General features: G+C 35.8%; 1 protein-coding gene across 1 annotated transcript; it reads left to right on the top strand.

The window, feature by feature from the left end:
• Nucleotides 1-29,681: 29,681 nt before the first annotated feature.
• Nucleotides 29,682-58,548, top strand: LOC110919878 (probable leucine-rich repeat receptor-like serine/threonine-protein kinase At3g14840). The gene is made up of 15 exons (XM_035985318.1): nucleotides 29,682-29,812; nucleotides 29,892-30,066; nucleotides 55,179-55,250; nucleotides 55,355-55,423; nucleotides 55,899-55,970; nucleotides 56,062-56,133; nucleotides 56,251-56,322; nucleotides 56,490-56,558; nucleotides 57,293-57,364; nucleotides 57,451-57,522; nucleotides 57,606-57,867; nucleotides 57,980-58,045; nucleotides 58,152-58,217; nucleotides 58,318-58,353; nucleotides 58,440-58,548. The coding sequence occupies exons 1-11, from the start codon at nucleotides 29,704-29,706 to the stop codon at nucleotides 57,679-57,681; spliced, it is 930 nt and encodes a 309-aa protein (XP_035841211.1). The 5' UTR covers nucleotides 29,682-29,703; the 3' UTR covers nucleotides 57,682-57,867; nucleotides 57,980-58,045; nucleotides 58,152-58,217; nucleotides 58,318-58,353; nucleotides 58,440-58,548.
• The last annotated feature ends 13,541 nt before the right edge of the window (nucleotides 58,549-72,089 follow it).

The raw sequence follows: 72,089 nt of genomic DNA, 5'->3' as shown, positions 1-72,089 counted from the left end.
ATGATTATCATGGTCTCACGAGTGTCATATACTTCTTGCGCACTGGCCAGGCGCGCAATCCACATACTAGCCTCGTGCCTTCATGTAATCTTCACCTTATGTCCAGAGAAGTGGGTTTCAGTTAGTACATCATCAATAAGATCTTGCTGAGGCAATATTAACATCATTCGTTCATCATTAGTCTTATCTCGGGAGATTCTCCCAATATCGATACCCATACTTATTAAGATTGTGTACCTTGGTTCCATTTGTTTGATTGCATGCTTTGGTATTCATCCTAGACCGCATCCTCGGATTATCCTCCTCATCATTTAAGCTTACTTTGCATATACAATAGAGTTAGCTTCTTTATATATAAATACGTATATACATGCTTACATTCAATTCTTCCTTTGGATCTGGATCGAGTCATGGATTGTACGGGGTCCTTGTCACAAGAGCACACGGGTTTGAGTTCAAGTATTTACCTTCTTGTACTTGATTTCACTCAAACCAGGGCTCTGATACCAACTTGAAACACCCTTATCACGTTTTAATCATAAATGCACAGCGGAAAAACGTGTCCTAAAATTTTTCTTTTTAACTGTTCTAATATACTTGAATATTGTTTAAGTCGACTCTTTTTAACATAAATACATCATTCAACACTTATGAAATGTAACTATGTTAACAAGTAATTACAAACAACGTAACCGCTTTCCCGTACAATCCACGATCTTCAACTCGACCCTCGTTCACTTGTCCATCATGAATATTTTGACTAACCTGTGGTCACCACATATATAATCAACCCGTTAATATTTGGTGACATCATATGCATTAGAACAAGGACATAAAAATATAACCACACAGCGATCTATTATTTTATACAACTCCATCATGACATTCCTTTGAGTTCATTCTTTACACCGAGCATCCAAACTTTGAAAGCCCAATACTTTAATACTTGCATTCCTGTTTCATTCTCAATACACTCTCTTAGTAACGTGAATATTCAAACATACTAAAGCCCTTATATACAAGCTCCTTTCTTTCATGTACATAAATCCTACTTCTTGTATACGTAGCTACATACGTATTTCATACACATATCATACCTACATACATACATACTTACATACACACATACATACATACTTATACACATACATACTTACATACATACATACATCCTTACACACATACATACTTACATACATACATACTTACATACATACATACATACTTACACACATACATTACATACATACATATCCAAGCTCTTATGTGCCTCTTTCATTCCCATATAATATACTACAAATCCTAACCACAAACATCCATAAATAAATATATATTGTTATCATACATACAAACCTACGATCATACTTATAACGTTCATGCTTACCTACGGATTCCATATACCCTCTTAGTCCGAAAAATCATTAACTGTATTTGAACAACATAATTAAAGTTTTTACGATCTTCTTGTAGGTTTTACCAATTCTTGTAAGTTTATCGGGGCCTCAACAATAATCTTAGGAAGATACGGAAATTTGAAACGTAATAAAATACCAAAAGCATACACATGTATCTGACCCCCACCGTAAGCTACAGTGGCTACCGTAGCTTACGGTGGCCTTTAAAGTGGCTATGGTGAGAAGGGTCTGCCTTACGGTAGAACTCAATTCAGCAAACCTTTATTCTCATTATATGTTCATATCCGACCGTTAGACACCCGAACCTCTTTCTTCTCCGTTTTTTTTTTTTTTGGTTTCCAATATGTAAAATAATCATATACAAACTCCCGAATCCTTCTAATGCTTAACCCCATAATCAAACTGACTATCACATCACGCCATGTCACTTACTTTTCTTTTGACCCGTTCACTCATTTATGTAATTTCTTACATATATAACTTCCTACGACTTACCTCATCAATACTCATTTTATTTCTTACCCTTTCTCATAATTTCACACATGATTTCCAATGTTCAACACATCGAACTTTATTTATAAGATAAGTTGTGATTCCGGAAATTACTTACCTTAGCGTCCGTTTTTGTATATGTTACCTTGCCTCCTTTAGACCCGTTAGCCTTCCATGCTTCCATCCACCTTGACATGATCCCTATACTTTCATGTCATCGCAATCTCACTAATGTTAGCATACATGATTGTACATATAAACGATCATATTAAACGCATATCTCACATTTGACTTTCTATAACATTACAATTGTGACAAAATCCTAGCCTTGCTACTTATGCATAGTTGACTCTCAGGAAGTCAGCGATTTATCATATGAGCTTTCAACTTAATCTCATACATCCGTATCATCATAATAGACCATACAATTGTCACTATATGCATTTCATGCTCATGGTACAATATGTATTCAACCACAATATCACCTAGTTATATGCATACACAAAACATATTCAATTTCCTCCATACTAGTGATTCTTATAATTCTACAACTAGCACCTTCTCATGAAATTCTTCTACATTGCATCTTTTAAGTTTACTTATCATAAATCATATCGTAACCACATTCTACTAATATTCATTCATTGTTTAGCATATAATTTCACATTCTAACCTCTATTAGGCATTTCATCAAACACTTGGTGTGCGTACACCATTTAACGCACAATGCACAATTAACTTATGCATAATCTTCCAAATTTTTACTTTCACTCATCAACTCACAATTTTTTTTTAAATTGGGCGTTTATGTTATGTTATCTACCCTCTAACACCTTAGTTAAGTTAGATAATCAATAAATTTCAATTCTTAACTAGCAATTATCCTTCAAATTGGTTTCTATCAAAAACCCATCAAAAGTTCATCAAAGATAAACATTCAAAGGCAAAACAAAGGAGATGGTCATTTTCCTAAAATTATGATGTAACACCCCGAAATTTATAAAATTTAAAAATCAGGATACTAAACTATTAAATAAGCAAAATCAGCTAATTAGGAAATTAAAAGCCCCATTAATTACAAGTCTAGAAGTGAATTGTAATAAGGTTAAAACACTTACATTTCAAGTTAGAATAAAGTTGAGGGACTAAACTGGTAAAAATTGAAACTTGAATACTTAAAATAACAATTAACATTCTAACACACACAAGTGTCTGTGTTTAGATCGATCAGAAGATAGGGGCAACCAGGAGCTTCCCCCAAACCCTAGTTTCACACAAAATTCACGAATTGAAGCCCTTAATCCGCTCTAAATCAAGTTTCAAACACGAATTAGTGATCATCTCGTTGCAGGGATCAAAAGGTATGCAAAATTTTGGCATTTTGATTCAAGTTCAGTTTTATGTTAAATGAGAAATCAAGAATTGAGCCTGAATATATGTTGTATAGTTGAAATAAGAAGTAGTGTGATGCCTAGGGATAAACCCTAGATGAATCCTTGTTAAAAACCTTGCATGATATTTGTGAAATTGGAATCACCATTGTAGGTGATTGATGAAATTGTAGAAACTTGGTAGACACTAGGATTGTGATTACTATTCTACTGAAAAACTGAATTTATTTATTAAATTCAATTTTATTGATGTCAAAAATTGTGAAATTTGCCTAATTGAAGTGAAAATGGATGTAAATAACATGTCAAGAACTTAATAAAGATTATGTGAGAATCTGACCCACTAGGTGTTTGTTAAAACGCCTAAGTGAGGGATAAAATGATAAAGAACGGACAAAAACGCAGACTTGAGTATCATAATGATTGTCTGTTATTGAATATAAAAGAGTTCTAAACTTGGTTGTGAATGGAACTCTTTAGGTAAAGAATCCGGATCGTCAAGTGGACAAGCCGGAGGTGATACGCGCTTGAAGGGTGCGCTTTAAAGGTACGCAACCTATGGTTTCGTTATGTTCTGTTATTTACTTATTTTAGTCTGTTGTGTTGGAAACTAGCTAAATAGGAAAACCCGTTAAGTCACGGAGGTGACGATATGCTTTAGATGATTAAAACGGGTCAAAACATGCGTTAGAAATAGGTTTTGGAATGTCTTGAATGGTAGTTTCCATTCGGCATCCAAACGGGTCAAAACAAGTTGTGTTGTGAACATTGAAGTTAATGATCATCACTTCATGAATGGTTAAAAACAAAGCATAGGCCGTGTAGAGGACACGCTAAACTCGTTGTGAAATTGAGCCCTTAATATGGGAATTTAAGCATGTCAAATAGTGTATTAAATCAAGTTAGGAACTTTGAAAACAAGCATGAAGGTTATTGCTTAAGCAATCCCTCGAGAGGGAAGCGAAACGCCATAGTTGGTAAAATCTAGATATGTGAAAAAGGCCCTAAACATGCGATGACCAAAACACAAGTTGTGGAACTTGTAAACAAGTGGGTCAAATAAACAAGGAACCGAATTGTATACCAATTATCCTTGAATTGATATTTTATGTAAATGGCATAGATAACTGGGTTCGTAATTTAATTTCGGACGCGTAGGAAAAAGAATCGGCTAAATCGGACCTACGGATCCAAAGTTATGACCATTTGAAGCTGAAAATGGTAAAAATCCGGAGCTGGCAGGAAATGCAGGTCAATAACCTGCATCTGCTGGAAAACCGTTCCCCCCGCGCCACGCGACAGGATCGCATGGATCCGGCGCGACACGCGAGAGATGTCGCGCCACGCGACAGGGTAAAATTTTATTTTTATTTTATTTTTGCATGATTCAATGGTCGGGACTTGTTTATACACTTCATATAAATTTCTAAACTTATATCTGAAGTGGTTTTAACCTTAGGTGACAAGGGGACTTTCCGGATGGCGATCAAGCAACAATTGTAAAGAACCGAACGCGCTAAACGAAGCTTCCGCACTTGATCTATTTTGTCTTAGTAATATGTAAAAACTTGAAGTTATGTCTTGAAAGTTATTTAGGAGGTTGTTAACTTGAATATTATGAACATGTATGGTCTTAAACCATGAAACTTTTTGTAAACTCGAATTTTTGTAAGAATTGTGTATGATAATGTATTAAATTCAGTCTTTTTAAGAAGGGTCTTACAAGTTGGTAATCAGAGAACCAGGTTATCAATAAGTGTGTTCGGTTCAAGCTTGATCAAGCATCCAGTAAGAGTTAATTGTTTTAAGTAGATTGAGTGAATATAGGAATGAAAAATGAACTGATATGCACGAAAAGAGTGTGTAAACTCACTCAAACATGAGAAGTGCATTAACCAAGAACAGTTGAAGCAAGTCATGAACTTGATTAAACCAAAACAAGTAAATCATATGTTACAAATGAAATGTTTAACGGTTAATGTAAACATTTCAGTATTAAAAATGGCGGATGGAGGTAACGATGATGCGGTGCCAAGAGTCACCGAACAAATGAGAGAAGTGATTGCCGAGGAGGTTGGAAAGGCAATCGAAAATAGTTTGTCTGGTTTTATCGATAAGATTCAAAACACGGTTCTGTCGATAGTAGACGAGAGAATCAAGAAATTGGAAGATAACGCTAATCTAGCAAAGGAAAAGTCCGGAGGACGAAAGCCTTGTTCATACAAGGAATTCATGGCGTGCAAACCGCCAGTATATAATGGGGAGGTTGACTCAATAGTATGCTAGCGATGGCTAAGCGATATCGAGGGGGTATCGAGAGGACCCATTGTGATGAAGATGACTACGTAGCCTATGGTACGGGTCAATTAAGGGGTCAAGCGAAAGACTGGTGGGATAACAAAAAGAAAGAAATTTGGAAGCGAAGCGGCTAAGGCCATGACATTGGAGGAATTTAAGACGCCGTTTCTTAAACATCATAGTCCCAAGGCGGTCATTAATCGAATCAAGGAAGAATTCATGCAACTTAGGCACAAGGGTATGTCCATAGACAAGATCACAGGAATGTTTATGGATAAGATGAAGTTTTGCGATGAATTGGTGACGAATGAAGAACAGAAGATATATTATTACTATAACATGTTGAGCGCCGAGTATAGGGAGTTTATGACTCCTTCAAAATACGAGACCCTTACCGAGATCATAAACGTTGCTCGGGAACGGGAGATTGAATTGAAAAAGCAGGTTGAACGGGGCGAAAGAAGGGCACATGTTGTTAATCCAAGAACTACCAAGAAGGCAAGAACGAATGAAACTGGGAAGAAATCTAATGTAAAAGGCGGGTCGCCTAGTTGCAAGATTTGTGGAAAAGATCATAAGGGCGAGTGTCGCTTCAAGGATAAACCTTGTCCCATATGTCGGAAAATAGGACATATGGCTACATCATGCCCGGAAAAAGTGACGATTTGCTACAATTGCTATCGACCGGGTCACAAAAAGTCAGAATGCCCGGAGCTAGTAGGAAAGAAAGACGGGCAAGACACGAAGGGTGAAGCCCCAAAGGCAAAGGCTAGATCTTTCCACTTGACTGCCGCAGAAGCAAAAGTGGAACCCAAAGTGGTCTCAGGTATATTTGCTGTAAACTCGATTCCTGCACGTGTATTATTTGATACGGATGCGAATAAATCCTTTATTTCATATGGGTTTATTCGACATCCTTCATTTGTTCTAACAAAATTACCTATGCCTTTAGAAGTAGAGATAGGTAATAACAAGAGTTTTATCGTTTGTGATGTATGTGAAAATTGCAAATTGAGCATTGACGACAAAGAATACACAATAGATTTGATCCCGATGTCGATGGGAGAATTTCAAGTGATCGTGGGTATGGACTAGTTGTCCCGATACCACACAAAGGTGGCATGTTTCCGAAAGGAAATAAAACTGACGTCTCCTAGCGGAAAGCACGTTGCGATATATGGTGAAAAAGGCGGTAGCCTGGTGGTATGCACAATGCTAGAAGCTCACATACTTATGAAACATGGATGCAAGGCATATATGGTGTACGCAAGTGAGTCGGAGAATGAATCCCTAAAAATTGGAGATGTGCCGGTGGTACGTGATTATGAGGATGTGTTCCCGGAAGATTTACCGGGGATACCACCAGAACGAGAGGTAGAGTTCGGAATCGAATTGATTCCGGGCGTGAAGGGGTAAGGTCCCAAAAACCTCATAAAAAGGATTTGAGACCATACCACAAACTGGCTTTTCAACCTTTTGACCTTGCGCGGCCGCGCATTGGTCTTACAAAAGGGAAAAAGTAATCAACAAATTATAGTCGCGCGCTCAAAGGAAAGCATAAAATCTTTGCGCCTTCTTCCATTAAAACCCTGAGATCAATACTTCCGCCCAAATATCCAACCTTGGATACTATTTTACCCAGACTTGGGATTTATTCAGCTGTGTACACACAGTAAAGTGTCACACTAGATTACAGCAGTAATCTTCTAGAAAGAATATGATCGTGCACCACCCAGACGGTTGTAACCGTCTGGACACGTGTCATTACCACAAGCATCCCTGAATCACAACAAAAGAATGCAATTGGAGAATGATCTCCACTAAAATCACTTTCCACGTGGCAATCCCCCAGCCATAGATCAAACCACAATCCGTGTGCATTCACATCGGATCGAGGCAACTTAACGTGGGATTAAAGAATTTAACGGAAGGAAATATAACCGTTACGGCGTTAGCATCTTCCGTCATCTTTTCAATAACAGGTTTTCCCTCCCAAACTCCCAGTTATAAATACGAGAACTGTTCAGGTATAAACTCAGATCACATTCACCTCTCAAATACTTTATCTTCTCCATTACCAATACTTATTCTCACACTGGAGTCGGGTCAAGGAGAGAACCCTCTTCTCCCCTTGGCGAGGCTAACGGTGCTCTGTTTTGCAGAATCACCGGAGAAGAAGTTCGGCAGCAACTGAATCAACCGAGAGAGAGCTAACCCTTTTATGCGGAATCAAACCCCCTAGATATCTCGGTTCCGACCATTTATCTAGTGTTTCTTCATTGGCGCCCACCGTTTTCTCAGTTTTTCTAGTTTCTGCCTCGTTTCGATTCAGTTCATTCCATTTTTCTGTTTTTGCACATGGCAGAAAATTCATCTTCTCACCGACCACCTGGTCCTCGACCAAACGTCGGAAACAATTTACTAGTAGACGGGATTATAGAAGAGGCCTCAGACGATAATGAGGTTCAATCCAATCGAGCAAATGACCCTGTTACTCCAGGAATGTTACCAACAAATCCCGCTCAATCAATTTTACCACCGGGAGAAACTCCGATATCATGGTATGTCCGGTCCCAAGGGGCATTAAATGCAGTGTACACACAGTTGTGTGCTCAAACTGCTCCCGTGACCCAATCACGAAGGCCGGGATCTAGAGCTCATGCTTCCCAGCGAGAAGAATCAACTTATGATGATACAAGCAGCTACCAAAGACAACACCATGAACCACACCCTCGTCGAAGGCAATCGGTTCATGATAGGTTGGGTTCCCAATGGGACACTCACACTGATGAATCCGATCAAGCATATCGTTTGAGTGCGAACACTAGCGTATTCAACAGACTTCAGCCAAACTATAACAAATCCAGGCCTCGAGCGGTTTATAACCCTGAGGCAGAGCATAATTATGACTTAGTTTACCGCCCTGCAGAAGCAGCGGAAAACTCGAAGTTCATACTGGAGATAGCTCTGGCTCCATTGGAGAGGGCAAAATTACCATCTAACATCGGGAAATTCAATGGGTTAACTGACCCCGATGATCATTTGAGAGTATTCACCAGCGCAGGGTTGGTTGGCGGTTGGACTCTTCCGCTATGGTGTCATTTGTTTGTACAAACATTAACTGGCCCAGCGCGAATCTGGTTTGATAACCTACCAACGGGGCAAATCGAGTCGTGGAAAGATCTGCGTCAAAAATTTTTAACACACTTCAGCCAACAAAGGCGTTCCATGCGTGATACATCCGACGTCATGAACATCTGGCGCCGCGATCACGAGAATCTGGAGGATTTTATCACCAGGTACAATAAAGAAGTGTTGGAGATTGGTGGTGTTCACGAACAACTAATCCGTGCTCAATCTAAGTACGCGGTTAGATGTGACGACATGGTCAAAGTATTATCTGGAACAGAGGGCCTTCCCAAGAGTTGGGAAAAGATAATGGCGACGGCCAAGGTTTATGCGCAGACTGAGAAAAACCTTACTACAAACAGGCCACCACCACCACACAACAGGCCCACAGACTTAAGCGCAACCGGTGAGAGAAGGTTCAAAAAATCATGGCGCGAGTCATCAGGAAGTCGTTCCTCTGAAGACGCCCGCACAACAATCAACAAGCTCTCTGCACAAAGAGAAAACAAGCACGAAAATAGGGAGAGGCAGTGGACTCCCCTAACAAAGACCCCCGCGGAGGTTCTGAGTACTGAAGACTACCAGTTCAAACCTCCGATTCCGATGAAGAGTAAACGTGGTCAAGACCCGGCGCAATACTGCGAATATCATAAAGACAACGGACACACCACGAATAACTGCATATCTCTGTGCACGGAAATAGAGAAGGCCCTCAAAAATGGAGAACTTACGCATTTACTCCAGAATATGCGCAAGGAGATTAAGCAGATTACCCGGGGAGAAGAAACCTCAAGCAAACGGGCCAAAACTTAAAGGACTCTATAGCTTTTCCGCAGAAAAGACATGACTTATCAAATGCGGAGGAACTATCAGGGAGTAAGTTAAGTTCCATTTAATTATAAAAAAAAAAACTTTGCAACGCCTCTGAGCTTTATCCATGAATAAGATTACAAAGTTTCTATTATTTCTGTGTTTACAAAGTGCATGCAATTTCTTTTTAGTAAGCGCAAAAACATTATGGTAGTATAAAATAAGCTCCATGCGCGGTCACTGATCACGTCACAAACGACCATAAACTCACACATGAGCTTCATACCAACTTCATTCGCCTTACTCAAGTAAAAGCAATTGTACTCATGCAAAATATTGTAAAGTCATTTAACAAAACAAATAGAAACATACTATCTTCAGCGTACAAATACGCCCTAAAGAGATTCAAACACAGCAGTGTTTCGAATTCTTGCACAGCAGCGCACTGACAAAACAAGGATATACATCCCACAAAAAAAAAAACAAATTGTTCAAAACAATTTCATCCTACTCTAAATCTTCACCCTCATCCGGAAAGATTTCTTTAAGTTGCGCCACGTGATCATCCGATTGCAGCGCCACATTTATCAACTCCATAACTGGAAGTTGCAAATTGTTAAACTCTGTCTTCAGGGAAGCAAACGCAGCGGCAGTATCTACGCCAAAGGTAGCAGACTTGCTATCATCCCAGGTAACCTTCAACGCGCTATTCACATGTTGGGAGCATTCCGCATAACCTTGCGCGTACCCATCCCGCCGTGCAGCAACCACCAAATTAGCAACAGTTTTATCCAGTTCTTCAGAATTTAACACAGATTCAGCAACCTATGAAATCAAGCGAAAATAAGCATCAAATAAAAAGCGCATATAGGGCTTCGCAACAAAAAAGGGAAAAGGGACTTACACAAGCAATCCCGCGATCCTCAACCAGGCCATATCATTCTTTAAAGGGTCAAGCTCGCTTTTCGCTGTAACCCGCGCCGTTTCTGAATTTTCCAGTTTCTCTTCAACCTCAGTCAAACGGCGGGAGGTTTCAGTATTTTCGGAACGCGCGAGTTCCAGATCCTTCTTCAGTTGTTCCTGGTCAGAAACCAAAGCAGTAAGTTCCTCTAATTCTTTATCTCTAACAGCAAGAGTGGTTAAAGCTTGTACCTCCCGTTGCTCACTTCGTTCCCTATGAGAACGTGCTTCCGCCAGCGCAGCTTCCATATCCACTTTTTCTTTCTTCAATTTTCCTACCTCCGCGTCCTGATTCTTCAGTTTTTCAACCTCAGCCTTGAGGTTATTAATAATGGTTCGAAGGTTTGCTTTCTCAGCATTATATTTTTCGCAAATCTTCCTCCAATTTTTACGTTCCTCGGAGAGGAGAGCAGCTTCAGCTTCCGCCTTTCTTTTCCAACCAGCAACAGACCATTCCTCAGTCTTGCGCTCAGTTTCAAACTTGGCTTGGTTAGCTTCTAATTTAGCCATTAACTGAGCCAGACGTCTCTCATCTTTGGCGAATTTCTTCTGAGCCACCATAAAGGATTTCTGCTCCTTATGCATATTGTACCACTCACGAACAATACGGTGGGTGGTAGAGACATGAGAAGCAGTTACAGCAAAATAAGACAAATAAGACTGGTAGGTCTGCTCATAAGACCGATCTTCCTGCAACTTGACCTCCCCAGGTGGAAGTATCCCCTGCAACCAATCTTGGCACACATGCCAATCCGCAAAAGTATCACCTTTCTTCAAATTCCAAACAGGGGCGTGAGGGTCAGCAGCATCCTTCTCCGTATAGGCCCGATAGTAATAATCTCCCAAAGTTTCCTCTGGGTGGATGGGAGATTGTTTACTAAAACCAACAGACGAATCTTGCTCCTCAACTGTCACCTTCTCAACATGCTCCGGCATAGTGTCCGAAGGTTTAGGGGAAGGAGTAGAAGTTTTCTCAGTTACTCCTTCCCCCAGGTCTTGAACAACCGCCTCAGGAGTTGAGGGAATATCAGCATCATTCACCACACCTGGGTCAACATCAGCAGGTTTCTCAGCCTCAACAGTCTTCTCCACACCATCGTCTGCAACCTCTATAGGTTTCAACTGATCAGCTACAGAAGCATGTGGAGGGGTAGAAGGAAGTTCTTCATTCACCACAGATTGCAAGTTCGTGGGAATTGAAGTAACAGGAACTTCTGTAAAAATAAAAATCCATAAGGATCTACTCCGCATAAAGAAAACAAGGGAAGATGCTACTTACCAGGAACAGATTCCATAACAAAGGCATCAAGATTCCCTCTTCGGGTAATTTTCTTCCTCTGAACTTTTTTAGGAGGTTGACCCTCCGCGTCAGTATCAGTTTGTTTCCTTTTGCTTGCTCCCCTTTGCACCAAATGCTCAGGGCTGGATTCCAAATCAATTGGATCCTCTGGGTTAGATGGAGGAATGTCAGCAGAGTCTTTCGGTTCTGGTTTCGGTCGCCTAATAGTAACTGCAGGCGCAAGACCCTCCAAAGTATCAGAAACCACCACATAATCACACTTGTCAGAAGAATGGCGCATACCTTTCTTCTCCCCAACATTTTTAGCTTTAGAAGATTGAGTCTTCTCAGCATCACTCTTTTTCGGCGCAACATTACTAGTCGTTGCGCGTCTTTTCTTCTCAGGGCCTATGCCCAAATTTGACAACTCACCTGCAAAGGCACAGAATAAAGAATTTATTCACAACGCGCAAGAACAGGTAACGGAAACAAATGCAACTTACCTGCACCAGCAGCAGGGTGAACAGATAAATCCGCATCCCGCGGAAGAACAAAATTTCCCACAATGCGGTGGTACCAAAGCTCTTCTTTGGGTTTTTTCTTGATTGTACCCATTCGACCACCTTCCCTCTTGAAGGCAACAACATACAGAGAAACAACTACATTCGAAGAAAGCAGCTGGTTAAAAAAAAAAAAGAAAAGAAAAGAGGGGGGGGGGGAAGAATCCCAAACTTACTATGACCATTCTCTGTATACACAGGTTTGTCGTCACGCTCCATCTTCCAGTTTAAACTCATGCCGGCTCCAACAAGAGCTTTCTCCAGCAACACAATATTAGGCACATCTTTCAAATCTTGATACCAGTTCTCACTAACGGGGGTCTGAAGGGTTTCAATCGGAACATCATCCTTCCCCCTTAGAACCATCTTCATCGGAATCACTCCGGCCTTGATAAAAAAGAACTTTTGCTTCCAATCATGAAAAGATTTCGGGGGATGCAGTAAAATCTTCTTAGCAGAAACCCTCTGAACGAACGAATAGAACCCTTGGGTACAATGCATTTGATGAAAAACCCTAAATCGGGGGACGGTTGGTTCAACATACATCGTCCGACACACGAATTCAAAATGTCGAACCCTAACCATACCAATAGGATGAAGTTGGGAGATATGCAGGTTGTAAAACTCAAGGATTTCAAGAAAAAATCTGGTAACAGGCAAGCGAAAGTTACCGTCACAGAAAAAATCCCAAAAGAGGGTAATATACCCAGCCGGAGCATCTGCCGCCGTCTGCCCCTCTTCAGAATACAGAGAACCCCAGCTTTCTGGAAACTTGAAATTTTGAACTAAACCATCAAAAGACGCTCTGGACCACTTCAACGGTGGAAGTTCAGTCGACATATCTTCAGCAAGACCTTCTTGATGTTCTCCGGTTGACATAAGAAGGGGAACAGTGGATTTTCAATTAAAGAAGAAAGGAAGGGGAAAAGTTTTCAACAAAAAAATGATGGCACAAAGAGGTTACCCAACCGTTATATACTTAACACAATAAATAGCATCGGTAACCGTCACAGCGATTTTTCCGGATATCACAGTTCTCCAAACAGCAGAAAAAATACACACGCGTTTGCACGCGCGCGTGAAAAACACGGATAATAACATATACCTGACAGTGACAGCCTGTCACATAGTCCTGACTGTACCATCCACTAAAGTCAAAGATTTCCAAAACCTTCAAAACAAAATTAAATCTTCTCATAAAAGATTTCTTATTTTTTCGCGCCCAAAAACATTTACCTCTCATAAGTCCAGTGCTCCACTTATTTGCATAAGTACAACACTAGACTGGGGGGACTTAAAGGGGTAAGGTCCCAAAAACCTCATAAAAAGGATTTGAGACCATACCACAAACTAGCTTTTCAACCTTTTAACCTTGCGCGGTCGCGCATTGGTCTTACAAAAGGGAAAAAGTAATCAACAAATTATAGTCGCGCTCAAAGGAAAGCATAAAATCTTTGTGCCTTCTTCCATTAAAACCCTGAGATCAATACTTCCGCCCAAATATCCAACCTTGGATATTATTTTACCCAGACTTGGGATTTATTCAGCTGTGTACACACAGTAAAGTGTCACACTAGATTACAGCAGTAATCTTCTAGAAAGAATATGATCGTGCACCACCCAGACGGTTGTAACCGTCTGGAGACGTGTCATTACCACAAGCATCCCTGAAATCACAACAAAAGCATGCAATTGGAGAACGATCTCCACTAAAATCACTTTCCCCGTGGCAATCCCCCAGCCATAGATCAAACCACGATCCGTGTGCATTCACATCGGATCGAGGCAACTTAACGTGGGATTAAAGAATTTAACGGAAGGAAATATAACCGTTACGGCGTTAGCATCTTCCGTCATCTTTTCAATAACAGGTTTTCCCTCCCAAACTCCCGGTTATAAATATGAGAACTGTTCAGGTATAAACTCAGATCACATTCTCCTCTCAAATACTTTATCTTCTCCATTACCAATACTTATTCTCACACCGGAGTCGGGTCAATGAGAGAACCCTCTTCTCCCCTTGGCGAGGCTAACGGTGCTCTATTTTGCAGAATCACCGGAGAAGAAGTTCGGCAGCAACTGAATCAACCGAGAGAGAGCTAACCCTTTTATGCGGAATCAAACCCCCTAGATATCTCGGTTCCGACCATTTATCTAGTGTTTCTTCAGGGCGCAAAACCTGTGGCCAAGGCGCCGTATCAGCTCGCGCCGTCGGTGCTGCAAGAATTGATGTCTCAGATCTAAGAACTACTCGACAAGGGGTTTATCCGACCGAGTGTATCACCGTGGGGTGCACCGGTACTCTTCGTGAAAAAGAAAGATGGCAGTATGCGCATGTGTATCGACTACCGAGAGTTAAACAAACTCATGGTGAAAAATCGATACCCACTTCCAAGAATTGATGACTTGTTTGACCAGCTGCAAGGAGCGAGTTGGTTCTCAAAGATTGATCTCAGATCGGGTTATCACCAGTTGAAAGTCAAGGAGGAGGACGTGCCGAAGACGGCCTTTCGTACACGGTACGGGCATTATGAGTTCCTCATAATGCCCTTTGGGTTGACTAATGCACCCGCGGCTTTCATAGACCTCCTGAACCGGGTTTGCAAACCTATGCTGGATAAGTCGGTAATCGTATTTATCGATGACATTTTAGTGTATTCGAAGAATGAAGCTGAGCATGTTTACCATTTGCAAGAAGTGTTAGAGACGCTCAGACGAGAAAAGTTGTATGCAAAATTCTCAAAGTGCACCTTCTGGTTACGAGAAGTGCAGTTTCTCGGGCATATCATTAGTGCTGACGGGGTACTAGTGGATCCATCAAAACTAGAAGCTACGTCAAAATGGAACACTCCAAATAATCCCTCAGAAATCCAAAGCTTTCTAGGGCTCGCGGGATATTATCGGAGATTCATACAAGACTTCTCCAAAATTGCCTTATCGTTGACCAAATTGGCTCGCAAGGAAGAAAAATTTGTGTGGGGCGTTGAACAAGAGGAAGCCTTCCAAACACTTAAAGAAAAGTTAACTCACACTCCGGTGTTAACATTACTAGAAGGGGTTGACGACATGGTGGTTTATTCGGATGCGTCGCATTTGGGACTCGGATGTGTTTTAATGCAACGAGGCAAGGTCATAGCCTATGCCTCGAGGCAACTGAAGATTAATGAGAAGAAATACCCGACTCATGACTTGGAGTTGGCACCAGTGGTATTTGCCTTAAAAATATGGAGACATTACTTGTATGGGGTAAAATATACCATCTTTACCGACCATAAAAGTTTGAAATATTTCTTCAATCAGAAGGAATTAAACATGAGGCAAAGGAGATGGTTGGAAACGGTCAAGGACTACGATTGTGAAATACACTATCACCCCGGGAAAGCCAATGTGGTGGCAGATGCGTTGAGCCGAAAGGCAGATTACGCCCCGATACGAGTACAATCAATGCAGCTTATTGTGACCTCGGGTTTACTAGAACGAATCTGAGAAGCACAAGTTGAAGCAGTGAAGGTGGAAAACTGGAAAAAGGAAAGAATTGTTGGCCAAATTAAGGATCTCGAAGAAGGCAACCACGGTTAGAATTCGGGTTCCTAACACGTGTGGAGTTAAAAAGCTTCTACTCGATGAGGCTCACAAATCCCGTTATTCCATTCATCCAGGAGCGACCAAGATGTATAACGACTTGAAACAAAACTATTGGTGGCCCGGAATGAAAAGAGATGTAGTAAAATATGTGGAGAAATGCCTGACATGTCTGCAAGTCAAGGCGGAACACCAAAAACCATACGGTAAGCTCCAACCGTTGGAAATTCCGGTTTGGAAATGGGAACAAAATTGTTCATTAGCACTGCATACCATCCTCAGATGGATGGACAGAGCGAAAGAACAATACAAACATTGGAAGACATGCTACGGGCATGTATAATCGACTTCGGAGGTAGTTGGGATGTCTATCTACCATTGGTCGAGTTTTCGTATAATAACAGCTACTATGCTAGTATCGGGATGGCACCGTATGAAATGCTTTATGGTAGGAAGTGCCGGACCCCGTTGTGTTGGGGTGAGGTGGGTCCACGCGAACTCGCCCACCAAGATATAGTTCGAGCTACTAATGAAAAGATTGATGTTCGGGCACACTTGAAAGCGGTTCAAGATAGACAAAAGTCGTATGCGGACAAAAGGAGGAGAGCGATCGAGTTTCAGGTAGGCGACAAGGTCATGCTTAAGGTATCCCCATGGAAGGGGGTTATCCGGTTTAGAAAGAGAGGAAAATTAAGCCCGAGATTTATTGGGTCGTTTACTATTGTTGAACGAGTAGGAAAGGTAGCATACCGCCTTGAACTACCGGAGGAATTAAGCGGAATTCATAGCACATTCCATGTGTCACATCTTCGGAAATGTCTAGCGGACGAAACAGCTTATATCCACTACGATGACATCGAGGTGGATGATAGCCTTAATTATGTGGTGAAGCCAATGGCGATTTTTGACCGTAAGGTGAAAATCCTAAGGAACAAAGAGATCAAGCAAGTAAAAGTCAAATGGGAACACGGGAAGGGTTCAGATACCACGTGGGAATCCGAAGAGGAGATGCAACGACTCTACTCTACATTATTTGGTACGTAATTCAGTTTCGGGGACGAAACCCTTTTTAAGGGGGTGGACGTGTAACACCCCGAAATTTATAAAATTTAAAAATCAGGATACTAAATTATTAAATAAGCAAGAATCAACTAATTAGGAAATTAAAACCCCCGTTAATTACAAGTCTAGAAGTGAATTGTAATAAGGTTAAAACACTTACATTTCAAGTTAGAATAAAGTTGAGGGACTAAACTGGTAAAAATTGAAACTTGAATACTTAAAATAACAATTAACATTCTTAACACACACAAGTGTTTGTGTATAGATCGATCAGAAGATAGGGGCGACCAGGAGCTTCCCCCAAACCCTAGTTTCACACAAAATTCACGAATTGAAGCCCTTAATCCGCTCTAAATCAAGTTTCAAACACGAATTAGTGATCACCTCGTTGCAGGGATCAAAAGGTATGCAAAATTTTGGAATTTTGATTCAAGTTCAGTTTTAGGTTATATGCGAAATCAAGAATTGAGCCCGAATATATGTTATATAGTTGAAATAAGAAGTAGTGTGATGTCTAGGGATAAACCCTAGATGAATCCTTGTTAAAAACCTTGCATGATATTTGTGAAATTGGAATCACCATTGTAGGTGATTGATGCAATTACAGAAACTAGGTAGACACTAGGATTGTGATTACTATTCTAGTGAAAAACTGAATTTATGTATTAAATTCGATTTTATTGATGTCAAAAATTGTGAAAATTTGCCTAATTGAAGTGAAAATGGTTGTAAATAACATGTCAAGAACTTAATAAAGATTATGTGAGAATCTGACTCACTAGGTGTTTGTTAAAACGCCTAAGTGAGGGATAAAATGATAAAGAACGGACAAAAACGCAGACTTGAGTATCATAATGATTGTCAGTTATTGATTATAAAAGAGTTATAAACTTGGTTGTGAATGGAACTCTTTAGGTAAAGAATCCGGATCGTCAAGTGGACAAGTCGGAGGTGATACGCGCTTGAAGGGTGCGCTTTAAAGGTACGCAACCTATGGTTTCGTTATGTTATGTTATTTACTTATTTTAGTCCGTTGTGTTGGAAACTAGCTAAACAGGAAAACCCGTTAAGTCACGGAAGTGATGATATGCTTTAGATGATTAAAACGGTTCAAAACATGCGTTAGAAATAGGTTTTGGAATGTCTTGAATGGTAGTTTCCATTCGGCATCCAAACGAGTCAAAACAAGTTGTGTTGTGAACATTGAAGTTAATGACCATCACTTGATGAATGGTTAAAAACAAAGCGTAAGCCGTGTAGCGGACACGCTAAACTAGTTGTGAAATTGAGCCCTTAATATGGGAATTCAAGTTCGGAAATTTAAGCGTGTCAAATAGTGTATTAAAGCAAGTTAGAAACTTTGAAAACAAGCATGAAGGTTATTGCGTAAGCAATTCCTCGAGAGGGAAGCGAAACGCCATAGTTGGTAAAATCTAGATATGTGAAAAAGGCCCTAAACATGCGATGACTAAAACACAAGTTGTGGAACTTGTAAACAAGTGGATCAAATAAACAAGGAACCGAATTGTATACCAATTATCCTTGAATTGATATTTTATGTAAATGGCATTGATAACCGGGTCCGTAATTTAATTATGGACGCGTAGGAAAAAGAATCGGCTAAATCGGACCTACGAATCCAAAGTTATGACCATTTGAAGCTGAAAATGGTAAAAATCCGGAGCTGGCAGGAAATGTAGGTCAATAACCTGCATCTGCAGGAAAACTGTTCCCCCCGCGCCACGCGACAGGATCGCGTGGATCCGGCGCGACACGCGAGAGCTGTCGCGCCACGCGACAGGGCAAAATTTTATTTTTATTTTATTTTTTCATGATTCAATGGTCGGGACTTGTTTATACACTTCATATAAAATGTCCAAACTAATATCTGAAGTGGTTTTGACCTTAGGTGACAAGGGGACTTTCCGGATGGCGATCAAGCAACAATTGTCAAGAACTGAACGCAATAAACGAAGCTTCCGCACTTGATCTATTTTGTCTTAGTAATATGTAAACACTTGAAGTTATGTCTTGAAAGTTATTTAGGAGGTTGTTAACTTGAATATTATGAATATGTATGGTCTTAAGCCCTGAAACTTTTTGTAAACTCGAATTTTTGTAAGAATTGTGTATGATAATGTATTAAATTCAGTCTCTTTAAGAAGGGTCTTACATATGAAGATGATGTGCAAATCAGTACTTCCTTAATCAAACATACACAAGCTAAATTTTGTGATCAAGACCAAATCCTTCTTCTTTCTTCTCTTTCTTGGTTGAATCCTGACACAAATACGAGTAGCTCCAATCCCCATCTAACGAGTCCCGATTGAGGTGATTCAAGCGGCCACCAAACTATCTCAACCTCTCCACCTCTTTCCGCCACCGTTCACCGAAGTCTACGCTGCCGGAGAATCGAAACTGTCGCCGGAAAAGTCCCAGCGACCTGCTCTGTTCAGACGCATAAAAATCTGCCTTCCCAGCATTTAAATCGAGAACCCACCGTTGGATCTGATCTAACATGTGTTGTAAAGCTTCCGTCAAAATTTGAGGACAATCCAACGGTTAAATCTTCGGGAAATCATACTTTTTTGCAGCTGGTTTAAATAAAAACGGGATTTCTACTCCCAATACTCTTTCTCAACCACTTGCATATGCTACTTCAGCCTTTTTTTTAAAGTCTCATGTTATAACCAAGCCCCTATAGTCTTTAGTTGAACATAATCAGCCTCAAAACATAAGTTTTGGTTATAAACCAAACTAACCGTCAACTCTAATAAACAATATTTCAGCATATTATTTATTTCATACTATAAAAGATGGACACATACTAGCGAATTTAACGATTCGAGTTTTGGGGCGTTACACGAAAAATATGGTTTTTACAATTATTACAAGAATATATCATATTTTGACAAGGGAAAAATATATTACCTTTGGCAAGAATAAATATATATTTTTCTTGAATTTTTTAGAAGATATATTATTTTTGGAAGAAATATATATTTTCTTAAACACACATGAAGTATAATATTTTTGGGGTGAAAGATATATTTTCTCAAATAAATATGAAATATATAATTTTTGGGGAAAAATAAGTTTATATATATATTTTCTAAGTTAGACTTGAAAATATATTATTTTTGGAACTTATGAGAAAATACAAATATTTTTGCCAAAGAAAAATTATAAATAATTTTCTAAGTAATATTTATTGAAATATATATCGGTGAACATTTATTAAGGATAATATTCCGGAAAAATTAATACGAAATTAAGTATAAGAATACTTAATGAATACAATAAAAATATGTATTCTCATACGTATGAATACACACCGGAATACGACCCCAATGCATGGCAAAAATATACAAATACAAGAATACGAATACACCCATCCTTGGGAAGGATATACATGTATAAACACTTGAAAAGTATTAAGTTAATATATATATATATATATATATATATATATTACTTTAACAATTATTCCAAAATTTAGTAAATATAATTTAAGTTAAAATATTTATTATTTTAACAAATAATTATATAACATAGAATAATATCGAAGATACAAAGAACGAAACTCAAAGACACTAACTAATACTAAATCAAGGCACGGCCCGTTCGTCTAATAGACATTAGTACATTGTAGGTAGTCGTATACGCCAGGCGGAGCTTTGAGTTATGGTGTTACGAAGAACGCAAGACTGTGAGTTCATGACCCCCTTTTTCTTTAAACTGTTTTGTTTTATAACTTCGGGGGTGAAGTACATGTTACAAAATGTTTAAAAACAATTATAGTTGGTATGTTTAACTAAGGATTGCATAGTAGATCATGTGAATGGGTAGGCGCACTCCTAAGAACATTAATCCTCGTGTTAGGACCGAGGGGCATGAATAATAGATCTATTTGGGTGTAGGGAGCCCACACCCATGTGGACCGGAGTTTGGCCCATGAGGTGAGTATGTCTTACAGCTGGAGGCGCGGTACAAAATCTGCTAGGTTTGAGCCTTCCTACGCCGTTGCACGTGATTTACAAACCATTAATTGATCTGTTTCCTTGTTTTGCTTTCATACCAGGATTTACAAAACGTACATACATACAATGATTAAAAGGTTTTATTCATACACACAAACAAACACATGAACTCGCTCAACTTTTGTTGATGTTTTCAAAATACATGTATTTCAGGGAATTAAAAGTGGATCTGGCGGGCGTTGGATGTTTCAAGTTGCATTAAGAATAAGGGATGTCATCCGTTGTCCTAGGGTTTGGTTAGTGTGTCTTATCCTAGACGAGATACATCTACCAAAGCCTGATTTTATTTAGAGTCTTTTGATGAGTCCTTGGGGAACTCTAAAATTTGTATGGTTTATAAAATTTGAATTTGAAGTCAATGTTTTTTAAAACAATGATGTTTGTGATGTTTTTAAACTTAATTTAATGGATGACCATCTATGGTTTTATCATATAGTTGATGTTATGATTGAATGCAATGATATTAAGCAAGTCACACATATTCACGCTTCCGCAAAAGTCAGGGTGTGACAACATACAAGATGATTACAACCATTGATCATATTATTCAATGGTGGAGATGAGGTTTTCCTAGGTTTTCTCAACTGGAGTGAGTTTTCGATTTATCCTTGTCCTATATATATATATATATATATATGTATAGGGGAGCGCTAAAATGAAAACTACATCCAATTGTAAGAACCGAGAGAACCACTTTTCAACCACTAGATCTTCAAGATCAATGGATGAGATTAGAAGTAATTAAAAAGTATTATTAAATATTTTTTGTCTTATTATGTCTTTAATCTTTTAATCCAAAAGGTTAGTTTAGTAAATTTACTCAATTTTGTCTTTTCGTTTTTATTGTTTTTTATTAGTATTTTTGTATTATTATATTAATTGTTATTTTTTAAACATAATTTTTTATTAAAAAACAATTTTAAATTCAGATTTTTTAACAAAACAATTTTTTTTTTGCGCGCCGTTTTTCGCCCGGCTTTTTCACGCGTCGTTTTTTAACGCGCCGTTTTTACGCCCGGCTTTTTCAAGCGTCGTTTTTTTAACGCGCCGTTTTTTACGTTTTACAATTTACATAAAATAGTTTTACGTTTTACGTTAAAAAAAATTTACGTTAAACGTTAAAAAGTTTACGTTTTACATTTTACGCTAAAACGTTTACGTTTTACATTAAAAAAATTTATGTTTTACGTTTTACGTTAAAAAGTTTATGTTTTACGTTAAAAAATTTACGTTTTACGTTAAAATCTTTACGTTTTTTATATTAAAAAGTTTACGTTTTACGTTAAAAAGTTTACGTTCTACGTTAAAAATTTATGTTTTACGTTAAAAAGTTTACGTTTTTAACATATTTTTTATGTAAAAGTTTTTTACACAAAACGAACGCACCCAGAAAATCGCAACTCGGTAGGTGTCTCAGATAGATTGCTATCATCATCAACGCCTCAAAAAAAAAAACCACATCAGACCGTTGACCAGTTGACCTGAACCAGTCAAACCTGACTTTGACCAGGTTTGACCAAACCCGAAACTTTGACTGTTGACCGGTAAAACCCGAACACTAGTCTGAACCATAACTCGAATCACCGCCAAACATGAAGTTGAACCAACTTGAATCTGACCCGAAAGATATCAAAACAAAGACAGTTGAAGATGATAACCACCACCTCCGCCGCCACTGTAGACGGAAGAACGGGGAGGTCGCCCGACCTCCACCGCCGTCGCCGTGAACATCATCAACTACACCATCATAAAAAAATTTATAAAAAAATAATAAATTAAAATAAAGAGAACCGGGTGGGGGTGATACCGGAAGCTGGTAGTAAATAAGAACACCGCCGCCGCCGTCGCCGGCTCCGCCGCTTCCCTCTCTTTTCTTCTCTATTTAAACTCTCTCGATTCATCATCACCTTCATCTAACCTCATCCATCATCGGAAAAAACGTGAAAAAAGGAGCGGTGTCGTCGTTACGACTCACCATCGCCGCCGCCGTGAGCGGCGACGCGTCTTCATCCGCCGCCCGCGGTGCTTGTCCGCCTGAGATGGTGTCGGGAGGGAGACAAAGGGGGTGGGGGGTGTTGGCTATGTTAAGAGAGATGGTCAAGATATTTTGATTTCATGTGTGTGTGTTTGAAGTATAGTTAGGGTTTCTCAACAAGGAGATGAAGAGGGAGACCAGGGGAATTGTATGGAGTTGGCTGAACAAGAAAAATGAATCTGAGAGATGAAGATGGATCTAAGAGATTTGAGAGATGAGAGATGAGGATGAGAATGAATCTGAGATATGAGAGAAGTGAGATGTAAATTTGAGATGACAGAGGAGAGAGGTATGTTAAAAGTCAGAGACTTTAAATGAAGAAAGAGGTGAGATTTGATATTTGAGGTAAATGACCAAAATACCCGTTTTTTCTGATTCGTTGAGAGTGGTTCTCGCGGTTCTTACAACTGGGGATGGTTTCTATTTTAGCGGCTCCCTATTTATATTTATATATATATATATATATATATATATATATATATATATATATGTATATGTATATAGGACAAAGATCCGTTAGGAACCACCTTTTATTGCGAGAACCAATGTGAACACAACCAAAAATGCCTAAAAATAGCTAAAAAACACACAAAAATTTTTTTTAATAATTTTTATAAGAAATCGCTACTTTTAGTAGCAAAAAAAAAATTTTAAAAAAGTTTTAATTTCTTTTGGCTACTAAAAGTAGCGATTTTGATGGTAATTTTTTTTTTTGGGGGGGGGGTGGGGGTTAGGTTTTTTTAGGGTTTTTTTAGCTATTTTAGATTGTGTTCACATTGGTTCTCGCGGTTCTCGCAATAAAGGTGGTTCTCGCATGAACCTTACCCTATATATATATATATATATATATATATATATATATATATATATATATATATATATATATATATATATATATATATATATATATATATATATATATATATATATATATATATATAGGGGAAAGATAAATCGAAAACTCACTTGAGTTGAGAAAACCCAAATAAACTCTATGTAACATTTTTACTTTTTTTTAAAAAAAATAGGGAATGTAATATAAATGTACACGGACCTATTTATGAAAAAAAAAATGAAAAAAACGCTTACTATTTTTTTTTAAATGTTGAAAATTTGTATGTTACATTTTTTTTTGGACATATATATTATGTAACCTGAAATTTTGTAACATTTTTTTAAAAAAAAACTACTTGGTGTTTTTTTGTGTTTCTTTTTTAAAAATGTTCAAATATATGTATATTATGTTTCCTATTTTTTTTAGAAATGTTTCATGAGTTTACATGGTTTTTTTACAAAGGTTTTCTGAGTTTTCTCAACTCAAGTGGGTTTTCGATTTATCCTTTCCCTATATATATATATATATATATATATAGGGGACCGCCAAAATGAAAACCACCTCCAGTTGTAAGAACCATGAGAATTTTTTGATTCGGGGCGAGTTGGACCAAAAAGTTTTTTCATAAATGTAGATGCGCGTATTATAAACACATTTGTAAAAAAAATTAAAAAAAAATGCCGTGTGTGTAGCTTTGAGCACCACAAGTTTGTTTTTACAGGTACCGTAAATTTTATTTAAAATTTACGGTACCCGTAAACACAAACTTGTGGTGCTCAAGACTACACACACGACATTTGTTTTTTGAATTTTTTGTTTTACAAATGTGTTTATAATACACGCATCTACGTTTATGAAAAAAAATTTTGGTCCAACTCGCCCCGTACGGTGTAGTTCTCATGGTTCTTACAACTTGAGGTGGTTTTCATTTTAGCGGTACCCTATATATATAGGAAATTGAAAACCCACTTGAGTTGATAAACCCTGAAAACCCAATAACAACCATTGATCATACTTGATGGATGGCTAGGATTCATTTTTTTCCATCAGTTGCTTTTGTGTCCTTTTGTCTCAATTTTTATAATATATTTCATGTACTGAAGGGTAATATTGGAACATTTATACAATTTCTCTTACAAATAGACAAAAGTCTGCATGTTGTAAGAAACCCTCACATCAATATTCATCATTACACTTCAACCAACTACTTTCCAATATTATTTTTTGCTCGTATGTTTTTTTGTTTTGTTACCTATGTATATGACAATCTATTTTTGTAACATATTCTTTTTTTTTGGTTTTGTTACATGTGTTACATAGAAACGTAACATATAATTTTTCTATAATCAAATGTTACATAGAAACGTAACATATAATTTTTACATGATCAATTTTACGTCACATATGTAACAACCACTTTTTTGTAACACAAAAAAATGTAACAAAACACTTTGTTTCCGTAACACTTACTTTATTTTTAAATAACCTAAAAAAAATGTAACAACACACTTTATTTTTACAGTAATTTAAAAAAGTGTAACAATGCACTTTATTTTCTGTAACGAACGTTATTTCTGTAACACAAAAAATGTAACAGGCATTTTTTCTTTGATTGTTACATTTTTTTATGTAACACAAAAAAAATGTAACAGACATTTTTTCTTTGATTGTTACATTTTTTATGTAACACAAAAAAAAATGTAACAGACATTTTTGCTTTGATTGTTACAAAAAATGTAACGGGCATTATTTATGTAACACAAAAAAACGTAACTGCCATTATTTATGTAACACAAAAAAATGTAACATGCTTTTTTTCTTTGATTGTTACATTTCTAACACCTGGTTACATAGTGTTACATAAAAAATGCCTAGATCTTGGAGTTTAATAACTAAGACGCAAAGAATTGTTATGAGAATTGTTACATCAAAAATATAACATAATATAACATTTTTCTATAATCAAATGTTACATAGAAACGTAACATATAATTTTTACATGATCAATTTTACGTCACATATGTAACAACCACTTTTTTGTAACACAAAAAAATGTAACAACACACTTTGTTTCCGTAACACTTACTTTATTTTTAAATAACCTAAAAAAAATGTAACAACACACTTTATTTTTACAGTAATTTAAAAAAGTGTAACAATGCACTTTATTTTCTGTAACGAACGTTATTTCTGTAACACAAAAAATGTAACAGGCATTTTTTCTTTGATTGTTACATTTTTTTATGTAACACAAAAAAAATGTAACAGACATTTTTTCTTTGATTGTTACATTTTTTATGTAACACAAAAAAAATGTAACAGACATTTTTGCTTTGATTGTTACAAAAAATGTAACGGGCATTATTTATGTAACACAAAAAAACGTAACTGCCATTATTTATGTAACACAAAAAAATGTAACATGCTTTTTTTCTTTGATTGTTACATTTCTAACACCTGGTTACATAGTGTTACATAAAAAATGCCTAAATCTTGGAGTTTAATAACTAAGACGCAAAGAATTGTTATGAGAATTGTTACATCAAATATATAACATGTATATAAAAAATATAACTTTATTAACAAGAATCCAACAACAACAGGTTTTTTAGATTCAATCATCATAACAATAAACAAGAAAATAACTTATATTTGAATCCAATGCATAAGAACTTAAATCAAATTGTTTCCATTTGTTCAGATCTGAAAACAAATTTTACAAAAAAAAAAAGAAAAAATCAGTAATAAAAAACAACATATCCAGAAAACAAGAACAAAAAACATTCATCTTCTTGAACAAAAAAATAAAAAAAGCTGCAGATCTACAAAACACAAAAAATGAAGATCTACAAAAAACAAAAAAAAAATGCAAATCTGAAAAAAAAACCCTGAAAACACAAACATACTTATGGATCTGGAGGATCTTTTAGATCTGGAACATCATGTTCAACATAAAACATCTTTAGATCATCTTCAACATCGAACCGTCATCTGAAACATCATCTTCAACATCGGATTTGTTGACCACCGCCGGATATTGAAACCACCATCGGATCTTGAAACCCTTGTCGAGGAACTACCCGAGCCCACCTTACAAATCTATTTGACCACTCAAAGCACTAAATCCGCCAAGAAAACCAGTGGTTTTGGTGATGATTTGTGGTGGATCGATGGATATTTCGTTCGCCAAGAAACCGGATCTTGAACTACACCGTCACCGGGTTGTTACGCTTGTAGATCTAGAGTTTTGGTGGTTGATTATGAATGATTTTGATAAGAAGAAGAATTTTGATGGTTGATTATGAATGATCTTAGATTTGGAAAACTGGTTATCTAGAGAGAGAGAAAGAAAGAGAGAAATGTGTTTGATTTTGTGGTTATGATGAGAGAAGAATCATATGTGGTAGAATTAAATGTCTGCATAAAAAAGCTTTTCATGTCTAGTACAAAATTCCCAAATTACCCTTGATCTTTTACATAAAATGGTGTGGATGCTTCTAGTCCACACAATTGGGTTTTCCGGGTTTTCTTAACTGGGGTGAGTTTTCTCATTATAATTAGTCTGTATATATATATATATATATATATATATATATATATATATATATATATATATATATATATATATATATATATATATATGTATATATATATATAGGGTTAGGTTAACGTACAAATGCTCTTATCGTACATTGCGTACGCTACAATCTCAGCCGTCCGATCATCTTCCCGCATTGAATTCGCATGTTGTTTTTTTTGTAACAATTTCGCATGTTGGTTTTTTAACATGCGATTTCATCAAAATTACCACATGCGAAATTGTTACAAAAAAACAACATGCTATTTCATCAAAATTATCACATGCGAAATTGGTACAAAAAGCAAAATGCGAATTCATCAAAAATTATCACATGCGAAATTGTTATAAAAAAAAAAGAACATGCTATTTCATCAAAATTATCACATGCGAAATTGGTACAAAAAAACAACATGCGAATTCATCAAAAATTATCACATGCGAAATTGTTATAAAAAAAACAACATGCGATTTTAAAATGCGGGAAGATGATCTGACGACTGAGATTGAAGCGTACGTAATGTACGATAAGCAATATTGTACAGTACTCTTTACCTATATATATATATATATATATATATATATATATATATATATATATATATATAGGGGATGGTTCAAATGAAAACCACTTTTATTGTGAAAACTCGAAAACTAACTAAAAAAAGCCTAAAAAATACACAAATTTTTTTTTTCAATTTTTTTATAAAAATTATTGGTTTTTATATATGAAAAAAAAACGTTTTAAAAAAAATAAAATCTTGTAGTACACATGTGTAATAATACACATGTGTAGTACACATACACATGTGTAGTAGTACACATACACATGTGTAGTATTACACATGTGCACTACACAAAAAAAAAAGTTTTTTTTGAAAATTTTTTTATATAAAAAAACCTGCGAAAATTATTATGCAAAAAAAAATTTGGTATGTTTTTTTGACTTTTTTAATTAGTTTTTGAGTTTTCACAATAACTAGTGGTTTTCATTTGAGCCTTCCCATATATATATATACATACATATATATATATACATACATACATATATATATATATATATATATATATATATATATAGTGTGAGGTTAAATTGGAAATATTAAAAAAGTGGGGGAACCCAGTGTGTTTAACATATTAAATATATTTTAAGTATTTAATTTAACATGCTAAAAAGGCTTTTTTTTCAAAAAAAAAATTCGAAACTTTTGCATATAAATATGTGTTGAAACTTTTCCAAATAAAAAAAAATATTTTTGTAAAATTTTTTTTTACATTTTTTTATTGTTTTTAAAGATTTTTTATTGTTTCAATATTTTTTATTAAAACAACTTCTACATGTATTTATATGCAATAACTTTGAAAAAAATTGTAAGAAACTTGTTTTTAACAAGTTAATATATTGATCTTTTAACATGTTAAATTTATAGTCAAGTTCTACTCTTTTAGTGTTCGTCAATAAATTATTTATTATTTATTTTTACAGTACTTTGACTTATTTAGATATTTTACTATTTGATTATAATAAAATAATCTAAAAAGCAAAAATATTGGGAAATATAAGGATGTTTAAAAATGTTTTTAATTTACATTAAAAAACTAAAGATTATAATAAAATGATCTAAAAAGCAGAGATAGTGGGAAATATTAGGACGTGTAAGAATGTTTCTATGACCATGCGTAGAACCTGTTTTTTGGCGTTTTGTACTATATGATAGTCTAGTTAGCAATAGGGTATTATGAGGCGTTTTTCTAAAATGGATGTAGTGGTGATGTGGGCATTGTGAGGCATTATGTTAAAAGGGGTATAAATAATTAAATAAGAAAAACCAACAAAAAAGCTATTGGACAAAAAAAAAGAAGATTAAATCTGATTGGTCAAAAAATTGAACAAAAGGCGTGGATTTAAGAACGCCTGTGACATTTTTTTTTTTTTTTGAAAAAAACGTCCAAGAGAGTGGTTTTTGGCGTGGAGATACGTGATTTTAGAATAAAACGCCCAAAATTTTCTCCACTACCGTTGGTATAAGTTACATTCGAAAACCAAACGGTGACTTTATCGATTCCTGAAAGTGTCAGTTTTACTGCAATATAACATAAGTGTCGGTCGTTTAAATACATGGAATGATGCACATGATGACGTGTTTGATGTTATGCCACATAAAGTTATAATCGAATTTTACTTGCATTGTGTTATTATAAGAATTGCTACTCATTGCTACATATCCATTCATATCGATGTCAATAATGGTGGAAACAAGCTCGAGAGTTTTATTTATTATCATGCTGGTCTTGTCTACTTTTCTTTACCTTCAATCACTAGCCGGACATCTTCATCCGAGTGAAGGTAAGTTGTTATGTTTGATGTTTCCTTTTTTTTGGAACGACGTCGCTATCTTTGTTTAACTATAAGAATCCGTGCATAGTGGTTGCTCTTAAGGAAATAGCTAAGCAACTAGGAAAAGTGGACTGGGATTTTAGCCTGAACCCATGTGATGGAAATCCTAGTTGGAACACAACGGCAGATAAAAACCGTCCTGAGTTTAAGAACGTTGTTGTTTGTAATTGCCCCGGTGATGATGTTTGTCACATTGTTAACATGTAAGTTGTATAATTTGTTTCATTATTGCCTTTTGCATTCTCTCTCTCTCTCTCTCTATATATATAATGTAAGTATCTATAGAAAACCCATTTTAATTTAGAAAACCCGGGAAACTCAAAGCTTCTGATTTTTTTTTTCTTGAAAAAATTTACACATGTTTTATACATGTTTTTAAGGTTTTTGGGCAAAAAAAATCAAAAAAGCGTCGAATAGATATTTAAAAAAAAAAATAAACAAGTTTTGGTGTAACACATGTTACAAATATGTCAGATGAATGTAACATGTGTTACACCAAAACTTGTTTATTTTTTTTAAAAATATCTACTCGGCGCTTTTTTGATTTTTTTGCCCAAAACCCTTAAAAACATGTATATAACATGTGTAAATTTTTTCAAGAAAAAAAAACATCGGGAGCTTTAAGTTTCCCGGATTTCTAAATTAAAGTGGGTTTTCTATACATCCTTATTCTATATATATATATATTGGGGATCGCTAAAATGAAAACCACCTCTAGTTGTAAAAACCATGAGAACCACTTTATGGCACTTAGATCAACTAGATGGATGAATGTGATTAAAAGTAGTTAATATTAATATTAAAAGCTTTTTGTCTTATTATGTCTTTAATATTATAATACAAAAGGGTATTTAAGTAAAATAACTCTATTTTGTCTTTTTATATATATTAATTTTAAATTACCTTTTTTGTCCTATTCATTAATTACTTTTTATTACTTTTATTTTTTAAACATAATTTCTTTATTAAAAACATTTATAAATTCAGATTTTTTTAAAAGATTTTTATACTTTTTACAATTTAAGTTTTACGTTAAACTTTTTACGTTTTTTTGACGCGCCGTTTTTAACGCCGTTTTTTAACGCACCGTTTTTTTTACGCGCCGTTTTAACGCTGTTTTTTTACGCGCCGTTTTTCACGCGCCGTTTTTTTAAGGCGTCGTTTTTCTCAATCGGCGTTTTTTTAACACGCCGTTTCTAACGCGCCATTTTTAACGCGCCGTTTTTTAACGCCGTTTTTTAACGCGCCGTTCTCAATCGGCGTTTTTAACGCGCCGTTTTTAACGCCGTTTGTTAACGCGCCGTTTTTTAACGCGCCGTTCTCAATCGGCGTTTTTAACGCACCGATTTTTTAACGCGCCGTTTTTAACGCCGTTTTTTAACGCGCCGTTCTCAATCGGCGTTTTTAACGCGGCGTTTTTAACGCGCCGTTTTTTCACGCCGTTTGTTAATGCGCCGTTTTTAACGCGCCGTTTTTTAACGCGCCGTTCTCAATCGGCGTTTTTAACGCGCCGTTTTTAACGCACCGATTTTTTAACGCGCCGTTTTTTAACGCCGTTTTTTAACGCGCCGTTTTTTAACGCCGTTTTTTACGCGCCGTTTTTCACGCGCCGTTTTTTACGCGCCGTTTTTCACGCGCCGTTTTAACGCGCCGTTTTTTAAAGCCGTCGTTTTTCTCAATCGGCGTTTTTTAACGCGCCGTTTTTTAACGCCGTTTTTTACGCGCCGTTTTTTTAGGTCGTCGTTTTTCTCAGTCGGCGTTTTCTTAACGCGCGGTTTTTTACACGTTTTTTACGCGCCGTTTTTTTCCACGTTTTTTAACGCGCAAAAAATTTTTTACACGCTTTTTACACGCCGTTTTAACGCGCCGTTTTTTCCGATGTTTTTTAACGCGCCGTTTTTTCAAGCGTCGTTTTTTAAACGCGCCGTTTCTCCACGTTTTTTAATGCGTCGTTTTTTTACACGCCATTTTAAACGCGCCGTTTTTTTCACTTTTTTTAACGCGCCCCTTTTTGTACACTTTTTACGTTTTGCGTTAAAAATTTAAACTTTTTACGTTTTACGTAAAAGTTTTTACGTTTTACGTTAAACTTTTTACGTAAAACCTTTTACTTTTTACGTAAAACCTTTTACGTTTTACGAAAAACGTTTTACGTTTTACGTAAAACTTTTTACGTTTTACGTAAAAGTTTTTACGTTTTACGTTAAAATTTTCACGTTTTACGTTTTACGTTAAACTTTTTACGTTTTACGTTTTACGTAAAACTTTTTACGTTCTACGTAAAACTTTTTACGTTTTACGAAAAACTTACGAAAAAGTTTACGCAAAACTTACGAAAAAAATTTACGAAAAACTTACGAAAAACTTTACGTAAAACTTACGAAAAACTTTTTACGTTTTACGTTTTACGAAAAACTTACGAAAAAATTTACGTAACACTTTTTACGCTTCACGTTTTTACGTTTTACGATAAAAAGTTTACGTTTTACGTTAACAATTTACGGTTTAATTTTTTTTTACAAAAACGTTTTTAAGCAAAACCGAACGCAACAGAAAATCGCCGTTTTTTTACGTTAATTTTTTTACGTTTTAACGCCCGTTTTTTTTACGTTTTACGTTAAAATTTTTACGTTTTAACGCGCCGTTTTTTTACGTTTTACGTCAAAAAGTTTACGTTTTACGATAAAAAAGTTTACGTTTTAACGCGCCGGTTTTGTTACGTTTTACGCGCCGGTTTTTTACGTTAACGTTTTTTTACGATTTACGTGCCGGTTTTTTACCTCAACATTTTTAACGTTTTTACGTTTTACGCGCCGGTTTTTTATGTTTTATTTGTTTACGTTTTATGTTTTACTTTTTATGTTTTACGTTTTTACGTAACACTTTTTACGTTTTACGTTTTACGATTTACGTAAAACGTAAAACTTTTTACTGTTGCGTAAACCTTTTAACGTTTTACGTAAAACTTTTTACATTTTACGTTTAACGTTTTTACGTTAAAAAGTTTAGATTTTACGTTAAAAAGTTTACGGTATAACTTTTGTTTTTACAAATCACTGCCAACTCAACCCACTCTAAGGTTCGAATCTAGAACACCGCAGTAAACGAACAACTAAACGCAATCAATTATCAAGATCAAAACAAACCACCGAAACAAATCAGCGGAGGAAAGCGGGGACAATCAGAAAAATCAAACGCAAAAATCAAATTCATCTGCCAACCTCAAGTCGCCGGGCATCATCGGTGAAAAAGTCACCTCCGCCTCCGCCGGAACCACTAACCTAGTTTTAATATGTATTATAATTATAATCATAACGAGGTTTATATTATAAAAAAATGGTTTTAATTGTTGTTTTTATTCGTTCTCATGCTTTTTCATGATATTTAACGTTTCATTTGTTTGGAAAGGACCAGATAGAATTCTGCATTAAATTGTTTGAAACATATCAATTCCAATTAATTTACACCCTCTATAACTAAAACAGGCTACCACTTTCCTTGAGTTTGAGTTTAGGTTTAAGCTCAGCTCTAGCTCATTCGAAACCTATTCATCGGCAACCTTGTGTTCACCACTAAGCAGCGCTTTGCGATCCGGTCACCCGTGCCAACATCACAAAATTCATTCCACCAAGAACGTTGTTCGCCAGTCTCAACCCGAACACGGAGCTCTTAAACAACAACCGCGGCAAACCCTTCGCCAACAAAAACTCGATCCCATTCAGGCTTTGGTGCCTTAAATTAGCACTTAAACCCATATGAATCGCCCATGTGACCGCATTCAATACAGTAGGTGGAGCCTTGTTAGGTGACTCGAACCCGGGGTCCATTTTCTTCCTTATTTTGATCAACCCATTGGACAACGCGGTCCCAACTAAACCAGCAGCAAACCCCACTGCTGCAAACAATATTCCTTTGTACACAAATGTCCCTAGCCGGTTCACCGCACTATATGCACCGGGCTCAAACATGTGGCTTGTTTGGCGAATTGGCGAATATGAAAGGGAGGGTTGTTGATCCATATGACATGGTGGGTGCTAATAGATACATAAGGGTAAAATTCAAAATTGATCCTACGACTAGTGTCGAAAACACGAAATCAGGCTTGTTTAGACCGAAATTTGGACTCGTTGCCATGTCACCAAACACGGTTGCACTCACACCCACAACTTCCTCCATTAACACCTTGAATGCAAATTGGGGATCAGCAGCAACCCTTGATCTCCAACCACTAAGTAAAGCCCCAAATGGCCCCAAATGGCCCCAAACTGTCTACCGATGAATTGTCGTCGAATTTCCCCCCTTTGTCCGGGCAACTATCACCACCATTACCTCCCCCTCCGCCACAGCTTCCATTGCCAACACCAGCACTACCACCTCCACCACCGGTACAGGGAATCGGTTGTCGAATAGATAGTATATCAATTGGCTTAAATCAGAGAGGCAAAGCGGTAAAACCGACAAGGTTTTTGCAGGTAAGGGTTGGTTACTGAAGGCCAGGAATACGCGAATGGCGAAGGTTGTTTCCGGAGAGAGGGGAGTGATGAAGGTGAGCAACAGAAGCCATAGCTTGTTCCTAGCAGAAATAGTCCGAACATGAAGCCAAAAACAAAAAACTAAAATGCAGAAGCAGATCATACAAAAACAAACATAAGAGGGTTTGTTTGTGGAAAACATTTTCTGTATCCTAAAACCAGGCTCAATTCCCAAACCGGTTCCGGTAAAGTGTAGTAAAACAGGTTAAGGGTTGTGCTTCGTCGGAAAACCCCCTCGATCTTGTCAACTAACCGTCGCTCACCATCGTCATCTTCTCAGACGGGTCGCCGGAAAATCCCCTCGATCGCCGTCGTCCACCTACCTCTGCCGTCTCTCTCTGTCTCTCTACTGTCCTCGTTGAGCGTTTCATGGGGTGTTTGTTGTGGTCTGGATCTTTGAATGGAACTTTGAATATAGAAAAAGGAAGAGATGAGAGATGAGAGATGAGAGAGGAGAGAGGAGATTTAAAAAGTCAGGTGATTTAAATGGAGAGAGAGAGAGAGCAGAGATTTGACTTTTGGGGTAAATGACTAAAATACCCTTTAAGTTGGCATAATCTAATTGGTGGAGAGTAGTTCTCATGGTTCTTATGACTGGGAGTGGTTTTCATTTTAGCGGCTCCCTATATATATATATATTATATTGGCGAAACTAGAACATTATCTTAGGGGTATCTCAAAAAAAATTACCGTGCAATCATACAATATTCAAAAAACGACAATAAATAAATAAAATAAAACAAATACCTAATAGATTTTTCCTCTTCTTTTTTTTCATAGCTTGAAATCGTTCCATAGCATCGTCGTCTTTTAGTTCACGTAAACAATCCTTTTCGAGATTGTTCAAAAATTCTAGGCCCATTCGATTACGTAAATCCGTCTTGACAAACTTCAATTTCGAAAAAACATCTTTCAACAGTTGCGGTTGCAACCGGTAAAAGCAAAGCTAGCTTAACTAACCGATAAACTAAAGGACAAGAAATATGTGTTTTCATTTCAACCATAACACGCACAAGATCACTTATTCCATTCAAGTTTGCAAATTTATCATCATCGTTTATTGTGTGACGAAAATATCACCCAAAAGAGTTCCTATTTCTTGTGTAGTAAAATCATCCTGGTACATCTTAGCAAACGTCAATATCTTCCGTGGGTCAAACTTAGAAAAACCATTAGAAGTATTTAAACCTGACATATATTTTATCAAACTTGTTGTTACCTCACTAAATCGATTTCCTAATTCTTGATTTTGCATGTCCAAAACCTCATTAAAAATGTCAAGTTCAAAATGATGTCGATTTGTAATGACATTATTTCGATTCCTTAGATTACCATAACTTTCTGTCATGTCCAACATTGTACTGTTGTATTTTTTACAAAAGGAAGTCACTTTTTCCAACATCATCTCAAACCCATTTTGTCTTAAAACATTTAATGCTCGTTTTGTACCATTTATCAAGTTGGCCGCTTCTAATAAATCTTTACCTTTTTGTTGAAGGTGTTTTCAAAGAGCATTTGTGTAACTTAATATATCTCACATCAAATGCATATAAAAAACAAACTCGAGATTTTTTAAAATACTATAGAATACCTTTTGCATTTGATCGTTGTTGACTGCAATCTTTATCTTCTTTAACATACTGAAGTACGGTAACAACTTCCGGAAACAATCTAAGCAAACTCATGATGGTTCTATGATGGGAACCCCATTGTGTATCACCGGCTCTTGCTAGCGAAATCTCTTGGTTTAATCCTTTACCCGCTTTAATTTCACCTTCAAGTTTTTCTTTTTCCACTCTAGCCTTTTTTTCTCCCTTACCATATATTTTCGTTTGCAAGAAGCTGAAACCGTAGTGACAACCATGTAAAGGAATTCGTAGAAAGTTTTGACACTGGTATGTTTTTTTTTTTTTTACAACAGCGACAATAACCAACTGAAGTTGATAAGCAAAACAATGGATGTAATGTGCTGACGGGTTATCTTTCAAAATCAACGCTTTTAACCCAATATATTCTCCCAACATGTTGATTACACCATCATAACTTTGGCCTCTCACCTAAAACAAAAATAAATTATAACATAAAAAATAACGATTATAATAATAATGTAAAGAATCTATGAATTTTATTACTTACTTGCTTTGTGCCTAATAGGTTGCTTGCTAATAAATCATCAATGGCTTGTTTAAGAGTTGTAGAATCATCAAATGTTTTTTGTTACTTCCTTTGAAAAACATTCAATAGTCTCCTTTTGTATCTTGGTGATGTCAATTTATTGTTCTTTTTTGCGTTCCTTAATGTGTACTTTCCAATTTCTGGGTGGTTAGTACTAATCAAGTTTACACCGAAAAAAAAATACCTTGAGAATTAGATTCTTCCGATTCATCATGGCCACGAAATGGTAAAGAGTTTTTCTAGACAGAATCTAGCACTCATAACAGAACCATGTAATCGATAATAATTTGCAATCATTTATTCTTTACTCAACTTCATTAAATTCTCGTCCATGCATTGCTTTTGATTCATGAGATTGTGACATTTTTGTGCCGCGTTTAAATGATGACTATCAACATTCCCAACATGTTTATTTAATGAACCCTTTTTACTCTAATCACAAAAGTCTTTAGAACTAGAAGACCATGTATCTCTTCCGCCTTGATTACCAACATCTTATTTATACAAGTAACACTATAAACAATATACTTTGTGTGGTTTGATGCTATACTCTAACCAACTAACAACAAAATGTCTTTTTTTTCATAAAAGTCTCTAACAAGAAATTTATGACTACGCGGTTGAAAAGCCCCTTTAACAAGATATGACCTTCTTATGCCATCGATTTGATTTGGGTGATAACTAGAAATAGGTGGCCTGTCAAATGGATCCGAAGGAAGATCATTCAAATCAATAATACCTCGTGTTGTTGGAATTGAAGATGTAGGATTATCATTATTGACATTCGGACTTGCATCAACGTCATCATTTGCTTGGATATTATCATTATCAACATTCGGAGAAGTTGATTCATTTGGAATTGTATCATCATTAACAACCCGATTTTCATTAATTTCTTTATATTTTCTTTTGAAAAAGTTCCCAATTAAAGATTGTTTTTGGGATTGTGGTTTCGTCATCACTTCAAAGAATTCAAGATTCAACAACCATCCATAGTTTAACAACGAAAAAAATAAAAGAATAAACATACAAAATTACCAACAAGAAAAAAAATAAAGAATACTCACAGGCAATAATTTATCAAACAAGAAATGAAATAACGAATACTCACAGCCAATAATCAGCCTGTTTGATGATTGTTGTTGGACACCTGAACGGCTGGACCTGTTCTTTAACCAGAAAAAAAAAACAAAAGGTAAATATTATTGAACACATTAAACCTACGATCTAAAAATGTATGTACAAACAATTAAACATTGATGAACACTTGAACACATTAAACCTACGTTTGATATCAGCAAGCAGCGAAATGTAACACCCCGAAAATATAAAACTTTATATTAGAATTATATAAAGAATAAATAAATGAGAAATTCACCAACTAAAATTTTAACCTAGTTGGTTAATAGTTGAGAATATACCTATAATAAGAATTAAAAGCCACAAAATAAAATGTTGTCCAAAGTGAAAGGACTTAAGTTGCCAAAGCTTAAAAATCTTGTCACTAAATTAGTAAAACAAAAAACAAACACCCCATTTGGAGGTGTTGGTCGACCAGGAACAAGAGAAGGGGCGATCCCCCACTCCTCAAACCCTAAATCTTGCTTAAGCTCTCAATTGAAGGAGTAAATCTGGTCCAAACGAAAATCCAAGCTTAAAATCGTGATCCTCATCGCAAGAGGATTATAAGGTATGTGAAATTTAATGAAAACCCTTAGCTTGAAATTCTCATGAATTGGGGAAAATCTGAGATTTTAGTTGCATGTTCGTCTTATGACGATTTAGGCATGACTATAGTGTTTAGAGACAAACCCTAGACAAATAGGGGCTGAAATCATGAAGAATTTGATGGAAACTATGATCACCATTGTAGGTGATTAATGGGTTATGTGAATTGGAATAAACACTAGGAAATAGATTGTTAATCTAGTGTAATTTGGTAATTTTGAGATGAATTCAGCAATTAGGAGCTTACAATCATGTAAAATGGTGAATTCATGTGAAATCATGGCTAATTGATAAACTAAAGATGTGATATGTAATTATGTAAAAATTCTGCCTATAAAGTGTTTGTTGAAATGCCTCTATGAAGGCTTAAAACTGAAATTTCAAGTTTAAACGTATAATCATGATATTTAGTGTATTATGCGAATGATGATTTGAAAAGAGAGTTCTAAACATATGGTAATTGAACTCAATAGGAACGGGCGCAGGAGCGTCAAGTGGACAAGCGAGTGCCGAACCACGTCAAAAAGGGTTACTTTGAAGGTATGTAACACGTCTCGTTACATTATGTAAATTTAGATCGTTGTAGTTGTTTATCATATTTCTAGTTAAATTGGATTGGAGCAAAGGCGTTGTCATATTTGAATACTAGTATGAATGACGAATTTAGCTCGTTGGTAGTTGCCAAGAAGGAAGGAAATTTCCGTAGGCAAGCCAAACGGGTCAAACAATCAAGTAAACATGGTCCATATTCCGAATATGATAAATTGATGTATGTAGTGGCTATAGTATGATGCACTAGAAATATTAGACCTTTACTACTTTGATAATGCAGGATGTTGAAACCCGAAAGTTGGAATTTTTGGTTGAAATGCTCAAACCAAACAAAAGCATGAATTCCCAGGTGCTACCGTAAATTACGGTGTCACCGTAATTTACGGTAGGGAATTTTGATTTATGGTGGTTCTCTCCTGTGTTACGGTGTAACCAGGAATCTCCAGCACTCACCGTAATTTACGGTGGTACCGTAAATTACGGTGGAGCCTGGAACACTTTTATATTCTCATTCTTTTAATGGGGTATTAAGCTTTAAAACGTTATCATTCTTAAACATTAAGAACTAACGATCTAATTGTTGATTCTTAGGTAATTAGAAGTCATGGATGGCGATCAAGCGACAAGATAAATGAACCGAACACTCCACTTCGAAGCTTCCGCTATGTTAAATTTGTTAAACAGTGGTTCTTTTGTTGTAATCAAAGTCTTAAACAACAATATTACGTTCTACTTTTGTTCTTAGTAGGCTAACTAGTAAAAGTTTTGAAACTTATGTAAATTTTAACGGCCTTTGGTATAAAATAGATATTTAATTCTAGTATAAAAATAAGGGTGTAACAAGTTGGTAATCAGAGCCTCAGGTTGTCAATAAGTGTTCGGTTCAAGCTTGATCGACCATCCGGTAAGAACTAATCTTAGTTAATAAATCTTATATTACGTAAAGAACGAGAAATGAACAGATATGCATGAAAAGAGCAAGTAAGCTCAACCAACAGCAAGAACAATCAAATCAAGTTGTGAACTTGATTAAACCAACAGCAAGAACAATCAAATCAAGTTGTGAACTTGATTAAACCAACAGCAAGAACAATCAAATCAAGTTGTGAACTTGATTAAACCAACAGCAAGAACAATCAAATCAAGTTGTGAACTTGATTGAACCAACAGCAAGAACGATCAAATCAAGTTATGAACTTGATGAAATCAAACAAGAACAGCATGTGTTAAAAATGAAATGTTTTAACAATTTATGTAAACATTTCAGAAACGAAGATGGCTGATAAAGGTAATGATGATGCGGTGCCAAGAGTCACCGAACAAGTCAGGGAGGCGATTGCCGAAGAGGTTGGAAAGGCAATCGAAAACAGTCTGACAGGCTTCATTGATAGAATCCAAAACACAGTTCTGTCAATGGTAGAAGATAGAATCAAGAAATTAGAAGACGACTCAAAACTAGAAAAGGAAAAACATGGAGGACGGAAACCTTGTTCATACAAGGAATTCATGGCCTGTAAACCACCGATATACAATGGGGAGGTTGACCCAATAGTGTGCCAAAGATGGCTAAGTGATATCGAAGGGGTATTCGAGAGAACCCACTGTGATGTAAATGACTATGTAGCCTATGGTACGGGTCAACTAAGAAATCAAGCAAAAGATTGGTGGGATAACAAGAAGAGAGAGATCGGTATTGAAGCTGTTAAGATCATGACTTGGGATGAATTCAAGACGCCATTTCTGAAGCATCATAGCCCCAAAGCGGTTATGAATAAAATCAAGCAAGAATTCATGCAGCTCAGGCACAAAAACGAGACCATAGACAAGATCACGGCAACGTTTATGGATAAAATGAAGTTTTGTGATGATCTCGTAACAAACGAAGAACAAAGGATATATTATTATCACAACATGTTGAGTGCCGAGTATAGGGAGTTTATCACCCCTTCCAAATACGAGACCCTTACCGAGATTATAAATGCTGCTCGGGAAAGGGAAATAGAGCTGAAAAAGAGTATCGAAAGGGGTGAACGGAGGGCACCTGATGTAAATCCCAGCCCTACTAAAAAGGCACGAACAAGTGAGAGCTCAAAGAAGTCTGATACGAAAGGCGGGTCACCGGGTTGCAAAATTTGCGGGAAGGGCCACAAAGGCGAATGTCATTACAAGGATAAGCCCTGTCCTATATGCAAGAAAACGGGACATATAGCCTTATCATGCCCGGAGAAGGTAACGGTTTGTTACAATTGTTATCGAACGGGTCATAAGAAAGCAGAGTGCCCGGAGCTGGTTGAAAAGAAGGGTGGGCAGGAACAGAAAGGTGAAGCCCCCAAAGCAAAGGCGAGGTCTTTTCAACTAACAGCCGCTGAAGCAAAGATTGAACCTGACGTGGTCTCAGGTATATTTACTGTAAACTCGATTCCTGCACGTGTATTATTCGATACGGGTGCGAATAAATCCTTTGTTTCATATGGATTTATTCGACATCCTTCATTTGTTCTAACTAAATTACCTGTGCCCTTAGAAGTAGAGATAGGTAATAATAAAAGTTTTGTTGTTTGCGACGTATGTGAAAATTGCAAACTGAGCATTGACGATGAAGAATATTTGATAAATCTAATCCCGATGTCGATGGGAGAATTTCAAGTCGTCGTTGGGATGGATTGGCTATCTCGACACCACGCAAAGGTCGTGTGTTTCCGTAAAGAGATAAAACTGACATCTCCGAGCGGGAAACACGTCACCATCTATGGCGAAAAAGGAGGCAATCCCATTGTATGCTCAATGTTGAAAGCACACAAACTAATGAAGCAAGGATGTAAAGCATTTATGATATACGCAAATGAACCCGAAAAAGAATCACGAAAGATTGGAGATGTACCGGTAGTACGAGATTATGAAGATGTTTTTCCGGAAGAATTGCCGGGGATACCGCCCGAACGGGAAGTAGAGTTCGGGATCGAATTGATTCCGGGCGCGAAACCCGTAGCAAAAGCCCCGTATCGGCTTGCGCCGTCAGAATTGCAAGAATTGATGTCCCAAATCCAAGACCTGCTTGACAAGGGATTCATAAGGCCGAGTGTGTCTCCTTGGGGCGCACCGGTATTGTTCGTGAGAAAGAAAGACGGGAGTATGCGCATGTGTATCGATTACCGGGAGTTAAACAAACTCACGGTAAAGAATCGATACCCGCTCCCGAGAATAGACGATTTATTCGACCAACTACAAGGTGCGAATTGGTTTTCCAAAATTGACCTTAGATCGGGGTATCACCAATTAAGGGTCAAAGAAGAAGATGTGCCGAAGACGGCTTTCCGCACGAGATACGGACATTACGAATTCCTTGTGATGTCATTCGGATTAACAAACGCGCCCGCGGCTTTCATGGACCTCATGAACCGGGTTTGCAAACCGATGCTGGATAAGTCGGTCATCGTGTTTATCGATGACATATTGGTATATTCGAAAAGTGAGGCTGAACACGCACATCACCTACAAGAAGTGTTAGAAGCCCTTAGACGAGAGAAGCTATACGCAAAATTCTCTAAATGTGCCTTTTGGTTACGAGAGGTACAATTTCTTGGCCACATTATAAGCGCTGACGGAGTACTGGTGGATCCGTCAAAGATTGAGGCGGTGTCAAAATGGAATTCCCCAAAGAACCCTTCTGAAATTAGAAGCTTTTTGGGACTTGCGGGATACTATAGGAGATTTATTCAGGATTTCTCCAAGATTGCGTCGCCACTAACAAAGCTGACCCGAAAGACAGAAAGATTCATCTGGGGTGTTGAACAAGAGAAAGCGTTTCAAACGCTAAAAGAAAAATTAACTCAAGCTCCGGTACTAACACTACCGGACGGAGTTGAAGACATGGAGGTTTACTCGGATGCTTCACTATCGGGACTCGGATGTGTATTGATGCAACGGGGCAAGGTCATAGCCTATGCCTCGAGGCAATTAAAGATACACGAACAGAAATATCCTACGCACGATCTCGAGTTGGCGGCGGTAGTATTCGCATTAAAAATATGGAGGCACTATTTGTACGGAGTAAAATGCACCATATTCACCGACCACAAGAGTTTGAAATACTTCTTCGATCAGAAGGAGTTAAATATGCGACAAAGGCGGTGGCTAGAAACGGTAAAGGATTATGATTGTGAAATACGTTATCACCCGGGAAAGGCTAATGCAGTGGCCGATGCGCTGAGCCGCAAATCGGATAATACCCCAATACGGGTACGATCAATGCAACTGGTTGTGACTTCAAGCTTGCTTGAACAAATTCGAGAAGCACAAGATGAAGCTGTAAGGGCAGAAAACTGGAAAAAGGAAAGAATTATCGGCCAAGTTAAGGACCTAGAGGTGGGCAGTCACGGCCTGAAGACTCGCTTTAATAGAATCTGGGTCCCTAACACATGTGGGGTTAAAAAGCTTCTACTCGATGAAGCTCATAAATCCCGTTATTCCATTCACCCGGGAGCAACCAAGATGTATCATGACTTGAAGCAAAATTATTGGTGGCCCGGAATGAAGCGGGACACCGTGAAGTACGTGGAAAAGTGTTTGACATGCTTGCAAGTCAAGGCAGAACACCAAAAACCATATGGTAAACTTCAACCGTTAGAAATTCCGGTTTGGAAATGGGAGCAAATTACAATGGACCTATTGACCAAACTGCCTAAAACAAGTCGTGGTTTTGATGCCATTTGGGTAGTAGTGGATAGGTTAACCAAAAGCGCTCACTTTATTCCCATTCGTGAGACTTATACTTCGGAGAAAATGTCGGAGGTTTATACCAACGAGATCATAGCAAGACATGGAGTACCGATATCCATTGTGTCAGACAGAGATACTCGGTTTACTTCAAAATTCTGGCGTGAATTCCAAGAACAGATGGGAACTAAATTGTTCCTTAGCACTGCTTACCATCCACAAACGGATGGGCAGAGCGAAAGAACAATACAGACATTGGGTGATATGCTACGGGCTTGCATTATCGACTTTGGGGGTAGTTGGGATGTTCATTTACCTTTGGTCGAATTCGCATATAACAATAGCTATCACGCGAGCATTAAAATGGCCCCGTATGAGCTATTATATGGCAGAAAGTGTCGGACCCCGGTATGTTGGGGAGAAGTGGGTCCGCGGGGGCTAGCGCCATTCGATATAATCCGAGCTACAAACGCTAAAATTGATATAGTTCGGGCACACTTGAAAGCGGCTCAAGACCGGCAAAAGGCATACGCAGATAAAAGAAAAAGGCCAATTGAGTTTCAGGTTGGCGACATGGTCATGCTAAAGGTTTCCCCATGGAAGGGTATCATTAGATTCAGAAAAAGGGGGAAGTTAAGCCCGAGATTTATTGGGCCATTTAGAATCACTGAACGGGTCGGTAAAGTGGCTTATCGACTTGAATTACCTGAAGAATTGAGTGGAATTCATAGCACATTCCACGTATCACATCTTCGAAAATGTTTGGCTGACGAAACTGCTCATGTCCACTACGATGACATCGAGGTGGACAACAGCCTCAACTATACGGTAAAACCAATTGCGATTTTAGATCGTAAGGAGAAAAGTTTGAGGAACAAGATAATAAGTCAAGTCAAGGTCAAATGGGAGCACAGAAAAGGGTCAGACACTACATGGGAGTCCGAGGAAGAAATGCGGCGACTCCACCCTACATTATTTGGTATGTAATTCGGTTTCGGGGACGAAACCCTTTTAAGGGGGGTGGACTTGTAACACCCCGAAAATATAAAACTTTATATTAGAATTATATAAAGAATAAATAAATGAGAAATTCACCAACTAAAATTTTAACCTAGTTGGTTAATAGTTGAGAATATACCTATAATAAGAATTAAAAGCCACAAAATAAAATGTTGTCCAAAGTGAAAGGACTTAAGTTGCCAAAGCTTAAAAATCTTGTCACTAAATTAGTAAAACAAAAACCAAACACCCCATTTGGAGGTGTTGGTCGACCAGGAACAAGAGAAGGGGCGATCCCCCACTCCTCAAACCCTAAATCTTGCTTAAGCTCTCAATTGAAGGAGTAAATCTGGTCCAAACGAAAATCCAAGCTTAAAATCGTGATCCTCATCGCAAGAGGATTATAAGGTATGTGAAATTTAATGAAAACCCTTAGCTTGAAATTCTCATGAATTGGGGAAAATCTGAGATTTTAGTTGCATGTTCGTCTTATGACGATTTAGGCATGACTATAGTGTTTAGAGACAAACCCTAGACAAATAGGGGCTGAAATCATGAAGAATTTGATGGAAACTATGATCACCATTGTAGGTGATTAATGGGTTATGTGAATTGGAATAAACACTAGGAAATAGATTGTTAATCTAGTGTAATTTGGTAATTTTGAGATGAATTCAGCAATTAGGAGCTTACAATCATGTAAAATGGTGAATTCATGTGAAATCATGGCTAATTGATAAACTAAAGATGTGATATGTAATTATGTAAAAATTCTGCCTATAAAGTGTTTGTTGAAATGCCTCTATGAAGGCTTAAAACTGAAATTTCAAGTTTAAACGCATAATCATGATATTTAGTGTATTATGCGAATGATGATTTGAAAAGAGAGTTCTAAACATATGGTAATTGAACTCAATAGGAACGGGCGCAGGAGCGTCAAGTGGACAAGCGAGTGCCGAACCACGTCAAAAAGGGTTACTTTGAAGGTATGTAACACGTCTCGTTACATTATGTAAATTTAGATCGTTGTAGTTGTTTATCATATTTCTAGTTAAATTGGATTGGAGCAAAGGCGTTGTCATATTTGAATACTAGTATGAATGACGAATTTAGCTCGTTGGTAGTTGCCAAGAAGGAAGGAAATTTCCGTAGGCAAGCCAAACGGGTCAAACAATCAAGTAAACATGGTCCATATTCCGAATATGATAAATTGATGTATGTAGTGGCTATAGTATGATGCACTAGAAATATTAGACCTTTACTACTTTGATAATGCAGGATGTTGAAACCCGAAAGTTGGAATTTTTGGTTGAAATGCTCAAACCAAACAAAAGCATGAATTCCCAGGTGCTACCGTAAATTACGGTGTCACCGTAATTTACGGTAGGGAATTTTGATTTATGGTGGTTCTCTCCTGTGTTACGGTGTAACCAGGAATCTCCAGCACTCACCGTAATTTACGGTGGTACCGTAAATTACGGTGGAGCCTGGAACACTTTTATATTCTCATTCTTTTAATGGGGTATTAAGCTTTAAAACGTTATCATTCTTAAACATTAAGAACTAACGATCTAATTGTTGATTCTTAGGTAATTAGAAGTCATGGATGGCGATCAAGCGACAAGATAAATGAACCGAACACTCCACTTCGAAGCTTCCGCTATGTTAAATTTGTTAAACAGTGGTTCTTTTGTTGTAATCAAAGTCTTAAACAACAATATTACGTTCTACTTTTGTTCTTAGTAGGCTAACTAGTAAAAGTTTTGAAACTTATGTAAATTTTAACGGCCTTTGGTATAAAATAGATATTTAATTCTAGTATAAAAATAAGGGTGTAACACGAAAGTGACTCTATTCGATGTGCTGATGCGGCAAATGTTCTGTTCGTCTGTTATAACTTCCTTTGGACGGTTCCCAAACGGTAATTTTGATATCCGCTGCTTCCAAATTGGACGTCGACGTTTGATATCCCTGCTGCTAATCTAATGTGCGGCCCATTCAATCTTCAAAGCTGGGCTATTATTTAGATATTTGGGCTTATTATTTAGATATTAATTGGGCTTATTATTGGTTTATATCATCATCACGAGCTTGGCTTATTATTGATTTGTAAAAAAAAAAAAAAAATTTGAGTGGTGCCCTTATAGTTGTTTAGGGTGTCATTTGTATAAAAATCGGAAAAAAAAATTTACACTACTGGTAAAAAGTTGAGTTATAGCCCGTGCTACGCCTGGATATAAGCCATGTCCGCCCCTATATATATATATATATATATGATTCGGTTCAAATGAAAACCACTAAGACTTGTGAGAACGTGAGACCTTTTTGATACCGCGTGAGTTGGGCCAATTTTTTTTACACAAACGTAGATGAAAACATTATAAACACATCTGTAAAAAAGTTAAAAAAAAATTAAGGTTTACGATTTAGCTTTTGGGTTTAGTGTTAAGAGCTTAGGGGTTCTAGTCAGGGTTTGAGGGTTTGGCGAGCTAGTTGCAACATCGCTAGAATGAGTTCCATTAGAGTTTGTTTGACCCGATATCCTATATGTCATAGGCTAAGGACGTTGTGTACCGTGTTATATAATTACACATAATCACTTACTATGTTATATAGTCATGTACATTAAGGTTATATAATCACATATCATGTTATATACCCAAGTATAACCACTTACCAGGTTATATAATTATGTACCATAATGTTATATGAGCATATAATAATAGGTTGTATAATCACGTTTTACAATATACTAAGTTTTCGTGAAAATAAAATAAACGTACGAAACGTACAAATTGAAAGAAAAGTAAAAAAAGTGGCGGTGTCATTTTAGTAATTATCACCAACTTCAAAATTACTCTAGTAGAGTAATTTTGAGCTACTGTAGAGTAATTTTGTAAATGTTCAGGTAGAGTAATTTTGGTCGTGTAGGGTAATTATCTAAATTGTAGGGTAATTATCAAAATTACACTAACCCCCCCCCCCCCACCAAAAAAAAAAAAAAACCTAAAAAAACCTAAACCATTGTAAATGTTCATGTAGAGTAATTTTGGTCGTGTAGAGTAATTATCAAAATTGTAGGGTAATTATCAAAATTACACTAACCCCCCCCCCCCGCCCAAAAAAAAAAAAAACCTAAAAAAACCTAAACCACCCCCAGCGGGTTTTACGTCAAAAGTTCTTCCTCGTTCCGACAAAGAATGTGTTTCCTTATTCATTTTTAGCTTTAAGCTTGGTTCAGATTGGACACTTCCTCACTCGTTCTTTTTTCAAGATCTTTGAGCCTCTTAAGGATGCCGTAGGGATTGTTAATTATCACCGACTTCAAAATTACTCTAGTAGAGTAATTTTGAGCTTCTGTAGAGTAATTTTGTAAATGTTCAGATAGAGTAATTTTGGTCGTGTAGGGTAATTATCAAAGTTACACTAACCCCCCCCCCCCACACCCCCCAAAAACCTAAAAAAACCTAAACCATTATAAATGTTCATGTAGAGTAATTTTGGTCGTGTAGGGTAATTATCAAAATTGTAGGGTAATTATCAAAATTACACTAACCCCCACCACCCCCCACCCCTCAAAAACCTAAACCACCCCCCCCCCTCAAAAAAAAAAAAAAAACCTAACTCCCCCTCCCCAACTAAAAGCTAAAAACTAAACCATAAAGCTAAACCCCATAACTAAATGCTAACAAAATTACTCTACATGACATTTTCCAAAATTCCTCTACAGAAGTCAAAATTACTCTAGTAGAGTAATTTGATAATCACCCTAAATTTCCCAAAATTACTCTACAAATGCTTAAAATTACTCTATAAGACACTTTTTGCTTTTTCCCCAGTTATTTTGAAGTTTGCTCATAATTACCAAAATGACACCGCCACTTTTTGCTTTTTCCCTCATTGCGTACATTTCGTACGTTAATATTATTTTTATTTGATCCTTTATCATATTATATAATGATGTAGCATGTTACATAGTAACGCACATTTTTTAAAGAAATTTCATAATAATATAGAGATTAACCTACTTTTTTAATCGTGATATGATTAGCTCAGTCTCTTATGGTTCGTTACGATGGTACAACACATCAGCTTGCCAAACCAAATGGTTGTCCGATACTTAGTTTGTCCATCTTATATCCGAATTGTATATAAGAATGTCCTTTAGCTTAGGGGAGGAAGGGATGATAACGTCATGGTTGTAAAAGTCGGTAGGCGCTCTCTAGTCGGTCGGTTGAGGAGTTGAGAGTACTCGGCCTAGGCAGAGAGTACTCAGGGAGTACTCGGATATGTTAACTTCTAAAGAAATTAGTTTCTGGAAATTAAATATAGGTCAAATAGCATAAATTTACTAATATTTATAACAAAATATATGAAAATGATATTCATTCTTTAATATTCTTTAATATGATAAGCATAGAAATTATGTTTTATTTTTTTTAAGTCAAACTCGGCCCGAGTTGACCTATTAGATGCGATTCTGACCGAGTTTGATCGATTCCGAGTAATTAGGCGGAGTTGAAGAAAATCGCATCGACAGCCTACCGTGTAGCGACTACTTGATGCGTACTCGGCGTTAGATACCTTGTTTACGATGGATAACGTCAATATGTCATGTTGAGTTAATTAATCCACATCTTAGTTAGTTATTGTCAGAGGCGATGCTTTGAAGGGGCCGGAAGGGGCGCCCGACCCCTCGAACTTTTCGGCCAGTAGTGTTATAAATGTACTTTCGTATAGAAATTTTTGGGTATATATGTTTTCGACCCCCCGGTTCTATAAAATTTTTTGGGTATATACGTTTTCGACCCCCCGTAAAAAATTTCAAGCTTTGCCACTGGTTATTGTACCTTGTTAGGTAGTTAGGGACCCACTTGTATATTTTAGTGTTAGCTACAAATTGACCATTTATATACTATTAATTTAAAACATTGTTGTGCTTTAGTTGTTGTACAATATGCTTTATATTGTGTTTTCATATTTGAAGCATTTATTTTCTTATTGGAAATATGGGTTGTGGATGACTTCATCCCCACCTAAAAAAACTCTAATTATAAATTATAAATTATTTATATACTATTATTTTACAAGTTTGTGTATATATGAGTTGTACATGTGCTTTAGTGGTTTTTTTGTTCAAAATGAAGTTGTTCAAAATTTATATTTATATACGCTTAATTTGTAACATTGATAGGCATTAAAACTTGTATTTTAAGCTTATAAAGTTGGACATTGCTTTATGATAAAACCATGTACTATAGTATTTATTTATATATTATTAATTGGTAACATTGTTAGGTAGGGATGAGCACGGTACTCGTTCGGTACCGGTACTGAAAAACAAGAAAAGTGGTTACCGGTACCGAATACACCGGCCGTAACATGGAGCTCATGTATAATGTTTAGGGGCTGTTTGGTAACTCTTGAATAGTTAAGTGTTGAATCAGTAAGATGTTTGAACTATTAAATACCTAAGCATTATGAGGTCTGAACTATTAAGAGACAATATAATGCTTAACCGTTCAGAGACAAATGTCTGACCAATTCAGATTAGAAGTCTTAACAATTGAGACTTGTTGTTTGTGCGAATTAGGGTTCGAATTCTTAGAGAGAAAAATACGTGTTCTTGATTCGAATTGGTGATTGTTATTGTGATACATACAATATATATATACATGGCAGATTTAGATAATAACTGCCGGAACTTAGGAATAATAAAACTAACATAATAATGTAACCTTAATAATAAAACTATACTATATAACTTATACTTATGAATATATCTAGCTTATAACTATAATCTAATACCCTCCCGTAAGCTAGATCGGTGTAACATGAAGGAGTTCTTTGAAGTGATAGAAATCTTTTGGCTGTAATGCTTTCGTGAATATATCAGCGGCATGATCTTTAGTTGAGCAGAAACTTATTTCTATTTCATCGGTCTTTATAAGATCTCGAATGAAGTGATATTTGACTCTAATGTGCTTGCTCTTACCATGATAGACGGGATCTTTGGCGAGACTGATAGTGGATTTATTGTCACAGAAGATTGTGGGAGGACAATCCATGTTAAACAGCAGATCATTCAAAATTCCTTTAAGCCATAGGGCTTGACATCCGGCCATTGACAATGCGATGTATTCTGCTTCTGTGGATGACAAGGCTACAACCTTTTGCTTCTTTGATTGCCAGGCGATGGCTCCTGATCCCAGGTGAAAAACATAACCGGAAGTGCTCTTGCTATCATCCACGTTACCTGCATAGTCACTATCGCTAAACCCAATCAGTTTTCCTTTGCTTCCCTTTGAATAGGTTATGCCTTCATTAATCGTTCCCTGTATATATCTGAGTACTCGTTTTCCTGCTTCCCAATGACTCTTTTTTTGGTCTATCCATGAACCGACTTAGTTTACTCACAGCAAACATGATGTCTGGACGTGTATTTGTCAAGTACATTAGGCTTCCAACTAGACTCCTATATAAATTTTCATTCACCTCATCTTCCGGATCCTCCTTGGACAACTTCTGACCGTATTCCATTGGTGTTGAGATTGAATTGCAGCACTTCATATTGAATCTTTCAAGTAAGTTCTTTGCATACTTCTGTTGTGATAAACTTATGTTACCATCTTTCTGTTTTACTTCCATTCCTAGGAAATAATGAAGACTCCCAAGATCAGTCATTTCGAATTCCTTCTTCATCGAATTTTTAAATTGATTTATCATATCAAGTGAGTCACTTGCTATGATTAGATCATCAACATAGAGACATATCACCATTCGGGACTTCTCTGATACTTTAATGAACAAAGTGTGTTCATACACACATTTTTTAAATCCATTTGAACGAAAATACTCATCTATCCTGCTGTACGACGCTCTTGGAGCCTGCTTTAAGCCATATAATGCTTTCTTTAAGTGACATACTTTTCGTTCTTCTCCTTTCTTAGCATATCCTTCTGGTTGCATGATGTAGACTTGTTCTTTTAGCTTTCCATTCAAGAAGGCAGTTTTGACATCCATTTGGTGCAAGTACCAACCATAACGTGCTGCTAATGCTAGAATCAGCCTTATTGTATCGAATCTAATCACAGGAGCAAATACATCTTGGTAATCTATTCCATATTTTTGATTATAACCTTTAACCACTAGCCTTGCCTTGTATTTGTCCACATTCCCATATTCGTCATACTTTGTTTTAAATATCCATTTTACCCCGATTGGTTTCTGATTTGGTGGAGGCTCTACTAGTTCCCATGTCTCGTTTCTTTGTATTGATTCTATTTCTCTATCCATTTCTTCCCTCCACTTTACATCTTTTACGACTTCACCATAGTTAGTTGGATCTGCATCTGCATACAGTACGAAGTTGGCTACATCACTTGAGTCGGATTGAACATTTTTGTATAGTTGATCAACTTGAGCTTGCGTCATGGGTTGAGTTTCTTGATATATTTCAGTTATGACACGAGTTCTAAGCTCTTCATTTTCTGAAGTAACGGATGATGCTTCGTCTTCTGACCTTTCATCTTGCATGTTTTCGTTTTCATTGTGTGTCTCACTTCCATCTTGATTATTGTTTTGTAAATTAATATCCTGAACTTGATCTTCAGCCTCGACCTCTCGGGCTGCAGGTTCCATTTCTTGGTCATCTTCATTCCCACAGTTCATTTGAATGTTTCTGTCATTCTCATCAGTGTTGAATGTCTCCCAATCTTGGCCTTCATTGAAAGTGACGTCTCTACTTATAATAGTTTTATTTGTTATTGGATTGTAAAGTTTGTAGGCTTTACTATTCTCACTATATCCGATAAATATTGTTTTTTCCACCTTGTCATCAAGCTTTCAACGATGTTGTTTCGGTATGTGTGAATATGCTACGCTTCCAAATGTTCGAAGATGATCTACACTCGGTTTTCTTCCACTCCACACTTCATAAGGTGTTATGTCTTGTACACTCTTTGTGGTCGATCGATTCAGAAGATATGTTGCACATGCCACTGCCTCTGCCCAGTAAGAATGTGGAAGTTTCTTCGTTTTTAACATGCTTCGACTTAGTTCCATTAGGGTTCTATTTTTCCGCTCCGCCACTCCATTTTGTTGAGGTGTATAGCTTGTTGTTAACTGATGATGTATACCATTATCCTTAAGGAATCTTTGAAAGTCGTGACTGCAGTATTCTCCACCTCTATCCGTGCGTATTCCCTTTACTTTGTGATCCACTTGATTTTCTACAAGCTTCTTAAAGATTTTGAACTTTGCTAGAGCTTCCGACTTCAGTTTCAGAAAATAAACCCATGTCTTCCTCGAGAAATCATCAATAAATGTTATAAAATATCTGCATCCACCTATGGAATTGGTTCTCATAGGTCCGCATATGTCGGAGTGAATCAATTGAAGAGGTTGTGATGCTCGCCATTTTGCTTGTTTAGGAAATGGTTTCCTTGTGTGTTTTCCAAACAAGCAGCCTTCACACATATTATGTGAAACATTCGATATTTTCGGTAGACCTTTGACAATATTGTTCTTTCCCATACTATGTAGTGTCTCGAAATTAATGTGACCATATCTCCTATGCCATAACACAGAAACATCTTGTATTATCATACTACAGGCCCTTGGTGTAACATCGTGTTTTAGATTCAAAGGAAACATTTTATTTCCTGTCATTTGAACCGTTCCTATGCACATCCCTTTCGGATCTTTGATTGTACATTCCTGATGTTGGAACCTCACTTCATATCCCTTTTGCACTAATTGGCCGACACTTAGAAGGTTGTGTTTTAAACCTTCAACATAGAATACGTTTGGCACCTTCTTCTCTACACCTTTGACTTTGATTGACACATCTCCACACCCTAATACTTCGAGCTTCTTATTATCTCCTGTCTTCACTTCTCTTTTCTCGGAATCATCTAATGTAATGAACAGATCTTTGTTCCCGGTCATATGATTGCTACATCCGCTGTCTAAATACCAGCAATCCTCTTTTGTTATTTCCTCCACATTAAATATCATAAACATGGTCTCATCATCTCCGTCATTCTCATCTTCATGTATGAGAACATTGTTGTTCTTTACATTCTCTTCTCTCCGGTTACAAAATCTCGCTGTGTGTCCTAATTTTTGACAGTTATAACAACGGATCTGTCCGTTGTACCTTCCTTTTCCCCTGCTTCTTCCTCTTCCGGCATAATCAGATCGAGTTTGTCTTGACCGATCCCGACTTTGAACTTGAAATGCTTGTTCCACCGGTGAATCATCATATTGTCTTAATCGCAATTCATGTGACTGCAGTATGCCGAGCAATTCTTCTGTTGTAATCAAATTTAGATCTTTGGATTCCTCTATTGCCACAACCACTGATTCATATTTTCGGGTAAGACTTCGAAGAATCTTTTCGATAATTCGCAGTTCTAGGACTTCTTCTTCGTTCAGTCTTAATTGATTTACTATCACAGTTGTTCTATTTATATATTCCTCTATTGATTCACTATCTTTCATTCGTAAAGAATCGAATTCACATCGTAAAGTTTGAAGCCTTACCGTTTTAACCCTGCGTTCTCCTCTGTATGCTTTGTGAAGGATGTTCCATGCCTCCTTAGCCCTTTTACTGACTGCTATTCGTTCGAAAACGATTTCATTAACAGACTGGAAGATTATGTGTAGAGCCTTCTTGTCCTTTTTTACCTTTTCTTTGTAGATGTTTTGATCGTTTTCGGAGGCGTTGGCGGCGATCTCATTGTATCCTTCTTCTATAATTTCCCACAGATCTTGCGATTCCAGTAGAACTTTCATTTGTATGTGCCAGTGATAATAGTTTTGCCCAAAAAGTTTCGGAATTTGAGTTTGAACGCCAGTGTTCGATGTTGCCATGATAATGATTTGCAGTGATTATGAATTGATTATTTCAGATTTGAATGATATAATGGATGGATCGTTATATGTGGCTCTGATACCACTTTGTTGTTTGTGCGAATTAGGGTTCGAATTCTTAGAGAGAAAAATACGTGTTCTTGATTCGAATTGGTGATTGTTATTGTGATACATACAATATATATATACATGGCAGGTTTAGATAATAACTGCCGGAACTTAGGAATAATAAAACTAACATAATAATGTAACCTTAATAATAAAACTATACTATATAACTTATACTTATGAATATATCTAGCTTATAACTATAATCTAATAAGACTTAGTATAATAATTAATCATTCAGATGCAAATGTCTGAACCATTTAGATGCAAATGTCTGAAATTTACTCACGAAACAAACAGTATGAATCAATAAGTGTTGAACAAGTAAGAGGTCTGTCTGAACCATTTAGACCCTCATTAAGAGGTAAACAAACAACCCCTTAATTATTAACTAACCCATGCCGGCTGAATTTGTAAGCCCCGCCCGCAATGCGACGGGGTCTTACATCTAGTTGTTCTCAATTGTAATTCATGGGAAGGAGAAATAAAGAATATTTTTTGTACTTTCCGATTTCATTCTCCTTGATGCAAATGGAAATTGTATGCTAAAGTAACATAAAATTTATACTCGAAATTATATTAATATATGCTTAACAATAATTTGAGGTTCAACTTTTGCTTTTGAACAGAACTTTGATGGGGCAGGATCTTCCGGGTGTTCTCCCACCATCCCTGGCAAAGTTACCCTCAATAGAGAACATGTGAGAATACCATTTGTACCAAAATTTGAGTTTAAAATACTTTTTTTCGGGCCACGGACCGTGCAACATGCCATAATCATGATCAAATCGGATGTTTCTTGCAGTAATTTGGCTCGTAATTACCTAAATGGCAGCATACCTAGTGAGTGGGCATCAACTAAGCTGGAATTCATGTAAGCTATTTGAATCTCAGATTATTAATGATTATGTTACATACCAAACGAACTCAATCTAAAAGACTAGTCTGATGGGTGAGAGATCTCATTTGGTTTATAAACCCCACATCAGTTGCCCCTACAACCGTGTGAGACAAGTCTCATACCTTGCAATGGTATTAGCCGATAACAATCGACCCTCCTTAAGGGCTAACGTCCTCGTTGGTCACGGTTGGCTCTCTCCAAGCCACAACTTCGAGTTCTGGCTCTGATACCAATGTTACATAGCAAACAGGAGAATTAAACCAAAAATCTAGTCTAGTCGGTGTATTTGGTATATAAACCCCATATCAGTTGCCCATACAACCGATGTGGGACAAGTTACATACCTTGCAATGGTATTGGTCCATAACAGATTAATTTAGCTCCAGTTTATTACTTACATCTATTTGATATCTCAGATTATTAATGATCAATAGTAACTGTAATCTAGATCTCTTTCGGGTAATCGGCTGTCAGGAAGCATTCCTATATTTTTAGGCAATATGACTACGCTTACATACTTGTACACACTCTCTCTCTCTCTCTCTCTCTTATGTGTTCAATAATATTACATCCTTTATGTTGTTTTGGTTTAATGGATAACTGAATACCAGGGGTCTAGAGAACAACATGTTTTCAGGAAAAGTTCCTGCTGAGCTTGGGAAACTAATAAATTTGAATCATCTGTAAGACCTTCTTTGTACACTTATGCTATATGGACTACTATATTTATTGCTTATACATAGTTCTTGTATATGGTGATTGGTACACGTTTATCATAACCGCTTATTCTCAAACCACAGGGTCCTGACTGCTAATAATCTCACGGGTGAACTGCCAATGCAACTTAATAGTCTGACAAACTTGACAGAACTGTATGCACACTACACCCTTCCAAACTCACATTTTAATCAGTTTCATATTGTGTTACACCAGCCAGCTGGTAAAATAATACATACATAAATACACCCATACATATTGATCCCATTTGTTGGATGATATTCTAAATTAGTTATCACCACTATTTTTCACCTTTGTGCAGCCGCCTGGACAGCAACAACTTCAGTGGCAAAATCCCAAACCTTGGAAGTTGCACGCGACTAAATATGTTGTAAGTCTTAGTTCCTCACTGTTGTATCATCAACCCGTGTCTCTATTGGAATAAGCAGTAGGATTAAACACAAAATATATATAACACAGTTCAGCTCTTTTCTTTATTACTTAACATTAACTAATAAACAAGTACATTAACCCTATATTTATACTAAGCCTATACGAATCATATTCTAACTCAAACCTAGTTATACCAATAAATAAACTCATCCGATACACTTACTAAATCAATCTAAACATTTAAGCTTCAAACAAATTAACCAAACCTTTTTTTAAACCCCTTAAAATTTATCTTGAACCCTTGTTTTAGGAACCAAATTTGATTAATACTATCATTCCCCCTCTTAACGTGTTCCTCCTAGGCCTTGCATTCCATGTAACGCCCACCTCTCTTTTTCATTGGCCTCTCGAAATGACCACTCTTGATTTTTGGCCTGAATCACATGGGTCCGGTATTCCGGTTACCAGTTGAATCACACATATTCTTTTTCCACCATAAAGATTTTCATGATTGCCAGAAAAAAAAAATCACAAGCGTAATTAAGATTCAATATTTGTGTTAATGTGATCTTGTTCAATCAATTTGTCCTTTGATCTCCAACACTCTTTAAATGTATGATAATTTTATTCGTATTATTAAGGTTTTTTTATTGAAAAAGTTACCGAGTATATATTTTATTTATCATCACCTTTCTTGCCTTCAGCATTAATTTGATCTTCTAATATTATTAGGGAGATGCAAGGTAGTGGGCTGGAAGGACCAATACCAGAAAGCATTTCCCTTTTGAAAAATTTGTTTCAACTGTAAGTTAGACACACCATTTTCATCTCTTCCTATTCACGCACCAAGTACTAGCTGATCAAGATGTACTCATGTAACCCATTGTTAGAGCGATATCTGATTTGAAAGGAGAAGGATCACTGTTTCCAAATCTAAGTAGCATGACAGGCATGAAAAAATTGTAAGTAATTGTGGGGTATAGAAATAATTATTAAATTATAATACTGCTTGTTTTATCTACAAGAATTTTGGTGGATGTTACAGGATGTTGAGAGGATGTAATCTACATGGGAAGATTCCTAATTACATATCACAAATGTCCCAGTTGCAGTATCTGTAATAACATAAACTTCTCCCTCTTCCATCCTTTGATCTCAATCCATTAAAAGCACTCGTAATAGTGTTTGTATACATTTCCAGAAATATTTTTTTTATCCATATTCGTATAATTACACAGAGATCTCAGCTTTAACAATTTGGGTGGAGAAATACCAGACTTAAGTGGACTAAAAGAAGTGAAAAAAATGTAATAAATATAAGCTTTTACTTTATTTCTGCATATTTTTAGCTCTTCCACTATAAATATCATCCTATTGTTCATTACAAATTGTAAAAAGTGTATATGGTGAAATGACTAGGTATCTCACTGGTAACATCCTTAACGGTAGCGTACCTGGATGGCTGACAAAAGTTGATAGTAATCGGTATGGTTTATCAAGCTTCCTTAAACCTTATTGTTGCTTTTAATTTGAAATTTGAAAATATTTTCTAGGATCTATTTTATATTCGATGATTGTGTTGGTAATGTAGTGAAGTAGATCTTTCTTACAACAACTTCACTGAAACTTCTGTACCTAAAGATTGTCCTGAATCGCTGTAAGTTTTCAACATCCATATGTTCCATTCTTTTCCAAAAAAAAAAAAAAAAAAAAAAAAAACCCTTGAAATAGAAACCTACCTCCTCTTCATTTTCTAGGAACTTATTCAGAAGCTACTCTAGCAGTAAGAACTCGTAAGTTTATTGTGTTTTTCTATATCAATAAACAGCAATGTCACAGTAAATTAAGGCACCAAGTTTACATGTTGAATTTAATGCAGAGACCTTGGGAGGTGCCTTGACCAGTTTCCTTGCTCAAAAGGTGAGCGGCATGCTTTCGTGTGATTTTGAATTTCCTTCTTACAAGAATGCAAAAGCTAAATCTGTTGGAGATCAAGGCTACTTTGTAGGAGGTGATTCTTGAATAAGGGTAGTCAAATACCTGAGATAATATGGTTAGTAGCTATAGCTCAATTAACATTGGAGGGTTCGTAAAATTTTGGTTTGAGACCATAGGTCTCAAATTTAAATCCGATCGGTTTTACCGCAATGGCCCTTTGGGCGCAGGTATTCCGTAGAACTTGAGATAGTGGGCTTGGCTACTCGACGACGTCTGCGATTACCCCGAGCAACCGGGCTTTTATTCGTAAAAAAATGCACTTCATTCTTCATTTGAATGGAAAAAACACTGGAAATAGATAAATATCCTTTTATAGATACTATACAACAACCACACATTATCTGATAAGATCACAATTGTGTGTATATAGGGTAAGAATCCGTTAAGAAACCACCTTTTATTGCGAGAATCATGAGAACACAACAAAACTACTTTAAAAAGCTTAGAAAAACACACAATTTTTTTTATTTTTCATTAAAAATCGCAACATATTATTTATAAAAAAATATATATTTTTTTTTGTAAAAAGTCGTGATTTAAATGTTACAAAAAAAATGTTTTTAGCATTTATTCTGAGGTTTATCTTTAAGATTTAGTTTTTAGCATTTAGATTAGGTGAGGGTTTTAGGTTTGTTGGGGGTGAGGATGGGGAGGGTAGGGTTTTTTTTTTTTTGGAGGGGGGGGGGGTTAGTTTTTTTTTAGGTTTTTGGGGTTTTATTTTGTAAGGTAGTTATTTTTTTTTCTTTTTCGGGTGGGGGATATTTAGATTTTTAGGTTATGGTGGGGTGGGGGTGGGTGTTTAGGTGGTGGTTGGGTGGGGTGGATTTATTTTGCTTGTATTCATATTGGTATTCGTGGTTCTTCCGATAAAGGTGGTTCTCTCATGAATCTTAGTTTACATTTTGTATCCCTCTAAATTAGCTAACTAGTGTGTGTGTGTGTGTGTGTGTGTGTATATATATGAGTAAATTACTTTTTGAGTCTCTGTGTTTTAATGGTTTTAACCACTTGACTCAAAAAAAAAGTTTAACGCTCTGAGTCCCTAACCACTCATTTTATAACATTTTGAGTCCAACTTTTTAACACTTGTACTTTTGATTTTGGACTCAAGTGGTTAAAACCACTAAAATACAGGGACCCAAAACGTTATAAAATGAACGGTTAGGGACTCTGGGCGTTATAATTTTTTATTTTGAGCTCAAGTGGTTAAAACCATTAAAACATAGGGACTCAAAAAGTAATTTACTATATATATATATATATATATATATATATATATATATATAGTGAAAGTGTATTGTACAATTTCGCTTAACGTACGCTGTGAAAATTTAACATGCGTGATTAGGTTTTTTACCCATGCGTGATTTCTGATTTTATATATGCGTGGTTATGTTCATGCGTGATTATGGGTTTCAACATGCGTGATTATGGTTTTCAACATGCGTGATTAGGGTTTTTGAGTTTTATAACGTGCGTAATTTCATCTCGTACACATTGTACCTTAAGGAATATTGACGTTAACCAACCCCTATATATATGTGTGTGTTTGTGCGCGCGCGCTCGTATGTGAAGGATAAACAAAAACCCACTTGACTTGAAAAAACTCAAGAAATATTTGTAAAACCCTATCTAAAATTTGTATTTTTTTCTAAAAAATAGAGAATGTAACATACATGTATTTGAACATTTTTGTAAAAAAAAAACAAAAAAACGTTGAGTTGTTTTTTTTAAATGTTAAAAATTTTAATGTTACATAATATATATGTATAAAAAATGTAACATATTGAACAATTAAAAAAAGTCCGCGTTTTTTACATTTTTTATAAAAATGTTTAAATATATTTATATTACCTTCCTAGTTTTTTTAGAAAAAATAAAAATATTACATAACGTTTTCTTGAGTTTTTTCAACTCAAGTGAATATTCTTTCTATACTTAATCTATAAATTAGTTAGGTAAAAAAAGAGGAGCTCATGTACTTAAATTTTTACTTGTAGAGAGAAAAAAATTAGATAAATTACGATTTGTGTAGGATAAATTTCAATGTGTAGAATAATTTTTGAAATGTTGGATAAACTTTGATGTGTGTAGGAAAAACAATTAGTGTGGAGGATGTTAGTTTTTATAACTAAGTAAGTCAACCATAATAATAAATGAGACCAAAGAAAAATTATTTACTATTTTACAATCGTACCCCATGTTTTTTTCTTCTTAATTAGTTTTTCTTCAAAAATGATCCTCCCCTATCTATATCTATATATGTGGAGAGTTCAAATGAAAAGAAATTTTTTGTAAAAAGAAAAAAATAAGAAATTTCAACAAAAAAGAATTCTTTATTTTACTTCATTTAGTATAAGCATTTAATCTTACTATAAGGGTACATTGGTAAACCTTCATAGATTATTAATTTGTAGTTTTCCTCTTTAATAGCTAACTAAATTAAAAAATTTGTAACTTATCTTCAAAATATATATTTTTTTCAAAAAAAAAAATAATAATTTAGAGTGTAGGATAAATTACGAGGTGTATAGGATAAATTACGAGTCGTGTAGGATAAATTTCAACATGTGTAGGATAAAGTTCGGAATGTGTAGGATAACTTTTGATGTGTGTAGGCAAAAAAATTAGTGTGGTTGATGATGGTTTTTTTGACTAATTAATTACTCAAAAATGATAATAAATGAGATTAGTGAATAACTATTTAGTATTGTACAATTGTAAAATTTGTTTTTTTTTTTCTTCTCAATTATTTTTTTTCTCAAATGAACCTTCCCCGTCTATATATACATACAATAGAAGGTTAAAATGAATAGAATTTATTTTGTAAGAATAGAATGAATAAATTGAAAAACAATAGAAAATTTTCATTTAATATGCGTATTTAATGTTATTGTAAGTGCATTTAGGTAAATTATTAATTTTAATTAATTTCTTGTATTCCCCTAAATTATCTAACAAATTAAACTTGAAACATATTTTAAAAATATACTCTTTCAAGACTAACTAATTTATGGTGAATGACATGTTTCGATATGTGTAGGATAAAGTGTAAAATGGATTTGGATATGTTTAGGATATATGTATGATAAATTTCGATGAGACATGTCAGACAAATTTTGAAATATGTAGGATAAAATGTTTTGCCTAACTAACGAAAGAGAAAATAATTAATAGGTGGTTATATATTTTTTATTGTTTTATCATTATGCTCTTTATTCTTTTTCTTCTTACATAAATATTCTTTTGAGTTAATTACTGTTTTCGTCCCTGTGGTTTGTCAAAAATCACTATTTCAGTCTATTAGTTTAAAAATTGCGATTTCAGTCCCTGTGGTTTCATTTTCGTAACCATTTCAGTCCATCTCGTAACCATTTCAGCCCCTGTACTACAGAATAAATGGACTGATATGGTTACGCAAGTGAAACCATAGGGACTAAAATGGTTACGAAAGTGAAACCACAGGGACTGAAATCGTAAGTTTTAAACTAATGGACTGAAATGGTGATTTTTGACAAACCACAGGGACGAAAATAGTAATTAACTCTATTCTTTTCAAATGATCATTTCCATATATATGTGTATGTGTGTATGGTAGGATCTTAAGAGAAATACATGGTAATTGAATACCGTGGGAACCATTCTGAATCCTAAGAGAAACACGTGGTATTATGAGAATAATGGTAATGTGTAGTCCATTATTTTTCTTGAGGTTCATAACTACCCTATTGATTCTCACACGATCCTAACCCTATATGTGGGTGTATATATAAGTGTCATAATTATTATACATTTTTAGAAACAAATAGTAAGGGAAACACTAATCCCTTTTTTGTTTGTATTTCATATGTTTAGCTTACAATTCAGTTCATATCAATTGTGGTGGGTGGGAATTTACCAACGGAGACAAGATTTACGAAGCAGATCAAGAACCATCCGGAGCTGCAAGATTTTTTCCTTCGAATGATCACTGGGGGATTAGTAACACTGGAAGCTTATGGAACACTAATGATACTCGAGAGTATATCGCAAATAATGTATCTACACTCACAATGAACGACTCACAACTTTACACTGAAGCACGCCACTCTCCATTGTCACTCACTTACTATGGTCGTTGCTTAGTAAATGGAAATTATTCGGTCACCCTACATTTTGCAGAGATAATTTTCAGAGATAATCGGTCTTATCATGGTCTTGGAAGACGTGCTTTTGATGTTTTTGCCCAGGTTATACTTCATTCTAGTATATTTTAATTTGGTTGAACGACAAATTAACGTACTTCTAAATTCTCATATACATGTGCCCTATAAGAGTTTAACCTTCCACCTCTTACACAGAGATGAGGCACCTTACAACCACACCACATCCTTTGTGAACTATATTTTCATTTTTTGGAACAGAAAACTTTCCTTTAATTGTCTTTAAACATTTTTTTTAAAAGTAGGGGTTTAAGTTAAAGATGTGTACTATTAAGAGGCATGAAGGTTTTTAGGTGAATATAAGTAGTCCATAGATCATGCGAGTTTCAGAGTTGTTGCAAAACTGCACCACCATGGACAACGGACTTAGCATAGTCTGACAAAGGGAACCATATCTTTTTAGATGAAGTTCGTCATCACCTTCAGCGGATAGGCACGTCTCACATCCTTTCGGCAGATTAGGCTAAGTATGCCATCCATGATGGTGGAGGTTTGCAACAACTCTCAAACTCGTCGGATGTTCCCTCAAGTCCGCTAATTATGACGGTGGACTACCACCATCTGCTTACAGACCCCATGTCTTCTAAAACCACTCATCTTAAACCTAAGATGCCTAATAGGTAAGGGTTCCTCTCCAAAGAGTCAAATTCCAAAGAACGCTAAGAAGTCATAGAAATTGGACATGTGACAATCGTTAAATTTAAGGGAGGAGGGTATAAGAGTAATTCAATTAATTAGCCAAATATGGAAAAAACACTATGTAACTAGAAAACAAACCACCATGTAATTTTCTTAGCCTACAAAACAAAATATTATGTACCCTTTGTTAACTACAAAATCAAACACCATATATATGTTACAAATAAAACACCGCATAATGAACACGTTGTTAGTTGCAAAATAAAACACTATGTACATGAGACTATGTAAAAACACCATGTACTTTTTTAACCTACAAACAAAACACCGTATATCTCCTGCTTCAAATAAAACATCACATAATTAACACTTGTTACTTGCAAAATAAAACACCATGACGCTGTTATAACTAAAACACCACTGTATATAAATATCACCAAAACACCATGGACTAAAAACACCAAAATAAAACACCATGTCCCTGTATAACAAAAACACCCGGTGTGTTTGTGTGTGTGTTTGTGTGTGTGTGTGTGTGTATATATATATATATATATATTTGTGAACATCACCAAAACACCATGGACTAAAAACACATATTGAAACGTAATTATATTTTGCATATATATAATAATATGGTACTCATATTAAAGATAAAAAACACTTGTTTTGTTTTAAATAAAATACATATAAAAAACTTTTGCGGTTTAAAAAGGACGGGGGAACATGCATGTGCATTGCATGTGAGTTTCTGATTTTAAAACATACCGAAATTACATTTGTACCCCTATACTATTAAATAAATAACTTAAAATAAAACATGATTTACAATAAAGCCACTAATCATTCTCATCCATCAAAATTAAAATCTATTGTTCCATAATGCTTCTTAGCTTTCTTAGAAAAAAAACATCCAGACTAACTATACCCTATATATATATATATATATATATATAGGTAGAGGATCCTGTAAAAAGTGCTCAAAGTGTGAGAAGTGTAAGAAGTGTATTATAACACTATATATAATACTATATAACACCATATAAACACCGTATAACAATATGTAACAACATATAATACCATATAACACTATGTTACACTACATATCATTATATAACAAATATAACACTATACATCTATCATAGACATGCTATCAGACAACCTATAGTGTTATATTTGTTATATAATGATATATAGTGTTACATAATGTTATATGGTATTATATGGTGTTACATATTGTTATACGGTGTTTATATGGTGTTATATAGTATTATATATAGTGTTATAATACACTTCTTACACTTCTCACACTTTAGGCCCTTTTTACACTATCCTTACCCTATATATATATATATATATATATATATATATATATATATATATATATATATATATATGATGGATCATGAGAAAACTAGTTTAAATGAGAAAACCAAAAAACTAACTAAAAAAGCCTAAAAAACATACCCAATTTTTATTTTTTAATTTTTATAAAAAAATCGCAGCTTTTTATATATGAAAAAAATTTTTCAAAAAAAAAAAGGTTTTTTGTTGTATTGCACATGTGCACTATTACAGATATAGTGCACATGGTAGTACACATATAATGCACATGTGCAGTACAATAAATTTTTTTATATATAAAAACTAGCGATTTTTTTATAAAAAATTGTAAAAAAAAAATTGGTATGTTTTTTAGCTTTTTTTTTAGGTTTTTTTAATTAGTTTTCTAGTTTTCTCATTTATATGTAGTTTTCTCATGACCCTCTCCACATATATATATATATATATATATATAGTTTTCATTTTAGCGGCTCCCTATATATATATATATATATGTGTGTGTGTGTGTGTGTGTGTCAGTTAACGTATATGACCACCTTATTGTGCGATGCGTATGCGAGAATCTCAACCGCACATCTGATCTAATCTAGCGTTCAATTAAACACAGTGGAAAAATAATAATTAACTTTGCATAATTACGCATAGGTTGAGTTAAAACCTTAATTACACATGTTATTTGCATTATTACGCATGTTATGTTGATGGTCGCGTAGTTTGGAGCCTTTTGTATTTAAACATTTTGCTATATACTGGAGGGTTCAAATGAGAAAAATTTTTTGTAAGAAGAAAAAAGAAGAAGTTTCAACCAATAAGAATGCTCATTTTCACTTCATTTAATATTTTCATTTAATTTTAATATAAGGGTATATTGGTAAACTTACATAAATTATTAATTTGTATTCTTCCCATTTAATAACTAACTAAATTAAATTTGTAACTCCTTTTCAAAATATATATTTTTTCTAAATTAAAAAAACAACTTAATTTAAAGTGTAGAATAAATTACTAGTTGTGTAGGATAAATTACGAGTTGTGTAGGATATATTTCGATGTGTGTAGCATAAATTCCGAATGTGTAGGATAAAATTTTGTAATGTGTAGGGTATATGTAGGAAAATTTTGATATGTGTAGGTTTTGTAGATTATATGTAGAATAATTAATGATTAGTTGAGTAATTAATTAAAAAGAAAAAATTTAATGATATAAGTTATAAATGAAATAGTATTTTACTAATATGCCCTTTCTTCTTTTTTCTTCTCACATTAAATTTCTTCTTAAATGAACCTTCCCCTTGCTATATATATATATATATATATATATATATATATATATATATATATATATATATATATATATAGTAGGAGTTGGGTGGAAAGTCTATTTTTCCTAGAAAGTCTAGGAAGGAATAAGAATTAGACATGTGTCATTGAGGGATTTTAAGTAGAAGGGCTATCATGTAATTTCACATTTTAATTTTATTTTTGGAATGTATCTTCATTAACTAAAATTCCATGATTTTCGGAATTTTTATTATTTTCGAATTCAAATCTGGAAGTCAATGTGTTCATTAACTAAAAATCCATGTCACATTACATCGCATATTCCATTGTTCAGAAGATTACTGGAATTTATCAGCATGTTCTTGGTGCTGTGTTTTAACAGTTTACAGGGCTAAAGTCAATTTTTTTTATAGATCCCACAATATAAAAATGGTAAAACACAGGGTATGAATCTGATTGTTGTTAAAACACAACTGTATGAATCTGAATGCTAAAACACAACTGTATGAATCTGATTGTTGTTAAAACACAACTGTATGAATCTGAATGCTAAAACACAAGTGTATGAATCTGCTTGCTGTTAAAACACAATTGTATGAATCTGCTTGCTGTTAAAACACAGCTGTATGAATCTAAATGCTAAAACACAACTGTATGAATCTGCTTGCTATTAAAACACATCTGTATGAATCTGGATGTTAAAACACATCTGTATGAATCTGCTTGCTGTTAAAACACATATGTATGAATCTGCTTGATGTTAAAACACATCTGTATGAATCTGTATGAATCTGGATGTTAAAACACATCTGTATGAATCTGCTTGCTGTTAAAACACATCTGTATGAATCTGCTTGCTGTTAAAACACAACTGTATGAATCTGTTTGCTGTTAAAACACATCTGTATGAATCTGAATGCTAAAACACAACTGTATGAATCTGCTTGCTGTTAAAACACATATGTATGAATCTGGATGCTAAACCACAACTGTATGAATCTGCTTGCTGCTAAAACACAACTGTATTAATTTGCTTGCTGTTAAAACACATCGTCAAGAAAACGGAGATGATAAGAACAATATTTGAATGGTGATGATGAACTCGGAGATGGTGGAGATGGAGAAGTGTTTTAATTTGATCTGGTGCTCTCCATCGTTTCTAAAGTTATCTTCTTCCATGATTGTAGTTATCTTTGGTAGGGATTGGGGTTTCCAAGATGGGTTTGGAGAGAGGGAGAGAGAGGGAAAATCGCTTGAATTTAGGAATTGGGCGGTTATTTAATTGATTTAAAACACGGCCATTGACAAAATTGCCCCTACTCATTTAAAACAATCAATTAATTGAACTCAAATATTATAAGATTGTCATTGATTTAATCTCAACCCTTAAACACACCAATCGGATGGACCAGATCGCTTCCTAGACTTTCTAGGAAAAACACACTTTCCGTGCGAACCCTACTCTATATATATATATATATATATATATATATATATATATATATATATATATATATATATATATATATATATATATATATATATATATATACGGGAAGGATAATAAGAAAACCCTATTACGTTTTATAAACCTTGACACCTAAATAGGAGCCATTGCTTAGATATGATTTATGGTGACAATTAACCCACTTTTGCTAAAAAATAGTTGGTATTTTTGGAAACTATAACACACTAACACAAAGTGTAACACCTTTTACAACTTGTATATCATCACTTTTCTTACACAAAATGTAAAAGATTTTGTAATTGCTACCCAAGTCATTTTCCAGCTAAAAAATGTGACATATTTTTATGTGCATTGCGATTAAAAAAACTCGTAAATTTTATACACTTCATAAATTCTAAAAAAAAGCTAGAATAAAAACCACAAAAAGTGTAACAGGTAAAGTTCAAAAAAAAGTAATAGGTGAAATTGAAACACTTTCTCTTGCCTCATACATAAAACGTATAACGGTCAAAGATGTTGCCCATTATTAAGTTACGAAACTACCCTTCTGGTAGTCTATAGCAATTACTATGTGACATGATTCTTGGCTACAAATTGAATTTCATTGGTTTTCTTAACTCACCAAAGATTTCTTACTATAATTGCTCTCTCTCTCCCTCTGTATATATATATACATACATATATATATACACACATACATATATATACATACATATATATATATATATGGTATGGATATTTTGCAAACCACCTCGAGTTGTGTAAACTCTAGGTTCCAAAACTTTTTTTTGCATAATTTTAAGCATTTCGTGCCAAGAAAATCAAAAAAAAGGCCGAGTAAATATTTTTTTTAAAAAAATAAAAACGAAAAAAATGTTCCGGTTTGAAGGCAAAATAAATGCAACACCGGCAAGTTAAATTTCTTTTGCCTGTAACTCATTACATTTTTAAAGGCGAAAAATGTTCGTTTTTTTTTTAATATTTACTCAGCGCTTTTTTTTTTATTTTCTTGGCTCGAAATGCTTAAAGTTATGTATATTACATGTCCTGTTTTTTTTTTCAAAAAGAAAAAGGTTTAATTTGTACAGTCTGCACAACTCGAGGTGGTTTGGATTTTTAGCATTAGCCTATATATATATATATATATGAGTAAAATGCACGGATAGTCCCTGTGGTTTTGCAAAATAACATATATAGTCCCCAACTTTTGGAAATTACACCGGTTCTCCCTGTGGTTTGACAGTTTGTTACTCGGATAGTCCCTGGAGTGGAGTGGATGGCGGTTAGTTTTCTTCGTTAAGTGGATATGAAATGACAAATTTACCCTTCATCTTCTCCACTCTATAAAAACAAAACAACCCCACCCATCCCCCACCTTTCTCTGTGTTTCCACCATCATTAACCACCACCTACCTCCCACCTACACCACCGTCTTCTCCTAAACCATAGTCGATCCAAGTGTCTGTTGAGTAATGCTGAATTAAACTGAGTCAAAATGTGGACTTTATTGATCCCACTGTTTATACCGTTGCTCATGGGGACATCAATCAGCCTATAGCCCCCTCCAATTCTCACCTAAATAACTACCATACATCAATCTACTGCATTCATTATAAATTATTCAATTTAAATAAAACATTCTATCTTATTCAAACTTTATAAAATAAAGATAAAAGTGTACCGCAGGTTTTGCCCTGAGCTTTGTGAGAGGGAAAAGACGGGTACCCGCTCCACCTCCCAATATAACCGCCACAACTGTTTGCAGGTCCCTTTTCTCCATATCAAGGTCCCTCAAAGTAAGTTCATCAATTCAAGTTTTCATCTATATGAAGCTACTTTGACTTTTTGAAAAAAAAAGTGAAACAACAACTCACCTTTGCCTCACCTGTAGCAATGCCGGTGAGGGTCATGCATATGCTTGTGGTGTAGGTGGGATGTGGGTGGTGGTTGGTGGTTAATGGTGGGGGAAACAGAGAGAAAGGTGGGGGGTGGGTGGGGTTGGGGTGGGGTTGTTTTATTTTTATAGAGTGAAGAAGATGAACGGTAAATTTGTCATTTCACATCCACTTAACGGAGAAAACTAATCGTCATCCACTCCAGGGACTATCCGAGTAACAAACTGTCAAACCACAAGGAGCACCGGTGTAATTTCTAAAAGTTGGGGACTATAGGTGTTATTTTGCAAAACCACAAGGACTATCCGTGCATTTTACTCTCTCTCTCTCTCTATATATATATATAGTAAGGATCAAATCTTCATCTAATCAAGATCTTATGCGCGGAATAATCATTTTGGTATATTGAATCAAAAATCAACAACACATCTATTTACATAGATAAGCCACTTATGTACTTTCCCAACCGGTGCTTTGAAGCATCACAATTATTGGGATTCACCTACTCATTAACTACCTTTAACTAACTATATAATAATAATATTAACAACCATACAGTCTAGATTAAATTCTAATACAATCCCCCCCCTCCCCCCCCCCCCCCCCCAACCACCACCACCACCACCACACACACACACACTAACTATGGGTAGGATTCTAAGCCATTGTGTTGATTATTCCTTCACCAAATGATGTTATCTCTGTATCACTAGAATGTCCCTGTTTTGATCATCATAGTATCTTCATGGTAGCTTGAACATTCCTTGGCATCCTTCATATCCTTTATCTTCATCACATTCTTCTTTGGGTAAGAAAGTGGATTGCCTCTTCTAAAATTTCGTTCTTGGAGATTCAATTATCAGAGTTTCTTCTCAAGGGCTTTGTACTTGAGGATCAATTTATCTTATCTCCCTTTCCCATGGTATTAGGTTTGCCTTTTGCTTTTAGTATCGTTGGGTTATAGACCATGTTTCTGTTAGAATGATAATTAAACTTTATTATGTTAGTTATGTATAAGTATAAGAACATATATATTTTCGTTTTTATGTTAACTTATATAGGGATGACAAGCGAATTAGATAAGCGGGTATGATTCAAAACTGCAAGGCAGTTATTCCCGCCAATCTAACCGCCAAAATGACAATGTATATAAGCTTGATTCCTGGCAATAACTTCCGGTATCAAGACATATTCTATCTCATAAGAATTGTCCTTTTGTTTACTTTGAACATTCTATGTTCATATCATCTTTCTGCACATTCTTTTCGATATCATCATGAACATGGGTTCAACCAAGTCATAAACTTCCGCTGCAATGATGTCTGATTCCCAACATAGTGGTATCAGAGTGGGGTTGGGAAGGAAAACAGAAATCAAACCATCGTCAACCATGTTGCCATGTCAACACTGCATTGACAAAAAGAACGAAAAAGAAGGACGAATTCCTCGAGTAAGACTTTGTTACTATTGCCATCAACCAGGGCACCAGATATATTCGTGTAAAGCAAAAGAAAACGACTAAGCGACCCAACTGATTCATCAAGCACTGAATGTCAGAATACAGAAACAAGAAAGTGTGGTTAATGATCATCAAGAGATGATAGTTATCGATACAGAAGGAGGCCAATGGGGGGACATCTGGTACGTGAGTTCTGTGTTTTCCCATCATATTGTTGGTAATTTGAATGTGTTTAAACGAAACTAACACATAGTTGGGGTTGAAATAAGATCTGGGGAAAGTATAATTTCTTATTTACCCGAGGGAATGGGGCGGTAGAAATAAAATCAAGCAATGAAACTTTGAGAATACAAAGTGTATGCTACGCTCCGGAATTAGACCGAAACGTGTTGAGTTTAGACCAATTAACGTTGCAAGGCTACACCGTTAACAAGTCTGGTGACACTTGCAAAATATTTCCAATGTTCTCAACACCGGTCGTTAATTCTGTAAATTATATGAATGGCTTAACAAAGGAAGAGGAACTCGGGTTGAAAGAAAAATAGGGTATATTAGATGTTAGCACAGTGGATGATGAATTTAACGAAAGATTTCTAAAATCCTATTTCGAAGACTTGAATTTGTCATCACAAGAACTGGACTGGAGTCTAATGATCATTAAGGCCATGGAGTTCCACGATTTCTCAGATTGCAAATCTTTGCTTGACATGATAGACGATAGGGAGTTTGTATTCAAATACAAACATGAATTGGAGGGAAAGTTTGAAGAGATGGTGGCGTGGTTCTTAAATGTGAAACTGGGAATCTCTTCAAGGCCGATTCCTCCATTTGCATCGGATAACAGGAATGAACTTACTGGGCCTATACATTGTAGTAGAACGTGATGGTGACTACCGGAGTGTTACAAATGACAACCTATGGCTGGTAGTTGCAAAAGATTTGGGATACGAGTATCATGACGGCGAGTTCATGAGAATTATTTACGCTATGTATCTCGATGTCTTGGTATATTATTATAGGTTCAAGGCTGTTCAAGAGAAGGTGATTGACAAGGAGTTGGTGAAAGAAGGAGAAAGTTCATCAACCGGCGGCCATGAGAGGAGGAAAAGTGCTGATGATGCTCAAGACGAAGCTTCCATGGATCATTACGCGCTTTATGCTAGAAATGATTGGGAGGGAGCCTGGAAAATGCACAAGAAATGTCGGCGCTTTGATTTCAATCAGGTGAGGAAGGCTGTTGAAG

The sequence above is a fragment of the Helianthus annuus genome, chromosome 16, assembly GCF_002127325.2.
Source record: "Helianthus annuus cultivar XRQ/B chromosome 16, HanXRQr2.0-SUNRISE, whole genome shotgun sequence".
In the NCBI taxonomy this organism is placed as follows: domain Eukaryota; kingdom Viridiplantae; phylum Streptophyta; class Magnoliopsida; order Asterales; family Asteraceae; genus Helianthus; species Helianthus annuus.
Note: the sequence above shows the minus strand (reverse complement) of the source record. Positions and strands in the feature narration are given on the sequence as shown.

Coding starts and splice junctions, on each gene's coding strand:
- LOC110919878 (XM_035985318.1), top strand. CDS start 29,704: ATGTCAATAATGGTGGAAACAAGCTCGAGAGTTTTATTTATTATCATG. Junction 30,067..55,178: donor GTTTGTCACATTGTTAACAT/GTAAGTTGTATA, acceptor GCTTTTGAACAG/AACTTTGATGGGGCAGGATC. Junction 57,365..57,450: donor TTGAAAAATTTGTTTCAACT/GTAAGTTAGACA, acceptor ACCCATTGTTAG/AGCGATATCTGATTTGAAAG.